We start from the raw sequence: 51189 nt of genomic DNA, 5'->3' as shown, positions 1-51189 counted from the left end.
CAGCATTTTCAAATTCAAGTCCCATCTATTTATTTAAGTCTCAAACCGACTCTTTCCTTTTTTTTCTTTTTGTTTTTGTTTTGTTTTGTTTTGTTTTGAGACAGGGTTTCTCTGTGTAATCCTGTAATCCTGGCTGTCCTGGAACTCACTCTGTAGACCCAGGCTGGCCTTGAACTCAGAAATCTGCCTGCCTCTGCCCCCCAAGTACTGGGATTAAAGGCGTGAGCCACCACTGCCCGGCTCAAGCCTACTTTCTGTCATGGCATCTATCCCTCCTGGGGGATACTGTGGGTAACAAGAAGGTGGGAGGCACCGTGGTAAGTGGTGCTGGCTCCTGGGGCTCCTGTGCATCTCACCTGATGTTATTGCAGGGTGTTAGTAGTTGTCCTAGTTGTCTGGCTGTGCGGATGCTATCATCAGAGGTCAAAGGTTAGGGACTCCTGGATGAGACCCCCTAACTAGCTGGTGACCCTGGGATAAGTGCCTGTGCCTACTTCAAGAGGATTGGGGATGTGTTTAGAGCAGCACCAGGTGAATTGTCAGCTTGAGGCCAGTGTTAGCAGTTCTCATTGACTCCTGTCCACTTATGTAGTAATAACAAGAGAAAGAATCCAACCATCCAATGTCCCAGCAGTCAGAAACTGCAGCCTAGCAGATCCCTTTAATCACACCCCTCAGACCACACCAAAGCCCATGGGGGACATCTGGTCTCACTCAAGCCCTGTGCTCAGGAAGTCGAATGCCGAGGGGAGCCAGCAGTAATGCAACTGTGGGATTTATAAGCTAAGCTGAAGACCAATTCTGGAAGCTTCCCCCCTCTCCCAGTACAATTAAACCCAGAGCTTTGGCACATGCTAAGCAAGAACTCAAACACTGATCTGTATTTTTCAATGGCTTCATCAAAGTGCCCAAGCTGGCTTTGAACTCATGATCCTCCTGTCTTAGACTCCCAAAGAGTTGGGGATTACATAACCTGAATACCCCACCACACCTATCTCTAACAGCCTTTTGAGCGGATAGAAGGACCTGTTGAGTTCCATAGGTTCACTCAAAGCTTAGATGCCACCTGAAGTCTACTTGCCTGCATCTGGAGCTGTCCATGCCCTGGCTGTCCCTCTAGACCTCTTAAGAGTTTCAAAGAAAGTTGAGAATAATGTCAAAGTCCCTTCTGTCTGCATTGCTCCTGTGTCAGACCCTTCTCCTATGATTTAAGTCTGGCTGACAGTCCCATCCCAAGCCCTTGGTTTCCAGCCAGAATTCCTACAATCACTGCTGTCTGCTTCAAGTCATTGGATTACACAGTTCTCAACACCTGCTCCTTGCCCTTACCTCCCTGCCTCTGGGAGTGTCCAGCTTTTGGAGGAAAGGATTCTGGGGCTGGTAATGGCTAAGGCCGTACAGTAGCCAGAAGCCAGCAGCCTATGATTATCTCAAGTTGGCTCTTGTCCCTACCCAATGCAGGGGAGCCCACAAAGAAGGTGTCTTCAGGAGCAGGTGCCTCTGGTCCACTGATGTGACAGGGATTAGATGTGAAGGTAACGTCAGACTCTAGCAAGGATCATGCTGGTACCTAGTGATTCTGGGTACGCTGGCATCTTCTGATTTTTGAGTGTCTGGCCTGGAACTTCCCAACAGGAATTTGAAGAACCCTGTAACATCAACCTCCCTGAAGAGCAGTTCTGTGAACCTCTTAAGATATCTGCCTGAAATTCTAACATAAAGCCATTACCATCTTCAACAGAGTGGCTGTGATTTTCTGCAAGAGCCTCAGATGGAGTGAGTCTATTGTTTCTTCATAAGATGTGAAGGTCATTAGAACCACTTCTTCCTGCACCTCCCTCCCTGCTGTATGTAATTGTGCTTCAGCTGCACAGCTTGGCAGATGCTGGTCTATAGAAAGCATTAACAATGGGGTGGAGGGTGAGACTCCATGTATGGGGAAGCCATGCTGGAGTGAGCCAGTGATGGCAGCTGTTTGGGGATTGCCCATGCTTCACTCATGCTCCTGCAAGCCCAGGGAACTCATTGACTTGTTAAGCTAGACCCGGTAGAGTTTCTCACTCTAGTCTGTCATTAGTGCAATGGCCTGATGTGAAATCAGGTAGCAAAATGGGTATGGTGGCTCATGGCGGAAATCCTGTAACTCAGGGCCAAGGTCAGAGAATCACCACAAGTTCCAGGGAAGTTGAGGTTACACAGTGAGTCCCAGGCCTACTTGAGCTATAGGGTGAGGATCTGTCTCAGAAAAAACAAAATTAGGTGACAATTTCACTTGCCTATAGGAAGACCATTTAGCTCTTGGCCTGGAACTTACAGATATCCTAAAGGTGTATGCCTCCGTGCCTGGTTTTAAGCATATTCTTTATAGTGTTTTCATTTTAAATAGACATTGTAATTGTACAGTTAGGGTGGAAAGTGGTATTTTTATATATGTTTACTGTGTAGCAATTGGACCAACATATCTGTTACCCCAGATATTTGTTCTAAATATTTTTTTAATTTTATGTGTGTGCTGGTGCCCATGGAGGTCAGAAGCATCAAATGCCCTGGAGCTGAACTTAGAGGAGGTTGTGAGCCATCTGAAGTGGGTCATCTGGAGGAGCAGACTATGCTCCTAACTGCTGAGCCATCTCTCCAGTCCTAGTAGGTATGTGAAAATAATGACCTTCCCCAGCCTAAGCTATACTACGTGGTTGTTTTCCACACACTAGCTGGACCCTTGTTCAACTTCTGAACTCTGCTTGTTAAATGAAACACTAGTTCATGCCTGTTTCTCTCCTACAGAGAGCAGGGGTGGCAAATGGTTGTCTGTCTGCTTCCTGTGGCTGCTGTAAGGAAGTATCACAAACCAGGAGCTTGCATTACCAGAAACACATTCTCACTGGCTGTGTAGAACAAGGATTGTGGCAGGGCCTGGCACTCCCCAGAAGTCTCTACCTGTGTTCCTCTGTCCATTTCTCTGCATGTATGGGTGTCTGTGTCTTCTCTTCCAGCAATACCAGCTGTAATAAGTTACACCACCATGTTCCATCTTGCATGACCAGAACATGAAATCAATGCCAGAGGCAGACATGGGCAGAAGGCGTAGTTACTATATCATGTTCTATGTTACACAGGCAGGGTTGCCGTTACTGCCATCTCTGCAGGTTGGATTTGAAAATATAGCTTGGGAATCAGACTTGTGGGGCCTTTGAAGATCTGCTACTTTCTCCCTTAGCAGAGCGGCCGTGAGACCTAGCTTATGGCTATGTGTCTCTAGGTTGTCCCATTCCTTTGTGGGCAGACCACTTCTCATGACTATGGCCACTGCTGTAGGAGAGGGGGGGCATTTAGGGCCCAGAATGCCCTGCTGCCACACTCTGCCAGCTTGCCCATCTGTACTGCCTGGAGGGTCCATGTTAGTGCCTCTGTCCCAATCTGTACAACCCACAATGCACTGCTGTTCCTTTCCTTCTTGGGTTTGCTTTGCCTCAGTGAATAGCTGGGGTTCCACTCAGTGGTCTTACCTACATGTTCAATACCTGGAAATGCTAAGAGCAAAGCTGCTTTAGCCCATGCATCCCTCTGCACTTCTGCAGCTGACACACAGTGAACTACTTCTTACAGGCTGACTTATGGCTTTGTAGCTTCTCTACCTCCACCCTCGGGGAACCTGTCTCATCTCCTCACAGTGAGATAGGTAGGCCTGAGATGCTTCTAAACAGAAGCCCAAGGAAGGATTGTGCTGACCTGTGAGGTTCCATCCTAGAAAGCCACCTGGTGTCTTCTCTCCCAGGAAGTACACCTATGGAGCCACAGCTGCCAGAATGGACATGCAGTCACCCTGAAGCCTCATGAGACCAGAGATATAAGGTACATACCTCAGATGATCCTGTCTGATGACTATTTGAAAGACACTGTGTGGCCTCCTGTGGTCTCACACTATTAAACTCGACAATACATGCCTATGGTACCCCAGGCTGGTACAGGGACAGAGTGGCAGGATACTTACAGCAGACACTAACATACTTGTCACATGGGCTTTGTGGCAACTGGGATCCATGCCTGCCCCTGAACTCTCTGAAGATACCCTTTACAGGTACCAGGCAGGTTCTGGCTGCTGTTTTTTAAATCATCAGCGAAGGCTAGACACATTCATCTTAGGTGCTGATTCTTAGCAGGGCTGAGAACAAACAGGCAGGAGCAGGTGGAGAGGAACACACTTGGGTTGGACCTAGACACACTTTATCTTACAAGCCAGTGGTGCTGAACTGGGCTTGCTGTCATAACGGCAGTCCCAGGCAGCTTGCCAGAGCCCCACCCCACACAGCAACTGGCCTGCTGCCACCCTGCAGTTGCTCTGGGAAACCTGCAGTGTGTGCTCATCAGAGCCAGACAGCCAACTGAGTGGCTTTTGTCTGGGACTCAGGGGGACCCGTTGGGCTGAGTCGGCCTTTTCCCTACTCCAATACCACCAAATGTGCCAACACAGCAGAGATTAGCTCAGCTTGCCAATGTGAGGGAAATTCCTCGGGCAGGCTGGCTGAAGGGGCTCAATGGACTAGGAGGCCTAAGTCGCAAGCTGCTGACCAGGCGCCTGTAGGTCAGCTCTCCAAGTGCTGAGAGGGCAGACCAGACCTCACCGTTCAGAAGAATTTATTATCAGTGTCCCAGAGCTGCTACCACTCTGCCTGATTCAGGTGTGAGAACAGCTGTAAACATGATCAGGGCACGGAGCCTGAGTAGCTGTGGCCTAGTCCATAGCGGCCAGGCTGGCAGGTGCGCCCCTCCTGGGCTGCCGTGGCATCACTGGAGGCTGCCATTCTGTAACATTTGCAGATACTCCTTGTACAGTTTCTCCTGGGCTTCAAAGAGCTTCTTCAGCTTCTTGGCCTGGCCCTTGCTCAGCTCTTTGCCTTCAGTGTCGTGGGTAGGCAGACCCTGCAAGGACCACACAGATGCCATCAGTTCCCTCTGCCCTCTGGTCCTCATCCCTGCTGGCAGGAGATGCCTCTCTCCCTGACTTGGCTGGATTTACTCAGGATCAGCATCCGCCCCCTTATTTATCTAGTGTGTTTTTGAGATGGGGGATACATCTCAAGACAGAAGCTGGCTGTGCAGTGGTTGCGCATGCCTTTAATCCTGCCACTCAGGAGGCAGAGGTAGGCAGATCTCTGAGTTCCAGGACAGAGTGAGTTCCAGGACAGCCAGGGCTACAGAGAAACCTTGTCTCAAAAGCCAAAAAAAAAAAAAAAATGGGGCTGGCTTCAAGCTTGAACTCCTCCTGCCTCCATCTCTAAAGTGCTGGGATCACAGGTGTGAGTCTACACCTCTGGTTGTCTGGACACCATCACTGGTGTGAGTCTACACCTCTGGTTGTCTGGACACCATCACTGGTGTGAGTCTACACCTCTGTTTGTCTGGACACCATCACTGGTTTGAGTCTACACCTCTGTTTGTCTGGACACCATCACTGGTGTGAGTCTACACCTCTGTTTGTCTGGACACCATCACTGGTGTGAGTCTACACCTCTGTTTGTCTGGACACCATCACTGGTTTGAGTCTACACCTCTGTTTGTCTGGACACCATCACTGGTTTGAGTCTACACCTCTGTTTGTCTGGACACCATCACTGGTGTGAGTCTACACCTCTGGTTGTCTGGACACCATCACTGGTGTGAGTCTACACCTCTGTTTGTCTGGGCACCATCACTGGTGTGAGTCTACACCTCTGTTTGTCTGGACACCATCACTGGTGTGAGTCTACACCTCTGTTTGTCTGGACACCATCACTGGTTTGAGTCTACACCTCTGGTTGTCTGGACACCATCACTGGTGTGAGTCTACACCTCTGGTTGTCTGGACACCATCACTGGTGTGAGTCTACACCTCTGGTTGTCTGGACACCATCACTGGTGTGAGTCTACACCTCTGGTTGTCTGGACACCATCACTGGTTTGAGTCTACACCTCTGGTTGTCTGGACACCATCACTGGTGTGAGTCTACACCTCTGTTTGTCTGGACACCATCACTGGTTTGAGTCTACACCTCTGGTTGTCTGGACACCATCACTGGTTTGAGTCTACACCTCTGGTTGTCTGGACACCATCACTGGTGTGAGTCTACACCTCTGTTTGTCTGGACACCATCACTGGTTTGAGTCTACACCTCTGGTTGTCTGGACACCATCACTGGTGTGAGTCTACACCTCTGGTTGTCTGGACACCATCACTGGTTTGAGTATACACCTCTGTTTGTCTGGACACCATCACTGGTTTGAGTCTACACCTCTGTTTGTCTGGACACCATCACTGGTTTGAGTCTACACCTCTGGTTGTCTGGACACCATCACTGGTTTGAGTCTACACCTCTGGTTGTCTGGTCACCATCACTGGTTTGAGTCTACACCTCTGGTTGTCTGGACACCATCACTGGTGTGAGTCTACACCTCTGGTTGTCTGGACACCATCACTGGTTTGAGTCTACACCTCTGGTTGTCTGGACACCATCACTGGTGTGAGTCTACACCTCTGGTTGTCTGGACACCATCACTGGTTTGAGTCTACACCTCTGGTTGTCTGGTCACCATCACTGGTTTGAGTCTACACCTCTGGTTGTCTGGACACCATCACTGGTTTGAGTCTACACCTCTGGTTGTCTGGTCACCATCACTGGTGTGAGTCTACACCTCTGGTTGTCTGGACACCATCACTGGTGTGAGTCTACACCTCTGGTTGTCTGGACACCATCACTGGTGTGAGTCTACACCTCTGGTTGTCTGGACACCATCACTGGTGTGAGTCTACACCTCTGTTTGTCTGGACACCATCACTGGTTTGAGTCTACACCTCTGGTTGTCTGGTCACCATCACTGGTGTGAGTCTACACCTCTGTTTGTCTGGACACCATCACTGGTGTGAGTCTACACCTCTGGTTGTCTGGACACCATCACTGGTGTGAGTCTACACCTCTGGTTGTCTGGACACCATCACTGGTGTGAGTCTACACCTCTGTTTGTCTGGACACCATCACTGGTTTGAGTCTACACCTCTGGTTGTCTGGACACCATCACTGGTGTGAGTCTACACCTCTGTTTGTCTGGTCACCATCACTGGTGTGAGTCTACACCTCTGGTTGTCTGGACACCATCACTGGTGTGAGTCTACACCTCTGGTTGTCTGGACACCATCACTGGTGTGAGTCTACACCTCTGGTTGTCTGGACACCATCACTGGTGTGAGTCTACACCTCTGGTTGTCTGGACACCATCACTGGTGTGAGTCTACACCTCTGGTTGTCTGCACACCATCACTGGTGTGAGTCTACACCTCTGGTTGTCTGGACACCATCACTGGTGTGAGTCTACACCTCTGGTTGTCTGGACACCATCACTGGTGTGAGTCTACACCTCTGGTTGTCTGGACACCATCACTGGTGTGAGTCTACACCTCTGGTTGTCTGGACACCATCACTGGTGTGAGTCTACACCTCTGGTTGTCTGGACACCATCACTGGTTTGAGTCTACACCTCTGTTTGTCTGGACACCATCACTGGTGTGAGTCTACACCTCTGGTTGTCTGGACACCATCACTGGTGTGAGTCTACACCTCTGTTTGTCTGGACACCATCACTGGTTTGAGTCTACACCTCTGTTTGTCTGGACACCATCACTGGTTTGAGTCTACACCTCTGTTTGTCTGGACACCATCACTGGTGTCAGTCTACACCTCTGGTTGTCTGGACACCATCACTGGTGTGAGTCTACACCTCTGTTTGTCTGGACACCATCACTGGTGTGAGTCTACACCTCTGTTTGTCTGGACACCATCACTGGTGTGAGTCTACACCTCTGTTTGTCTGGACACCATCACTGGTTTGAGTCTACACCTCTGGTTGTCTGGACACCATCACTGGTGTGAGTCTACACCTCTGGTTGTCTGGACACCATCACTGGTGTGAGTCTACACCTCTGGTTGTCTGGACACCATCACTGGTGTGAGTCTACACCTCTGGTTGTCTGGACACCATCACTGGTTTGAGTCTACACCTCTGGTTGTCTGGACACCATCACTGGTGTGAGTCTACACCTCTGTTTGTCTGGACACCATCACTGGTTTGAGTCTACACCTCTGGTTGTCTGGACACCATCACTGGTTTGAGTCTACACCTCTGGTTGTCTGGACACCATCACTGGTGTGAGTCTACACCTCTGTTTGTCTGGACACCATCACTGGTTTGAGTCTACACCTCTGGTTGTCTGGACACCATCACTGGTGTGAGTCTACACCTCTGGTTGTCTGGTCACCATCACTGGTGTGAGTCTACACCTCTGGTTGTCTGGACACCATCACTGGTGTGAGTCTACACCTCTGGTTGTCTGGACACCATCACTGGTGTGAGTCTACACCTCTGGTTGTCTGCACACCATCACTGGTGTGAGTCTACACCTCTGGTTGTCTGGATACCATCACTGGTGTGAGTCTACACCTCTGGTTGTCTGCACACCATCACTGGTGTGAGTCTACACCTCTGGTTGTCTGGACACCATCACTGGTGTGAGTCTACACCTCTGGTTGTCTGGACACCATCACTGGTGTGAGTCTACACCTCTGGTTGTCTGGACACCATCACTGGTGTGAGTCTACACCTCTGGTTGTCTGGACACCATCACTGGTGTGAGTCTACACCTCTGGTTGTCTGGACACCATCACTGGTGTGAGTCTACACCTCTGTTTGTCTGGACACCATCACTGGTGTGAGTCTACACCTCTGGTTGTCTGGACACCATCACTGGTTTGAGTCTACACCTCTGGTTGTCTGGACACCATCACTGGTGTGAGTCTACACCTCTGTTTGTCTGGACACCATCACTGGTTTGAGTCTACACCTCTGGTTGTCTGGACACCATCACTGGTGTGAGTCTACACCTCTGTTTGTCTGGTCACCATCACTGGTGTGAGTCTACACCTCTGGTTGTCTGGACACCATCACTGGTGTGAGTCTACACCTCTGGTTGTCTGGACACCATCACTGGTGTGAGTCTACACCTCTGGTTGTCTGGACACCATCACTGGTGTGAGTCTACACCTCTGGTTGTCTGGACACCATCACTGGTGTGAGTCTACACCTCTGGTTGTCTGCACACCATCACTGGTGTGAGTCTACACCTCTGGTTGTCTGGACACCATCACTGGTGTGAGTCTACACCTCTGGTTGTCTGGTCACCATCCTTAGTCCAGTGTGCTGGTCTGGCGGTGGAGCTCTAGCAGCTGAGAACAGAGAAAAGTCTGGAGCACTCTCTTCTTCTTCTTCGTTTTTTGTTTTGGTTTTTTTTTGGTTTGTTTTTTTGTTTGTTTGTTTTTGAGACAGGGTTTCTCTCTGTAGCCCTGGCTGTCCTGGAACTCGCTATGTAGCCCACGCTGGCCTCGAACTCAGAAATCCGCCTGCCTTTGCCTCCCAAGTGCTGGGATTAAAGGCGTGTGCCACCACTGCCCGACTGGAACACTCTTCTTAGGGTGTGAGGAGCAGAGTCCCACTAGGGCCTATAACTTCTCAGCTCAGAGGTGGCCAGGCAGATGCAGCAATGAATCCAAGGGCCTGCAGAGAGACACCTAAGGAACAAAGCTGTGGCCTTGGCACCTTGGGCGGTTGGGAGGGTGCCGTGCCTGCATAACCTACAAATTCCTTTTTCTGCCACCTTAACTGGGCCTGGGATCAGAGTCTACAGTGCTAGAGGCCAGAGCTCACTACAGAACTGGCAGAGACAGCCTAGCTTAGCTTTTGGCCCAACAGGAGATGAATGGTCCCAGCTGTCCTTACGGGAGACCTACTCCAAACCGGAGACCCACTGGCCCAAGGCTGAAAGTCCAAGGTTAGGACTCCAGCTTGGATGATGTGGGCTACCAAAGTCTCAAGAGCAAAGGGTTGGCTTACATTTTCATCAAATTTAGAATACTTGTTGACTTCTGACAGGAACATCTCACTGGGTGGTGTCTTCATCTTGGCCAGCTTTGCTGCCTGGAAGATACAACACACACAGACAAAATATATGACACAGTCAGAGCAGCACACAGACCAGCCCACCAACCATGCTCCCCACCCTACCTCCTCTACCACATGGCTTCCATGCCCTTAAACTCAAAATAAGCCCAGCAGAAAAACTTGGATGGAAACCAAAAGCAGGGAGCAAAAGACCACCTAAGCATCCACTCCAGAGGCCTGGGGGCTGCAGTAATCCTCAGGTGGTAGGACAGTGGAGCTGGGGGTCCATTAAGGGCAATCTGTCCTTTGCTGATGCCAGGACACCATCTGAGGGATGCAGGCAGAGGCCAGCTCCGCTCCAAAGGGTACTTGTTCTAAGCCCAAGGAAGACACAGAGACCTGTGTGGCAGGGCTCAAAGTGGGATTTTTGCCCAGGAGACCCTGCACCCTAAATAAACAAGTAAAATAGTTACTTCTTGCTCCTGTTTCTTTCTGGCCGCCTCCTCTTTCTTCCTCCTCTTCTCTTCTTCAGCCTAGGGAAGGAGCACATGCCTGAGATGTGTTCTTGAGCCACCCTGCTATTCTGTCAGGCCCTAGCCATTCCATGGTGCTTGACCATGGCCCTGAATGTCACTATCAGCATTGCTCCTTTTTCAAAGGTCCCCAGGAGAGAGCTGCCTTGGGCCTACCCAAGCTGGTGTCCACCCAATATGGTGCCTGCCTGTGCCCAGTCTGTGGAGCACAATGACTCCAAGGTGCCCATTCACCCATTCACTGCATCTAGAGTTATGATAGTGAGCAGAGAGATAGTGAGTCCTTTTTCTGCTTAAAACAGAGTCTTGCTGTATAGCCAAGGTTAGTCTGCAACTCATAGTAATTGCCCTGGCTCAGCCTCTTAGTTACAGACATGCATCATTACATTTACTATGAAAACACACTTCTGTTCTTTTTCCCATTTTGACACCCAAGTTGTTACAGGTATCACTGAGAGTGGGGACAAGGAGAGGGACACTTGGCAGCAGGTGGGAGCCAGGTGACACACACACTTCCTAAGTGATGAGCTTCACTTTAGCTGAGGGATCCACTTGTTCCAGGCAGTACTGTCCTTCCGCTCCCACTGAGGGCAACAGCCCTGAATCTATTCCATAGCTGTGGGGCTTAACAAGGTGAAAAAGAACTCCAGCAAGCCGAGGGTGTAGCTGGCACCTCACTGGACACACCAAGTTCGTGCAGGCCATGATTCAGAGTCATACAGCTTCATGCCCTGGAGCTGATCAAGGCCAAGTGGGCACTCAAGTGCATCAAGAAGAGGGTGGGGTCCTGTAGAGTCAACTCACTCGCTGCTCTTACAAAGAAACAAAGTTTTTCCTAGCACCCTTTTCGGGTAAGCCACAGCCACCTGTAACTCCAGCTCCATGAGGGTCTGGTATCTTCTGGCTTCTGTGAGTACCCACACAAATGATGTGCATACACTCACACACAGGTAGACACAAATAAGAATACAAATCTTTAAAAAGGGATGGAAGCTGGAAGGTGGCTCAGTGCTGAACAGCACTTACTGTGCTTCCAAAGGACCCAAGTAGGATCCTAGCACCCATGTCAGGACCCAGGGCTCATTTTTGGACTCTATAGGTGCCTGTACGCCTGTGGCATACACTCATCTATATGCATACACATAAATAAAAATGTTAAGGGGTTGGGATGTAAAACCAAGAGAAACCAGGAAGGGCTGAGCAACAACCAGCAGAAGCCATGAGAAACCTGCACCAAGGGCTGAGCCACCATCCTCCCTGCTGCTACTCCCCAATAAATATACACTACACTAAAATAGATAAAACATTTAAAACATAAACAAAACCAACACTTGAAAGGGGATGGTGGTGCACCCCTGTAATCTTAGCACTTGGGAGGTAACAGCAGTAGGATCAAGAGTTCAATTAGCAGCTGGGCATGGTGGCACACACCTTTAGTCCCAGCACTCAGGAGGCAGAGGCAGGCGGATTTCTGAATTCGAGGCCAGCCTGGTCTACAAAGTGAGTTCCAGGACAGCCAGGGCTATACAGAGAAACCCTGTCTCGAAAAACAAACAAACAAACAAACAAACAAACAAACAAACAAGAATTCAATTAGCTAAATCCTGAGCTTGGGATACAGGAGACCCTGTTTCAACAAAACACAACAGAATAAACTGCTAACTCAACTACCAACCCCTTTACATTTTGTGGAGACAAGGTCACACTATGTAGCCTTGGCTAGCCTGAAATGAACTATGTAAACCCAGCTGGTCTCAAACTCAGAGAGATATACTTTGTCTGCATCCTTAGTGTTGAGATTAAAGGAATGTACCACAACACTCAGCCAAAGGGTCCCTTTTCTGAATTAGTTACCTACCCGGTTAACTTATTTTTATGATTTTTGGGGGGGAGAGGGGGGAGGGCATAGGGGGTGGGTTCGAGACAGGGTTTTTCTTTGTGGCCCTGGCTGGCCAGGAACTCGTTCTGTAGACCAGACTGGCTTCAAACTCGTAGAGATCCACCTGTCTCTGCCTCCCAAGTGCTGGTATTAAAGGCATGTGCCACAACTCTCCAGCCCCAAACATCCATTCTTAAAACAACATAAAAATCCAACAGTGTTTTCATATTCAGCAAAATCAAGCTCCATCACGTTGACTTACTAACCTTTTTCTTTTCTTCCTTCTCTTTCAGTAAAGTGTCTCTGTCCACCAACTTTACCACTGTTGGCAGCCCTAAAAGTAGACAGTTGGTGAAACCCAGGGTGTTAGCTGAGGCCCCAACAGCACTTCCGCACGGGGATCCAGGACACTGCCTTCTGGCTCACACAGACAAAAACCAGCACCAGGGAAAGGAAACTGGTAAAAAAGATTTTAAAACAGGGCCGGGCTGCAGATCAGGGGTAGAATGCTTGCTTGTGTAGCACTGCTTGAGGCCCTGAGATTCCATCCCAGCACTACAAAAACACAAAACCATGGGAAAATAGGAAGGCCTTGCCTATCTGGAATCATTTTAGCAGGTGTGGTGGCTCACACCTGCAAATCCAGTACCTGGGAGGCTAGGCAGGAGAACTGCCATGTGTTCAAGCCTAGCCTGAGCTACCTAGTAAAATGCTGTCTCAAAAGTCAAGATTAAAAACAGTGCACTGTCCAACGTCCATTGTCTTTTCCTTCCTTTTTTTGAAGATTTATTTATTTATTTTATGTATGTGAGTACACTGTAGTGGTATAGATGGTTGTGAGCCTTCATGTGGTTGTTGGGAATTGAATTTTTTTAGGACCACTGCTTACTCCAGTCAACCCCACTCACTCAGTCCCTGCTTGCTCTGGCCCAAAGATTTGTTTATTATTATACATAAGTACACTGTAGCTGTCTTCAGATACATCAGAAGAGGGTGTCAGATCTCATTACGGGTGGTTGTGAGCCACCATGTGGTTGTTGGGATTTGAACTCAGGGCGTTCAGAAGAACAGACAGGGCTCTTAACCCCAGTGAGAAGGAAATGAGTAGCTTGCTCAAGTCAGCCACTGCTGTCAGTCACCTTCAGACAGGCACAGGTGGTCTTGGACGAGCGTTTTGTTCCTACCCCATGAAACTCTTTGAATATTAAAGACTTGGATTTTTTTTGTCCTGTGTAGTAGCAAAAGGCTCCAGGAGAAAGCTTGCAGTGAGACCAGGGTACATGCAGTTTATCTCCCCAAGAGTGTGAGGAAATCACCCACCTTCATGGTCTTCAAACCGGACCCCAAGCTCAGGCAGGATGTCATCCCGGAGGGCATCACTGAGCTGTAGAACCTCAAGAACTGTGGTCAAGAAAAAGCAGCTCCTTTAGACTGCAGAAGGCCTAGGTCCTAAACCTGTGTTTCCTACAGTGCTGCTGAGTGGGTGCTGGCTGCTGGATATGGAGAGAAGCCAGGAGGCTACCCATGCCACCACTGCCACACAAGTCCAAGGCAGAGCACAGGCTCACAGCCACCCTCATGGCAAGCACCTAGGGTCCAAGACGGACAATTGGCTGTTCTAGCACTGCAGACCAGTGCTTGGGAGCCAGGACCTGTCTGATAACATTCTGTGGACTGCCCCTAGAGATGCTGAGCAGGGAGAAGTCAGCTGCCCAGAGCCTAGTACAGCCAAACTTTGCTCCATAATGACAAGGCTCCATAATACCCAAAGCTACGGTCATTGCCAGCCTGGCTCAGCACTGAGGCCATGTCCCTTCATGCATGTCCCCAGACCAATGATATACTTATTCAGTGACTCTGCCTGAGTCATACTGCTGTCCCCCAGTTGCTGCCTATCTCACTTGGAGATGTCAGTCTGGTGTGACCACAGGTGTGGATATGGAAGGGTCACTTGGCAGGGAGCTTGGTTAGCCTGGTCAGACCTGGCCTGGTCACCACAAGAAGTGGCTGCCCCAAGGCTGAGCGAGAGCACACAGGAGAGCAGGAGGCAGGGACGCTGAACCGAGCCAACAGAGCAGGTAGGAGTCAGAGGACTGCGGGTGTGAGCAGTCTCTGAAGGTTAGCACATTCCTAACCTCTGAGTCGGTTTCTCTGTTGGTGCTAGTACTTATGATGACCAGCTGTGATTACCCTTCTCTGTGGAGGGTAAAGGGATAGATACTGGAAAGCTAGGCCAGCACCATGGTCCACAGCAGATACAACACAGATTCTCAACTGCTCAGGCTGAGACTCCAATTCCCCTTGCATTTAGGAACTAAGAGTCCTAAAGGTTTTGATCATAGATAGTTTTTGGTTTTGTTTTATCCTAGATTTTTTTTTTTTTTTTTTTTTTTTTTTTTTTTTTTTTTTTTTTTTTTTGGACATAAAAGCTCTGCTTTCCCTGAAGGAAACATACCCAAGGGCATCAGGCTAGCTCCTCCATAGCCACAACCTCACAGCACTGCAGGTGTTTGCAGGATCTCCTTAAGAAGCAAACTCTGCTTAGAAATATGGACATCTGCAGTCTGTGGGCTCCCCTCCAAGACAGAGTGCCTCCTGGGGACACCTGTGCTAGCAGCAGCTGATTCCCCAGAACCACCTGGCACAAATCGTGGTGTCTTTCTCCGCACCCTGAGTAATCCTCTATCTCTCAAATCATACACCTCCTAACTTTGGAGGATGAAGAACTGGTGTGCACAGGCAGCCTGGCACCACCATGCACAAAGCAGAGCATGACTCTAGCTCTGGCCCCAGAAGGAGTTTCTCCAAGCACCCTCAGACTTCAGCAGGACAAGCCACTCTCCAGTGTCTCAAGCCTAGGTAACCAGGAACAGAAAGGAGATACAGTGCAAACCAAAGGGCATGCTGGCTGTGCATAGGGCCCTTTCTCTGGCCTCTATCGGAACAAGAGCTGCGCAGACACCTGGCCCTTGGCCCAAGGAAAGGTTCTGCCTGAGATGTTCTAAGTCAAAAGCAACTCTGACCCAATGCAATGCTGCCCCGAGAGTGCTGAGAATAGGGGAGGTCCAGTTTGGCATGGGGTTTATATGCCTACACACCACGGACAGCCACCACAGGTAACCCAGCAGAGGGTGGGGTGCACAGCATGGGGCCTTACCTTTTTTCTCTCGGGCAATCTTTCGCACTCCCTCTCTGAATTCCGATAACACCTGAAGGTAGGGCATGACTGTTGACTCGAGCTGTTGGAAAGAACGGATTTGAGTCACAAGAGCCATTGCTGTTTTATAACTGAATATCCAACAGTTCAGTGGATATGCCACAGGATACATGCTGCTGGACCCCATGTCCTGAAGCTCACAGGTCCTCTTCATGCCCAGTGGTATGGGAGCAGCATGTGCTGGAGTGCAGCCAGACCCTATCTCCACCCTTCTTGGACAGCCTGAAGAAGCTAGCCACCACACTGCCAACCTTAGCTCCAAGTACCTAATATAGGTGATGTGGGCCAGGGAGCAAAAGGTACATTTGGGCTTTCAATAGGATACACTTCAGCAGACACTATTCTGTCCATTGCTGACACGATGTGTTTTCCTCAGAACAGACACAGTTGTCAGAAACTTGTCCATACCACCATTTTCAATGGGCTGTCAGGATGCACTGACTGCTTGTGGTCACATGTGGGCCTGCTGAGTCATCTTATAACTTACATGCACATGAATAGCTGAACAAAGGGTCACCACCTACAATGACACTAAGGATAAAGCCAGGGAACCCAAAACCACACTGGGCAAAACCCAAACAGGAGTCTGAATCTAGAACTATCTTACAGTGTACTTCTCTATCTCCAGGACCGAAGATGTCTGGGACTTCTGAATAGGGTCTTCCTATGTCTCAGTTACACAGCAGCTGGAGAGCCAAGATAAGGAAGTGGGAGAAGCATTGGCTGGAAGGCAAGAGAGAGCTGAAGTATGAGCTAACTAGGCCTGGCCCTCCTCCAGCAAACTGAAGGGAAACTGTCTCAAAGCAGCAGAGGCTCTGGACTTCCACAGTGAAGTAGATCTTATCTCCAACCCCTTTGGACAGCTTAAATAGGCTAGTCACCATACAGCCAACCTTGGCTTCCAGTACTCAAGGAGGCTCCCTGGTAGAGGGCAGAGTCTATCTCCAAGAGTCCTGGGGCTGGAATCCTGCTGCCCAGCTTCTACCTGGGCACAAGAGGTTCAGGCTCAAGTCTGCCTCTCTGGTTCCCACAGAACCTTTTAACTTGAAAGTTATCACCTGAACTTTATAGTGGGAGTTGTGGGATAGAGGATACTTGGCCTCACAGGCTTACCATGTTCATTTATGGCTGCTTCTTCCTTCAAGCCAACGTTAAGGGGTTAATGAAGCCATCTGGGGATGCAGGATGTGATATATCTTAAGATGCCTCCCCAAGATCACAGCATTGCTGAAGACTAAAAGCTACCTTTAAGTTCAAAGGCAAAACAACTTTCACCTACGAGTTCTGTCTTGTTTTTTTTTGTGTGTGTGTGTGTGTGTCTGTGTGTTTTCAAAGAAAAGGGGGGAGGGGGCTGGAGAGATGGCTCAACACTTGGTGGCTTTGTAGAGGATCCAAATTCAGTTCCTAGCATCTATATCGGGTGACTCACAATCACCTGTAACTCCAGCTCCAGGGAATCTGATACCTTCTTCTGAGGTCACCTGCATTCACTGCAAATACCCATCCCCCCCAGATACACACAATTAAAAATAAAATGTTTAAAAAGAAAGAAAAAAAGAAAGCTGGCAGAGTTTTCGTTAGGAGGACAGAGGAGCCTTGTGTGGATTTTTAAAAAGCCCCAGCAGTGATTCCTATCTGGCAAAGTCTAGAAGCCACCACACCAACAGTTCTCGCTGACAGTTTCTTCCTTCACTTGCGCTGAGCTAGCTTAGACTTGACAGCCCAGTGTGGAGGAGGGGCCTCTTGGGTTGCTCATCAGTAGGAAGCAGCTCTGAGACAGCTTTGTCTTTCCATTTGTACTGAGCTACTGTTTGCATTAGCACAGCAGACGCTCCATCTAAATATTTATATACACTTTCTTAGTTTCGTAATGAAAGAGTGCTCTCTGCAGAAGAAGGGGGGCGGGAATCCTAAACAAGCTTGCCTTATGTAGCACAGGAACATAACTGTCATATGTGTCCATCAGCCCACTCGACCTACAAGTACTGAAGTCAGCTGTGGACCACGGGTCTGTTCTAACTGGGCTTCTTTGCATGCTTAGACTGGTACACAGATGCTCTATGAGAACACCACTTTCCAGTTTCTTGGCACTGGCTGCTAGAACAGGGGCTGGACCTGGCCTGACATGAGGTTCTGCCCAGCTCTGTGGGGAAAAGACAAATAGTGGGAGTTCCCCTAGGATAGCATTGTGGTATGTGAACTCATGGCCTTTAGGAAAAAGTCCACTGACTAGGGTGCCCACGCTCCAAATTCTCAGTGAGGTGGTTTGAATAGGAATCGCTAACATGAACTCATTCATGTGTTTGAATGCTTGACCCACAGGGAGTGGCACTATTGGAAGATGTGACCTTTTGGAGGATGTGTGTCACTGTGGGGGGAAGGCTTCGAAGTCTCCTATGCTTAACCTATGCCCAGTGTGGCTCAAAGTCCCTTCTGCTGTCTGTGGATCAAGATGTAGAACTTCAGCCCCTTCTCCAGCACCAAGTCTGCCTGCACACAGCCATGCTTTCCTGACATGACCATAATGGACAAACCTTTGAAACTGTAAGCCAGCCCCAAATTAAATATTTTCCTTTATATGTTGTCTCTTCACAGAAATAGAAACCCTAACTAAGACACTCAGGTTGAAGTATTTCAAGGAAAAAGAAATTGTGCGTTTGCACTGAACATGTACTGTCATTCCCTAAACTCCACAATGTAACCATCTGCACAACATTTATAACATGGGGGGTTATATACAACCTAGAGGTGACTTAAAACTTATAGAGGGGTACTGAGGAGAGAGCTGTTGGTAAAGTACTACTGGACAAGCATGAGGACCTGAGTTTGATCCCTAACATAAAAAAGCCAGGGTGACAGGACATGCCACTTATGATCCCAGTGCTGGGCAGGGACAGGTGAATCACTGGCGTTTGATGGCTAGCCAGCCTAGCCTAATTAGAGTCCTAGGTCAATGAGAAATCCACCTTAAAAAACAAAGCAGGAGGTTCAGAGGCTGACCTCTGACCTTTCTACATACACGCAAGCAGGCATGGAGATGTAAGGAGGAGCTACTGTGAAAGGGCCTAGGTGGCTTCAAGGCATAAAGATGGCGGCATCAGCTGACACGTGAGAATCCTTTCAGTGTGCTTTACTTACGTTCAGGTTGGTTCCAGGCCCACCAACTGGGAACCCCAGGGGGCTCTCCTCCTCTATGGCCCCAAAGATCTGAGGAAAAAAAACAGACAGGACTCAAACTGAGTGTAGAATGCACAGAATATATACAGAGGTGAGGTGTCACCAATGACCAGTACTGCTCATGAACTGTCCTGACTTCTCTGGGGACAGGAAGCCAGGTGGGTGGTCCCAACTGTCTGAGGCAGGAAAGAGCAACATCAAGTCCTTTAACCCTATCCCAGGGTACCTGCATCTATCCATGGTGCACTTCCCTGAAGGTCCATAACAAGGACAGGTAGAGGAGGCAAGAGCTGCTCTAGGGCATGGTGGCCTGGAGCCAGAACTGCTCTGCACAGATGTGCTCAGAGCCAAGGCCTTGCCACTCACTGGCTTTTGCTTTCAAACTCCAAGATGGGAGAAGAGCAGTGACCGACAGCTGTGATTATAGGTGGCTCTGAGGCTCTGCTCATACTTCAGGGAGGCCTCCAACCAGGATGACCACTCTGGTCAGCACGTGGCAGCTTCCAAGTACCACTCAGAAGCTAAGTTCTCATCACGGACCTGTCGCCAGGCTCACCTTCAGCATGTGGGTGAGGTACATGGCAATGTTCTCCAGCAGAGCCCGGTTGGGCCTCCTCCGTTCAGCCTTCCTGGCTGCCATGTAAAGGTTGCACTGACTGACCAAAGCCCTCATCTCTTCCATGACAGTCCGGGTGTCAATGTTATCACACAAGGCTTCGTGAACTGCTGTCTTCTTGCCATAGAAGCTGAGTAAGGAAAAGGAATGGAAGCAACAGTCAGGCCTGATGCTCCAGCACAGCTGTCTGGAGCCCAGCAACCAGAGTTACTGCCATCAGCAAGTATTGCACTTGTGACATGTGACAGGGACTGGCCTCATCAGCTACCCAGGACAGGCTATGATGGAGAGAGATCTTCAGCCAGCCAGCCCAGAACAAACACACACACACACACACACACACACACACTCACACTCACACACACACACTCACTCTCTCTCTCTCTCTCTCTCTCTCTCTCTCTCTCTCTCTCTCTCTGTCTCTCTGTCTCTCTCTCTCCCCTCACCCCCCACCAAGGAAAAAGTTCCACCTTACTTCTTATTTAGCTCCACTTCTTCAGCTTCCCACTTTTCAAACTGGCCAGTGATGTCTACAGGGGCTCGGAGGATGTCTTTCACATTTAAGAAAAACTCCTGAAGTTATGAAAGTCAGGTTAATGGCATTTGAACAAGCTTCTACCTACCAAGACTTGTCATCCTACTGACATGATGTTACTTAAGGGGAGATCTGTCAGCACAATGCAGAGTTCTAAAAGAACACTTATTCCTTGGGACAGAAACGTGATATAGTCCCTGGGCAGGAAGCCTGAGTCAGAATGAAATGTTCTGCATGTGAACATGACCTTCACTTTGCAGCTATCAGTTTTAAGAAGAGGCACCAAGTGGCCATCACTGTGCCCTGGCTTACATCAGAAGACCCACACCACCCACAATGCCCCTCCCACCTCTGGCAAGAACTGAGCACTCACGTTCATGAACTTTTCATACTGAAGAGCAGACTCCATAGTGTTGCTGGAATAGTCCAGTGTGTCTTTCCATGAGTGCATGAGGAATGCCAGTCGCAGCTGCCGTGCTGGGGAGCAGACACATGGCTGCCATTATTCCCAAGCAGCTGCTGGTACCCATGTCACGGGCTCCTGCAGCAGCTGTGCTCACCTGAGTGCTTCTTCAAGGCATCTTTAATGGTGATAAAGTTTTTCAGTGACTTGGACATCTTGCAGCCTGCTATCGTCAAGTGGCCCGTGTGCAAGAAGTACCTGACCCAGCAGTCATTTTCAAAGTAGGCCTGAGTATAAAGAAAGAGACAGGGAGAAGGCTTGGGCCTGGGGTGAGATCTCACCTGTCAAGAGGTGCTGGGTACTTAATGCATGGTGCATGCACCATGCATGAGGTAGGTGCCACTTCTCTTAAGTGGAGCACCTGAGGCTTGGAGGCAATGTGCTGGTGACCTGCCAGCAGGGCATGACTCGCTTGAACCTGTTAGTGCCTGTTAGTGAAGGTCAGGCTGTTATCACTGGGATTCAGACAAAATGACCAGGGTTCAACCCTCCCTTGGCTCCCAAAATTGATGTCAAGTTTATCAGGAGGCTCTTCCTGAGGGTGCTGCTGATGTCTGTCCAGTTGAGCAGGAGGACATCAGCTCCCTTTCTAGCAAGGCAACCTGTCTTTACCTACCTCTGACTGTGCCAGCTCATTGTCATGGTGGGGGAAGCGGAGGTCAAACCCTCCACCATGAATGTCCATTGAGGCTCCCAGGAGCGTGCCTGCCATAGCAGAACACTCTATGTGCCATCCGGGACGACCCTAGAGAGACATAAAGGGCCCTGCTGACCATTCCAAACCTGCCCAGGCCTTTATAACTGAAGCAAATGACCTTTATGCCTCTGAACCTCACTGCACCAGCTCAAAATCTTCACAGGAATAAACCAAGGGAAAACCTGTTTATATGGTTCAGTCAATCTGTGCTGTGGCTGAGCTAGAGCCTGGAAATTATTTCTAGATCCCCAAGCATTCAACAAGTGGCAAATAGCCACATATACCCAAGTCAAGGATGTCACACACTCATCTGGACCTCAGCACCAAGAACATCAACTTACATACATAGAAACCCAGAGCAGGGCCAGAGAGATGGCTCAGCGGTTAAGAGCACTGACTGCTCTTCCAGAGGTCCTCAGTTCAAATCCCAGCAACCACATGGTGGCTCACAACCATCTGTAATGAGGTCAGATGCCCTCTTCTGGTGTGTCTTGAGACAGCTATAGTATATGTACATATAATAAATAAATAAATCTTAAAAAAAAAGAAAAAAAAGAAAAGAAACCCAGAGCAGAAGTCTCCAAGGCAGCCAATCTGACTATACCCCACTAAACAGATCAGGAAACCGAGACCTAAGAAGAGAAGCTGCTTGCCCAGAGGCCCAGCACCTATGGGCCCTGCAGCTCTTCACTGCTCCAGAACCAGGTTCTGGTCCCAGCAGCACTGTCCACCCTTTTCCAGCACCCACTCCACCAACAGAGCTGCCCATTAGAGGACTAAAGGAGCTATGCTAGCAGCCTGTGACACCATCTCTTCTCACTGTCCCTTCTCCCACCAGTGGCTTACTTACCTTTCCCCAGGGGCAAGGCCAGGATGGCTCGCCTGGCTTGGAGGCCTTCCACAAGGCGAAGTCATTGGGAGAGCGTTTCTCACTAAGGCGGTCAGCCGAGATGCTCAGATCACCTGTGAATGGTTAAAGGCATTGGGCGGGGTCATGTAGTATCAGGTACCTATAGGAGTGTTAGCACTCAAAGCCACTCTATGTGTCCATGGTCGAACTTTCTTTCTTTTCTTTTCTTTTCTTTTCTTTTTTTTTAAAAAGATTTTATTTATTTATTTATTTATTTATTTATTTATTTATTTATTATATGTGTACACTGTAGCTGTCTTTAGACACTCCAGAAGAGGGCATCAGCTTTTTGTTACGGATGGTTGTGAGCCACAGTGTGGTTGCTGGGATTTGAACTCAGAACCTTTGGAAGAGCAGTCGGTGCTCTTAACCGCTGAGCCATCTCACCAGCCCATGGTCGAACTTTCTTGTTATTAGTCAATTAACTTGTGAGAGACCTGAGTACCGATCACTGCCTATCAGCAGTTAAGTCTGACTCTGAGTCAGAGTCTCAGCTACGGTGCTGGTTCTAGAGATACACCTGCCTCCTGAGCTGTGACGCCCTGTCTGTAGGAGGTTGTTGCACTTTGGGCTGAAGCTAAGTGGATGTGTGGCTCACTAGGGCACAGCTCTGGGGACCTGGTCCATGCAGGTGGGAGCCCAGGGTCAAGAGCACACTCAGCTGCCAGCATGTTGGTTTTCAGAGGGGCAAAGGTGTGGCCGAGCTGCTGTGCACCACTTTGTGGAAGCTGGGGTGAATGGTGACACTCCCCCTTGAATTTATGAAAGGGCTGAGAGAGATGAGGGTGCCTGCTAGGTGACTTTCCTGCCAGCTTCTCTGAGGCCTCTGAGCAGTGGTGGAGGGAACCACTGGCCAGAGGCACTTGGACAGGTATCGGATGACTAGAGACCCAAGAGGATAGCACTGTCTCCAAGTACACAAAAGACCTAGACAGAGCTGCTATGGAGATAGGGACCCCACTGGGGAATCGAGTCTATATTAGATCAGGCCCTGGACTACAGAAGTCTATCCAGTTCTTACATCCATGGAGCCCGGTGGGAAGCCCTGGAAAAGGAAGAACCCTTGCTATTCTAGGAAGCGAACTTGGAGGAGCCATTTTTGAGCTGTGGTGGGAGGGAGACAGTGCTAGGGCATCCTGAAACACAAGCTCCAGATGTGGGACATGCACTGGATGCAGAATGCTTGAGCAGGACTCCTGCTGTCACCTCCTGGCCCAGAGACAATTACTGTTATGTCTTGGAGTGTTCATCTGCAGATGAAAATAATCTCTTCATGAGAAATGCAGATACACGCAGCACCCAGGACAAACCTTAGCCTGGCTCCTGTTCCTTTCTGCCATTCCTCTGCCAGCAAGAAGCATCCAGAACCACAGCTATCAACATGCTCTTTCAGCTAATCTAGGCTAGCAGCCAGGTTTCCGTGTTATTTATGAGTGTGGAGAGCCAGCTCTCAGCATGTAAAGTCACTCATTCACCTGCTTTTACCTTCACTCCTCTGTGTTCTCCAAGCACTGCTCTTTCTTTGTTAGTTTCCTGCCTCGCTGCCTGGCTCATTTCCTTCCTCTCTGTTTATTCCCAGCTACATGTACCTGGCGGTCAGCATTATACCTGCCTCTTGTGCCTCTGTGGTCTCCTTTCCTCCTAGGGACTCGGGTAGCTTGCCGGTTTCCCATCCCTATAGTGTGAAGGCCTTGCATACCTGCACCTTGGTCAGACAATGAAAGGACTGTTTGGGAGTAGCTCAGAACTTTCTGCACCTGGCCTGTGGTCTGGGAACTTAAAAGGGAAAGATCCCAGAAGCTAGAGAGATGGTCAGTGGTTATGAGGGGAAAGGTGTTACTTGATTCCTTCAACCACACCTAGCATATTCAAAACTTTTAGTCCTCTGTTAACCATTGCCTACCCAACCTCTCTGATTCTGCAAAGTATGCAAGGCTGGCTCTCGGCACATGTCAGCATGTGGCCTTGGAGCCCTCAGCTTTATCACTGTGAAGTCACCTCTTTAACACCAAACACTTCATCTAGCCACTACTGGGCCCAACATCAGTGATGACCTGGCTTAGTTTCGCTCTTGCCAAGGTTCCCATGGTATTTTGTTGAGCTTTTCACTTCTGATATTTCTTTAGAATAGCGCCCCAAAGCTGATATTCTTATAAAGCCTAAATTTTAGTGGCTAGACTGACTTCTTAGAAACAGAGGTCATCAGGAAATGTACCTGGCATGAAGGTAATTCCTCATCTTGAGGACAGTGTGCTTTGCAAACCTTGGATTTTGTGAGCCTCTCCTTAGCTTTACTGTGGGATAAACTTCTGAAAAGTATTTTCACGTGGCTCTTCCTGATCCAGGAAAACCCTGACACCTGTGTTTAAAATACTTAGAACAACATCACCAAACACATCACTGCACATACATCTAAGCAACACACTCTGTCACAGGCTCTGGGGCATCTGTGTCAGGGGCTCCATCAGAACAGATTAGGGTCAGGCTCAGGGCCTTTCTGACAAGTGCCTATTACAGCAGCTGAAGACCCAGGAGCTCTGTGTCAGGACAGTGCAGTGCTGACTTCTCTGTTTCTTAAGCAATGCTGTCTTGAGAAGAAAACTCCTGGCACTCCTTTTAGGGGAAGCAGCCTGCTCTCCATGTGCCTGTGCAGGGTACACAGACGCCCACCATGACCAGGAGGTAGAAACCTGGTGCAGGCCACGAGCTTAGCTTTACTTCCACATGTGCTCCGTGGGCTCTTACCTTCCCCTTCCTGAAGTGCCTTCTGATCCCCAACGGCCTCAGGCACCAGCTTCCCATAGGAGTGCTTTTCACTAGCAGCAAACTTGGCTGTGTCGAAGTAAACAGATCCATTTGAAGCATAACTGGAAACAGGAGGAAAAGAGGTCTCAGCCATACACAAAGCACTGGAGAGAGAGCATGAAGGGCTAGGAACTGCCAAGGCCTGAGGCCACCAATCCTCTGCTCTCTGCAGTTGGTCAGAAGTCAGTTTCATGGGCCGAGTAGGAACAACAGGGATGCCTCCTGAGGCAGGGGACCCTACCAGACCTTCTGTTTGGTGTATGTAGTCCCTTGATTACACCCCCACTCAACAGCACAACGATGGCATAACCTCATGTGACACACCTTCTCTTCTGTCTGCAATCTACTGTGTAATCCTGTCGTGACTCTCTCTATGTCTCTACTGTATTTCAGCACAGAGGAATGTCCTCTCTGACCCAGCTTGCCACTTGACTAGACCAGTGTCTCCTGCTGCCCTGCAGCCATTGGTCATGTGGAGTGAAATGGCACTGTCACTTCAGAGGCAGCTGCAGCAGACACTGTGCATAAAGTCCTCTCTTCTCTAGCCTGAGCAGCCAACAAGCAGAAGAGACTTGAGACCAGGTCCAGTGATGCAGTCAGCAGGTGCACACCAGGTTCCTGTCCGTAACTCCCTCTTAAGACTCTCTGAAAAGGCTAACTTGAGTGACATGGGAAAGTTTGCAGGTGTCAGACATGCTAAAGCAGTAGCAGTGAGCTGGGTAATGTCTACACTAAAATCACAGCCAAGCAACAGGTGACACACTCTTAAAGTGTCTGAATGGTACCAATGTCTTGAGGGGCCCTTCAGTGTCCAAGTGCACTATCATGTCCTCTCATTGCTCTGCTAGCATAATGCCCACCACACTGGCTGGTTTAGTGGGAAAACAAACACACAGTAGACAGAAAAACCTGGTTCTTCCCTGTCAGCAGGAAGAGGAGGCTGAGGATGGCTGAGCACAGGCCTCTGGGCAGTCATGAAGCCTGTAACAGAGCTTCCAAAGAATGGCTGCTGGGTGCTAGTTTGTGGTCAGATCTGCCTCTCTAGCCTGCTTCCTGACTCAATTAGCAAAGTGGCATTTTCCCAGTTAAATGCTTGTGACAACGGCATACTATGTATGTATAAAGCAAGGGTTTCATCCGTAATGTAATGCAAGTTCTTGCAGGGGAGCTAGAGTGAAGAGGAGTTAGGTCAGGTGCTGGGCCGGGAGGTGAGAAGGTGTGGCTTCCGTACCCAGACTCTCTCCCCATAGAGCTGTGTGGCCTGGCACAGAAGGAGAGGTTTCTCATGCTCACCCATAACCATTGTCCACAATCTTCTGGACGAAGTTCACAATTTCTGGCACATATTCACTGACACGGGTCAGGACATCAGGAGGGAGAACCTGTGGGGACAGAGTCTCAGCGCTTTCTCCCAACAAGCGTGAAAACTTCAGCCTTTGCTAAGCACACTCCTTGAAAAACACATGACCGTTGGAACTGCCCGCAAAGAAGTGGCATCCCTGTTACGTGGGACACTGTGGCAGAAGGATCACAAGTTTATGGCCTGCAGGGATATTCCATAGAAACCCTGTTTTAAAATAAAAGGTAAGGGACAGAGAAATGGTTCAGCAGGAAAAGAGACACATGGTAGACAAGAGACCTAGTCCCTCCCTATCTGGGGCAGGGGAGGTGGCTGACACCTGAGTATGGCCGCTGCAGTCATGAAGACTATGACCCTGGGTTTCTGACACCTTTTCAAGAAAGTCCTAAGTGTCAGTCATGGGGACAATACGCATGAAAACACAAAATTAAGGAGAAGCATCTTCTCGCCCCTCATTCAAGTTCAAGGCTTAGTTAGCCACTCACTGAGCTTGCAAAATGAAGATACTGTGGACCACAGGCTTTGTGGCTTTACCAAAAGAAGAACTTGGACCACAGGTCTTGGTCTGAGAAAGCAAGGACCAGGCAATACAAAGCACTCACATTCAGGGCTTCCATGTCTTTGTGGAACTCTTCTTCCCAGAACTTGGGCAGCTTGGAGAAAATAGAGTTGTCAGTCACCTCACTGCCACCTGTGGAATCCAGCCAGTCAGAGAGCAAGTCCTTTGCTTCCTCCAGCAACACCTAAGAGAAAAGATACCCACCATACATGGGCTAGGTTTCATTCGAGCAAAACCAGCAAGATGCCAGCAGCCAATCAGTGCCCTGAGGTCACAAGCAGTCTTGCAGAACAGCATCCATGAGTTGCCATCTCCCACTGTCGGTGTGAAACATGTTCCAACTGTGCTCTTGCTGGGTGAGAAAATGCCTGTCCTCACTGTCCCAGGAAGAATGTTTTGAGCATGTTACCTTCAGCAGTGCAGGGCTGTGAGACCACACAGGCAGTCTGTGTGTCCATCACAGGGACACAAAGCCAAGAGCAAGGAACAGAGGACAACATGCAGATGACCTGGCACAGCAAGGACACCAGGGAGGTCACAAGGTCTGGCACACTGGCAGGGAAGCTCACAGGCCAGCAATGCTCTCAGTTTCCTGGAAGTAGCAAGGCAGACCTTTCCAGGGCGCTCACATTCTTCCCCACGTGAAGGGGTAAGGGACACAGAAAAGATAAAAGGAAGCTGGGGTGGTGGCTCATGCCTTTACTTGAAGCACTTGGGAGGCTGAGGCAGGAGGACTACTATGAATTTCGGGCCAGTCTGGGCTATAAATAAGGAAGCCAGGTGTGGTAGCATGCCTTTAATCTTAGCACCTGGAAGGCAGAGGTAGAGGTTGAGGCCAGACTCGTCTACACAGAGAGTTCTAGGACAGCCCAGATTACATAGAGAGACCTTATCTCAAAAAAGAAAAGAGTAGTGACCGGGTTTACAGATAAGTACTGAGTACAAGTGTCATGTCTAGAAAAATGTAACCTTTAGATGACAGGCAACAGCGAGCCACAGATGCCATGGAGATAGTCCGGGCAAGTGTGAACAGAGGAATAAACCCTCTGTTTTTGAGGGTAAACTTTGAGATACAGTCTACTAACCACTACACACTCCAAAGACAGGGCAGGGTGGCTGGAGAGGAGTGGTGACTGGGACTTGAAGTCACCTAAAATGGAATGCGACCAGAAGGGTAGAACAGAGCTAGGCCTCTAACAAGAATTCCAGTGGGAGGAAGGGAAGCCGCAGGAATCCAGAAGAATGCCCAAGGACTTCTCAGAACTCAGGTGACAGCCTGCAAGCTGGCAGCACATGCGTATCTGGTCATATTATGAGATAGCAAGAAGCCACAAGAGAGTCTTTAGAAGGAGCTAGGCACAAGAGAGACGATAATTTATAGGACAGCATTCTGTCCTTAGCTACTGCTGACATTGGTAGCTGGGAGTCAGCAGGGCAGCCCAGGGGCTTGGAGAAAAATGTACCCACACAGCACATCCTGCAAACCACCCCTGAGACTTCACTGGAATGGACGCCAACAGCTGGACTCCCCACTCTCAACAGTGCTTCTTCAAAACTGCCAAAGAGAGAAGACTCAGAGCCTAGGGACAACCCATCCAGGTGCGACTAGTGGGAACTGTCTTGTCCAGGGGAAAGCTGGCTCCACGGGCATCCAATCCCTAAGAAAGTGGGTACCATCAAAATCTAGTCCATTCAAAGGTCATGGCACCAAAGCCATAGTATAGCCTGATCTATACTGTGAGTGTTCTTGGGAGCTCTGGAAAGGTATAGGCTACAGAGCCCAGCCAGCATCCACCAGCAAGGGGGGTAAGGGGGTACCATTATCCTGCACTTTTTAAAAAAGATTTTTATTCATGCGTATTCTTATGTGTCTGCCACTTGAGCTTGAGTATAAACATAGGCTAAAGAGGACAATAGATGCTCTGAAACTAGAGATACAAGTCGTTTGAATCACTCACTCGTAACTACTGAGTTGTCTCCCCAGCCCAGAATCCTCAATTTAACAGCTCCAGACGACAGGACCAATGGATGCTCAGGAAATGCTGGGCAGAGAATGGAAGTCATGAAAGTGCATCTGACCTCAGCGAGAAGAGACTGGGGTGAAAGGGCAGAGGGCTGAGATACATAACAGAAGCTTTAAAAGCAAGAGACTACAGCATACAGTTGGGAGCTGAGTTCTGACCTCCCGGGGTTACTTGGACAAGAGGGGGAGCATATACTTTAGGCCATTTATTCAGTTACAACATGCAGCACTATTTCAGAGGTGAGCAGTCTGATGTGTGCTGGGTGACAACTCCCACTCAGCACTGCTTCAAATGCGAGCTGGGAAAGGATGAGTGTGTACAACTGAACTACTTCAGAGAAGGAGCCCATGAGGCAGCAACCAGAGGCCAAGACACTACAGCACTTGGTCTCACACCTGCAGTACCAGCACTCAGGAAACCAAGGAACAGGCGGAAGGCTAGCCTGGGCTACACTGATTGTAAGGTAGCCTGCCCAAGATCGCTCAGCAAACGGGAAGCAGGAGGCTGGATTTCAACAGCTGGCCCAGAAACAGGCCACTCACTAGGGATAGAGGTAGGCTGGTCCTCAAGTCCATGCTGGCCATTCAGTGCAGGGGACAGTGGGCTGGATACTTCTAGAGACTAAGTTGCCTTCAACATGACAGGAGATGAAATACCTCAGAAAAAAACCTAACCTTAAACTTGAAACCCCTAATCAGACAACCTCCAAATCTATAAATTCGGAAGAGAAAAAGACTGGATTTTAGTTTCAATGCCAGCAGTGAGGACACGCAGGGAGTGTAGAAAACGCTGTGCCACTCACATAGCAGGTGTGGGGTACAAACAAAAGCACAGGTCTTAGCTCTAAGGGAACAACATGAGGTCCTGACAGCATACAGCTCATGGAGCCATTTGGGCAGCAAAGTCAGCAATGTGACAGATAAGCCCTGGATGGACTCGCCAAGGTCAACTCCCAAGCCAGTCACCATGCTTTACCAGGTTCTCATGGTTGATACCTGTGGGACACGAGGAGAAGGGGCCTTTCTGAAGTACAGAAGGCCTGCCTGCCCAACTGTCCTGGGCTTCAGGTTTCCCAGAAGCCACAGACTCAACGCTGATACTGTGTGAGAAAGTGAGGTGTTTAGGTCAATACCTTTCAGTGAATGGATTAGTGTGCACCGTGTAAGAGCCAGAGGTGACCTTTTCCCATGCCCTCTCTTCCCAATCTGCCCTCTGACAGTGGATGATGGAGAATCCCTTAGGAACTATAGAATACATCTCTATAATTTTTAGTTTACCAAGACTCAAATGTTCTGGTATAGTCACTCTCCATGACCTAGGACACTGACTTCAGGAAAGCTATTTAACCAATGAGGAACCTGCCAGAGCTTCAATAGAGCAAAGAATACTGGAGAAGGAAATGGCCAACCCTGGTCAGCTCTAATCAGCTTGTTCCAGACAAGCAGGGAAACCGAGGACCACTTGTGAGGGTCACAGTGTAGGCCAAGATGTCAGTGTCTATCAAAGAAGAGGACCCAGGGCTGCCTCTCATCGTTGACAGGCTGTAAAGAGAGGGGGTAGAGCCTAGCAGAAGTTAAGTCAGGCCACTAGGGTGGGCCCTTCCCATCTCTGCTTTCCAAAAGCCACAAAAGGAGCAGCATCCTCCATCCCACTTTGCTGCCATGCTCTGCAGTCTCACTCCAGGACAAAGCATCAGGGCCAACAAAGGCCCCAAACCCCTGAGGCTGACCCAATAGGACACTTCTCCTTCTAAGTTGGCTGCCTCAGGAATTTGTTGCAGTAACACAAAACTAACACATAAAACAACAACCCTAGAAAGGAAGGAAAGAAGGAAGAAGGAAGGAAGGGAGAGAGAGAGAGAGAGGGGAAGGAAGGAAGGGAGGGGGAGAGAGAGAGGGAGAGGGAGAAAGGAAGAAGAAAAGTCAGAAACCTACTCAGCATGAGCTGGTGAGAGGGCTCAGCAGATAAGGGCACTTGCTACCAAGGTTGACAGCTGAGTTCAATCACTGGGACCCACATGGTGGAAGAAGAGAATCAACTCCTGCAAGTTGTTCTCTGACCTTCCTCATTCATGTAGTGGTATGAGCTCTCACCCCGACAAATGAGTAAAAATATAATTAAAAAAAAAAAATCACTCAATGAATCGGTATAGCAGTGTGGTGGTTAGGAGGAGGATGTCCCCACAGGTACAAATATTTGAAGACTTGGTCCCTGATAGTGGTGCTATTTGGGGCGGTGGTAGAACTTTGCTGGCAGAAGTACATCAGTGGGGGTGGGCTTTGAGAATCTATAGCCTTCCTCTTCTCCGCTGCCTGCTGCCATGCTTCCCCCATCACTATGGACTCTTTCTGGAACCATGAGCCACCACCTGGAGCCACCCCCTCAAACTCCTTCTTCCTTAAGTTGCCTTTGTTCCTGGAGTTTTATCACAGGAACAGATACATATCTGCTACAAGTAGCAATGAACAAATGAAGATCAACATTTTTTAAACCCGTTCCTTAAAGTAGCTCCAAAACAGTCATGAAAAGGTGCTTGACAACACTTGCCATCAACAGCACAGCCAGGCACGGTGGCAGGCACCTTTAATCCTTGTGCTTGGGGGGCAGGGGGGGGGGTGGAGATGGGGGAATCTCTATGAATCCAAGGCCAGCCTGGTCTACATGAGTTCCAGGCTAGCCTGAAATAAAAGAAAGACCCTGTCTCAAAATAAAATAAAATAAAACTAAACAATTACAGAGGCTGGAGAGCTAGCTCAGAGGTTAAGAGCACTTGATGCTCAACCATGGCAAGGTAAATCTGGATCCTAGCATATATACACATAACCACATAACTGCAGATCCAGAGGATTTGACTCCTTCTTCTGACCTCTGCACACACCAAACAAACAAACCCAACCCAATTACCAAAAGCCCCACACCTATGATAGTGACAGTCTTTAGGACTCTGTTGATGGCACCTCAGTGGGGACTCCTTTAAGGCCTGTGAAGTGCAGAACGCTGCAGAGACTTTAGAAATAAGCATTCGTTTGCCATATGATCTGGCAATTACATTCATTATTTACCCAAAAGAGCTGAAAACTTACGTCCACACAAAGCCCACACACAGCTGTCTATAGCAGATTTATTCATAACTGCCAGACCTGGAAGCAGGATACCCTTCAGATAAACAAATGGGTCTTATCTAGACAACGGGATACAGAGTATTAGCCAGTGCTAAAAAGACAGGCACTATGAGGCCATGGAAAGGAATGGAGGAAACTTAAACCATGCATTTCTATGAGAAGCAGTGGCACTATAAAATAATTACAGATACCTGGTTCCTTACACAAAGCCTCTAAGTTGTTTGGAATTTCCTGGGTGAAGAAGCATCTATTGTTCTGTAAGACGACAGCCTTGAAATGGGTCTACATGTCAAGAGAGTTCCAGCTATCAAGGTTACAAAGGGAAAGGACAGAGGCTAAGCTGATCACCAATGGCCATCAACAGTCTAATCAAACTAGTGTCACAAAGGTTCGCAAGAACCCACTGTGGTAGTCACATGTATAATGCCAGCATTTAGGAAGCTGAGGTAGGAGGATAATCAGTTTGAAGTCAGACTAGACTGTGAAAAGACCCTATCTCAATAAACAAAATAAACCAACACAAAAAAGCCAAAGGACATGGTTGGGAAGCTCTGGATAGCTGCTGACTGTGCTGAGTGGAGAAACCACAGCCCTGACTGCTGAGGCTCCTGTGAGCTTCCCTTCACGGCTGATCTTTCCAGGACAGCACATGCTCTGTCCTGGGTGTAGGCCAATCTAGAGGGGTAGGGAATCCTGCAGCATCTGCCTGTTCTCAACCTGAGTGTCCCACCTGTGTCACTGTGACCAATCTCAGAGAACAATACAACTCCGCACTGAGTTCCACAAGTCCTTCAGAGAACCCAGGGATGTATGGTGAGTATTGGGACTCCGAAGAGTCACCCAAATATATGGTGTAACACTCAGCAGGAATTCCATGTTAGAATATGGCCTAAAGAAACTCCTAGAAACTTGCACCACAGATGCCACACCACAGCTCACACATGGATGTACACTGGCAGTTGGGAAATACAAACATAAGCAACAGGTGGGGCTGCCTCCCACTCACAGGGACAGCTATCACCAAAGGTATTGGTCAAATGCTGGTGAAAATGCGTGAAAGTGCTATGTGATGTAAACAGAATGCAGAACGTGGGATCCTGCAATCCCACTTCTGACATATGCAAAGAGCTTCTAAAAGCAGAGTCTAGAACTGAGATTTGTATACCATGCTCCCAGCACTACAACAGCAAACAGCAGAATAACATAAATAGACACAGACTTGGGAGTGGATAGCCAGGGTCCACCACACAATGGAAGGACACTTGCCTTAGGTAGGACAGAAATGCTGGCCTACGTTGCAACATGGATGAACCTGGAAGACACTGTGCTGAGAGATGCCAACCACAAGAACTAAAACTGCACTTGCTCAAGGTCCCTCAACCATCAGACACACAGAAGGCAGGATATGGTGCCGGGGTCGAGGCAACCAGTGCCTCATATGGTGAGCTTGTTGGTCACCTCAGAAGCATCAGAGAGGCTCTTCCCAGAGGAATGGCAATGACCTCATGTGAACCCATCTCAAAAACACAGCTGAAGGAAAGAACATGGCCCTTAAGAGTATCTGCATGGACTCATGGACTTGTCCTAACACCAGACTGTCTTATGGGAACACAGAAGAGAGAAAACTGAACAGAAAAAGACAGCAAAGGTAGAATGGTCAGCTCGGGTGGGGGCCCAAGGTCAGGGCAAGGTGGAACCCAATCTATAACACTGAAGCCCAAACCTCTCCCAAGTACACCTTCATTCTTCTTGATGACCTACAGCCGTGATCCTTGTGTCTGGTTGCTAGAGCTAAAGAGTGGCCAGCAGGGGGTGCTAGCCAGAAGGGGAAGGACAGAGAGCAGGAAGATGCCCTCACTTTGATCTCAAGGAGGTTTTCTTAGGAGGGGAGAGTTGGCAGAGGGAGCGACAGCCCCAGCTGCATCACAGCCATGACTTGCTGCTCACTTCATCTTCAACTGCTGGCTCTGTTTCTGCTACCAAGAAACATAGGGGAAAAGCCAGTGGATAACTGTGGAAAACAGACGGCTGCTCCTCTGCATTCCAAGTAGAAGTGGGAGGAGGGAGCATGGGGGGAAGGCAGCTGCGATATGGGTTCTCAGGTTAGCCCAGGTTCAAGCCCAGTGGTGCTGAGCTTCCATGCCTGCAGAATGGAACTAGAGTCTGGGGCCCCAGATGGGATGAGACAGTGATTAAACATTGAAGAAGGGAGCCACAGGCCTGGGTCACCTTGAGTGTGGATCAATCTTGTGCACAGTAAGGCGTTTCATACAAATGGGCTGTCCAGGACCTGCCAGAGCTCACCTGTACTTTGCTGTCTACTTCCTCTCCAGAGAGGCTGGAATGCATAGCCTGTTCCAGTGGTTCTGTGGCAAGCTTCACAGAGTTCTGGATCCGCTCCAGCATCTGCCTCTTGTCGGGATCTGTTGTCTCACTTAACTTGACTGAAAATGGCTACAACCATAAGAACACATCAAACACATCAGGCATGAGTTTCCAGTCCTGTCAGACCAAAGATAGCTATGCTCTAATTTCAGGCGTAATTTCTTCCCAGGAAAATGCCATGAGCAACCCAGATTGTTATTGCAGTTGCTAAGAGTGGTGTGTGACAGGAAACAGACAGATCTAGTCTCACCATTAGTGTGATGGTTTAAAAGAGAACTGTCTCCTGTAGGCTCTGATATTTAAATACTTGGTCCCAAGGTGGTGATGCTGTCTCTGGGGAGGCTTGGAGGATGCAGGCTTTGGGATCTTAAGCCATGCCCTACCGTGTCCAGTCTGCTCCTCCTGCTCTGTGCTTGTGCCTGAGGATGTGAGCACTTGGCTATCTGCACCTGCTACCGTGCCTCCCTGCCATGATGGGCTCATGACTCTGGAGCCATAAGCCAGAATAAGTCAGTGTTTAATCACTGCAATAATAGGAAAATAACTAAGATATATCTAAGAACCACACATTGAAAGGAGGCTCGTTCAGAGCAACGGTGTGGATGTGGAGAACATACTTCCTCAGTGGAGGTCACAGCACCGTGAACACAATGAGAACTTACAGATCAAGGGTCTGCCTTGTGATCAGAATTGGTCTTCGGATTGCTTGTGACCTTAACACTGAGGACCAGACAGCAAGAGGGATGGAGATGCATCAGGTATTTCCCCTAAGCGATAGGAACACTACCTATTCCACTCCATAGCCTATAAGACTCTGATCTGGTGACTGTCTTGTAGGCCTGGCAGGGGCAACATCTGCTGTGGCTTTGGGGCTCCAGTGAAGCTGGTTTGAGTCTTACAAAGGGCCTAAGAGGCACTAGGAGGAGGCAAGGGTGGTATCCATGGCCTTTACCTTCATGGCATCACGGACATCCTTCAGGAGCTGGGTGGCTGGGGGTTTCTGCTCCCGATACTGCTCAAACAGGTAGTTCTGCCGTGCTCGCCTGATGATCTGTACAGATGGGAGAGAGGTTATGATCAGAGTCCATTCTCTCCCATGTGTAGAACTGTTCTTACACTGCAACTGAGTGAGGGTGAAGAGGCATGGGGACAAACACAGGTCCCAAACACTGTGGCACTGTGAGACACCATTACCACCCTTCCTTCTGTACCTGCAAAGTGAGGCTGAGGTCTACTGTGAACATCTGGGTGTCTAAATACAGGTCACTGAGGCCCCAGCTTTCTCAGCTAGCAAGATACAGAGAGGACCTGCTTCCACAAAGAACCAGGAGTTATGGGAACTTAGCCAATGCCCAGAATCTGCAGATTTCTCGCAGCATCTAGGCACCTGTGCAAATGGCTCTACCTCTGCATAAACTGTGTATCAGTTCACAGCGGGGACTCACTGTTTATTAGGTCAGACACAAGCCTGCCTCCTCTCCAGCCCATCTGTCTATCCATGTAGCCCAGCAGTCCTCTAACTCCTGATGCAGTCCCGACTGGCCTCACACCCAAATCATCTCAGCCTCCTAGTGGTGGTGGGCAGCTGGATTTCTTATCTCAAAGTCCTGCTTCCTCTCATGTTAGCCATCAGGTCTGAATGTTAACACAGGCGCCCCCTTTACCTTATCATCAATGTCTGTGATGTTCATGCAGTAAAAGACATCATACTGGAAGTAATCCCTCAGCACCCTCCTCAGGATATCAAAGGAGATGTAGGACCTGAAGCAGTGGAAAGCACAGTTCCCCAGTTGGCACACAGTGCCTGTTAGTTTGATATTGCAAGAACATGAACAAACTGAGCACCCTAAAACTGAAAACACCCCCAAATCCAAGTTTTCTGAGCACCCACACGATGCCACAAAGACAAACTTCCATGCTATGAGATAATATTTCATCAACAAAACTGTTAAGAATTAAAATTACCTTTAGACTATGTACATAGGATACACGTGAAATAGGTAAATACTGGGTTTTAGTATGGGTTCCATCCCCAAGACCTCCCATTTAGATGAAAATGGTCCAAAATCTGAAAACCTGCGACCCTCAGCATTTCTGGACCAGACATCCAGGCTAAGGAAATTCAGCATGTTAGGGGCAGGCTCCATGGCTTTTACCCCATCAGCCATTAACTCTGAAAAGTCACACCGTTAACATGTGTGTCTGTGTGTGTCAGGGAAGGGATCATGGCCCACTACACCTTAGGTCTGCATGTACACATCACATATCCACCGGGGTAGAGACAGTGTCTCGGTAGACTCCAGGATGGCAACACAGGCTCTTTAATTCTCCAGTAGTACAGATCCCCAGCATCAGACCCACCTGGCATGTCCCATGTGAGACGCATCATAGACAGTCGGCCCGCAACAGTACCACGTCACCTTCTTCCCATCTTGAGGTATAAATACATCCTTGTTAAAAAACAAGGAATGCCATCACCAGAAACTCAAGACACTCCACAGCACAGCAAGAGGAGCCACAGACAGCACACTAACTGATGGCTGAGGGCCATTTATTTGTGAGCCAGAATCTGGCTTTGAATTCACAATCCTCCTACCTCCACCTCAAAGGCCTAAGCCACAACCAGCAAGACCCTCCTGTCTCCTGTTTTACTGATGAAGTCATAGCATTCAGTAAGCTGTGTAGTGAAAGCCTGGTGAGGCGTCCTCACCCCCTCCCTCCCTGGAATGTTCCTCCTTCTCCTCCTCTTCTTCCTCAGAGTGGAGAAGGGAACAAAGTTGCTGTTGTGAAAATGTCAGCTTAGCAAAAATTGCAGCTAACAAATACCAGCCTGACTCCTAACTGCTCTAGACAACCACCTCAGGAGGTTGGCACAGATGCCATCTTCTTCAGATAAAGGACAAAAGGCTAAGAGCAGCTAGCCAAGGTCTGTCCTTCCCAGAGGAGCCTGGCTTAGGGGCCAGAGCATCCCAACAGTCACAGACTTCTCTGGGAGGTGTCACTACCAGTGAGTTACATAAGCAGATGGGACCTGTCCCAGACATGTCTCCTGCTTGCTGAGCACGTGATCAAACACTCAGCCAGGGTGCTGGAGAGATGGACCTGATTTCAATTCCCAGCGCCAATGCTGGGTGGCTCACAGCCATCTCTAACTTCAGCTCTCAGGAACCTGAAGCTTCTGGCCTCAGTGGGCAATGTATTCACATGCTCATAGCGCCACACAGATACACACATATACACATAATTAGAAGTAAAACATTAAAAAATAATAATAATAACCATCCCATAACTGGAGAGCTTTCTGAAGCCTGTGCCACTATGGGTGTGAGCTAAGTATAACAAACCATGATGAGCCTATCAGGTTAAGAGGCTGTACTGGCTTCCTGGCACATGCTGGGCTCCAACACCACCTGGCCGGTTTGCCATTTGCCTAATCTGCTTGGCTTAGGACAGTGTATGATAGCCATGGGTCCTCCTGAAAGCTGCCAGCACTTGGCTTGGCTGTTAGGACCTTGAACACTCAGGCCTGGCCAATGCTGAGAGGCCGGCAGGCAGACTTCCCCAAAGCACTGTCGTGTACAAGGCATCTGCACCCTCGTTTCAGAGCACAGCTCTGTCTGGGTTGCAGAGGCCAAGGCAGAGGAGAAACAGAAGATGCAGAGGCCATCGCACAGCATTGGAGTGACAGAAGGACTCTGAGCCTAAACTGAGGGAATATGGGAGTCATGTGCAAACTTTCTTACCTTGTTCCGGGTGAGGCTATTGTAGAGGCGGAGCCTGCAGGGCTCAGTCCCTGCTGGGGGGGACCACTGAGGCTGCACTCGCCGGCCTTTACCTGGAAGCACAAGAGCAGATGGGTCACATGGCAGGTCACCTCTGGCTCTCAACACCAGGGTTGAGCAATGGCACTTGTGCTTTTGAGACAAGATTCTCGCTTTGTAGCCCCAGCTGTTCTGGAACTTCCCATGTCATTCAGGCTGGCCTCAAATGGAGGCTCCTCTGGCCTCTGCCTTCTCAGTGCTAGGCTTAAAGGCATGTATGTGGCTTGTGATCTTCAGTTCACCTTCTGCTGCTGCATCCCAACAAGACCTCCAGAGAGATTCAAGAACACCCACGTGGTATGCCACACACCTCCCACCAGCCCTTGGCCATGCACCCATCCCCACACAATGCTGTACGTGCCTCTGGGTCTCCATAGGCTCTGACTATGACGTGGCAGTGGCATTGCAGCCCTTGCTGCCTTCAGCTCTCAGGATCCTTTGCCTGGGCAAGGTAACAGTCTGTGGACACTTTGTGTTACACAGGCCACCTCCAAGTCACCAGGTGCAACAAAGGTTAAGGTAAGAATAGCCTCCAGCCCCTCCTTATCTCTGTCCTTGGCATCATATCTGGCTTGGCCCACAGCTAGACTGACCCTAAGCTCTAGATACAAGTCTGTTGCACTCCCACCCTGACCCAGGCCGGTCCACACTGGCTTGGCAGGCTCCACAGCCCAGCCTCTTTCTCTCAGGCAGTGCCTGCTCTCTGGATACATGACCCAGGCACTCTTTAGCATGTATCTGAGGCCTGAAGGTCTTTCCCTGAAGACAGACCTGTTTCTAGAAAGGACGTCCCTAATCTGCATGCCTGGGTACTCTGAGATGTCACAAGGGTGATGCTTCAAGCCTCACAATCTCAGTCCAGAAAAGCTGACTGAAGCCCACCAGGAAACCGTATGACCATCCACAGCCTGCCCATGCTCTGTCAGGCATACCCCTGCCTTCCTCCTTAGTCCTGCTGACAGCCATGCCCTGTGTTGCTCCTCTATGCAGGTCTACGAGTATGGATCTCACTGGGCCACCTGTGGCAGACCATAATGCACCTTGGTCTCCAGTCCCTCAGCCCCCCTCACCTCTGCTGAGGAAGGTGGAAGGTCTTGAGCTGACCTGGTCCTGGTCTTCCCTCACCATGGACACTTCTCTTGCTTCTGGCCACCTCTGACTCCTATGCAAAATTGACTGTAAGTGACACCACACCTCAATACTACCTGTTGATTCTGCTTTAAGTCACAGAGAAATCTGTTATGGGCACGGGCCATCCCCAGGCTCCATCCTTGCCCAGATCACACTAGACAGAATAAAGGAGACTGGTAATTAACAGGCTAAGGATGAAGGGGAGGACCATCACTGTGTGGGGGTACATGAGGGAGGTGACAGCGGTCAGCAGCAAGCAAGAGCTCCTTCCTCCAGGTATGGGGTCCCATCACAGGCAGACAGAGGCTGGGATGGGGGAAACTCCAACTCTTCACCAGACACCAAGCTCAGTCTCAGCTTACCCTGAGCACATTAGTACCTGACCAGAAAGTATCTCAATGTGATGGGAGGATTCTGAAGCTGTACTTCCTCAAAAGACCCAGAGGTGACACCAAAAATGGAGATGCTGCTGGATTCTCACAAGAAGAGACACTACCAAGGGCTGCTACATTGAACGCTGCCACAGACCCACAGCCCAGTGACAGGCTTTAAGCTCATCCGGCAGAGACACATTCTGGATTGGAAAAGGGTGCAACAGGGCAAGATATACAACAGCCTGCCTTCACAGGTTCTCTGGGTCAGCAGGGCACACAGGGGAGGTTCTTAGGCTCTCCCTGAACCCACAACCTAAGGACCCACAGCAGTTTCCTAGGTGTTGTCAGCCTCTTTAGGTTTCTTCTGAAACAGTCCCACTCCGGGCCAGGCACCTGTGGTGGCACGGGTCTGGTACTGCAAGTGTCACTGACTACAAAACAGGCAGCTTTGTAACGCAGACAGCTACACTTTGAAAATAGGATGCAAGAGGCTGGAGGTTCAAGGATGGAGAAGCTGCTGGGAAGCAACGGCCAGCTCTAAGGGTGTGAGGTAATGCAGGAGCTTGAGCCCACGTCCAGGTGAGAGCCCCCAAGCAAGCTCAAAGCCTGAGGATGGAGTGGACCTCCATGCTGAACCACACGGGGTGACGGAGGGAAGGATGGTGCCAAGTAGGCTGGCTCTTCAGGAAGGGAACTATGAAGGCTAAAAAGAACACATACATTTTCCATGTTTGAGAGGATACTTTACTGCTAGGGCCTCAGCCTTGAGAAGGCAAGAGTGGTGAAGACAAGATGGGACATACTTTATGTATAGAGCAGCAAGCAGTAAGAACGGTGGGTTATGTTGTAGGCTTGAAGTGAGGAAGTGTTCTTTCTCATTTGGAGAGCATGCTTTAGAAGACACTCGGGACAGGGAGAATTCTAATCCTCATAGCCATATGGAGGCAGACAGAGCTACCGTTAATCCAGAGACATGATGTGGACTCTGGAGCCTGGGCCTGCCAAAAGCCAGTGAACAGTTATGGGCAGCCCAGCTCCAGACTCCTCCTCTCTCTCAGCCATGCTTTTGCATGTTTCTACATTAGGGATCTGACCTAATGCATTTTCTTCACAAGATTACAAGGACCTCATGGCCCTGTGGGCAACTGTGGTGCTAGAGGAAGCAGGGCAACCCTGTTAGAGGATGTTAGTGCTGTCCTTGGTCCATCTTCCATTCAACAGCATCCCTCAGAGAAGCCTCAGTAGATAGTGGCTGACTGTAGTGCGAGGCCCTTCTCTTCATGGGTCACAAGGCCCCTGAGAAGCAATGCTCTGCTGTGTCCACTAGCACAGATAGTGGTATGTCTATTTGGTTCTTCCCAGAACCATAAATGAAGCCTAGATGGTTGGCTGTTGAGGCCAGGGCCCATCCCTGGTCCCCTTCCTACTGCCTTAACTTGGAGTTGGGGCACAGTGTTCAATCTGACTCCCTGAGATCTTTGGAGAAGACACCTGGTGTTATATATGACATCTGGAACACAGTGGACACCTGGGACAGTACTGGACACAGAAACAGCAGAGGTCCAGGCAAGACTATGCAGCCACACCTCCCACCTAGGCTGGAACAGGGTTTTACTTGGGATAATCCAGAAAAGTCAAGACTTTTCCTGACCCTAGGAGACTCTTCAACATGCTCCAAGTTCCCAACCCAAGCCTACAAAGCCTCAAGGAGGCCATAGCAGGGGCTACCATAAGTCAGCACTCAGTCCTCTCCACATAAAGGAAACATGTACTACAGCCAAGGGAGTCTGGGGCTCAAGGGCCTCAGGCAACGTCAGAAAGGAGCACCCACAGAAGGGAGCTTTCCCATATGGCCAGATCAAGATGACAAACCATTGGAGTCCCAAGCCAGAGCCTTCACAGTAGTGCCTCCTCATCCTAACAACTGTGCCCAGTGACACCAGCAGCACCCACAGGCATGACTGACTTCATCTCAAAGCAGACAGGAGACTTATGCATTTTTTGGTCAATGAATACAGATCCAATATTTAGTGACATTGCACCTGAAGAGAAACAAATGTAACCTAAGGGACTAAAGACAAGAACCAAGAGCCAATCCCATCAAAGCATTAGTGAAACCCCAAGACAGGTCTGTAACAGCATCTAGTATGGCCCTGAAGTGGTCCCAAAGGTGGCGCTGAGCCACTTGTTGGTTACATGACTTCACCCTACCAGACCCAACAAGCATGGCTTCTGCCCCACAGGAACACTTGACTGAAAGATGGAGGTGAGTCTCCAGCAGGATATCCACTGCCCTGTAGCACCTCATGCCCTTGACCTTGAAGCAGAGGTTCACTGCTGTTACTCACTTGCTTGAAGCCTGCAGGGCTCGTCTCTGCCTTGGGGGCCACCCAGGAGCGCTTCTATGTGCCTGAACCACCGAGCCACGTGGAAGAGCCTTGAGTCAGCGGGAGGGGCCGAGAGCTGCCTGAACACGTCCACATCTGCCTGGGATAGGGAGTACCCCTGGATATAGCTACGCGTGCTGAGGTGTTGGTCCAGGGCCTGCACCCTGGCTGCCTCGTCACTAATGCTCAGAATGGACCTGTAGTCAGCAGCTGCAAAGACAGAGGGCACAGGATGTCAGGCCAGAGGGCAGGCAACCCATGACATCAGGCAGGCAGGCAAGCAGGCAGAACAGCACATGTCAGGCAAGCGAGTAGGGGAGATGCAACATCAGACAGGGCAGGCAAGAGGGCACAGGATAGAAAAAAAGGAATAGGTCACAGGATGTCAGGCATGCGCACAGAAAGCTTCCAAGGTCCAAGAGCCAGACAGCTGTGTTTGTCAAAGCCCTTTCCTGCATGTCAGACATCCAGAAGAGGAAGGACCACTGGGTGGGCATGCAGAAGGATGGCAGGGTGACAGTGGGGCAGGTCAGGTTCCCTCCTAGAGCCTTAAGGAAAGGCTTCACATGTATACTGAGGTGGTCTGTAGTACCATGAGTGATGTTAACGCCAGGGATTGTGTATTTTAAAATGGCTAACTTGGATCAAGCATTTTCATGTACACCTTTAATTCCAGCAGAGGCAGAGGCAGGCAAATCTCTTGGAGATGTAGCTCAGAGTACTCACCTAGCAAGTATAAGGCTCTGGGTTTGATGTTCAGCACCACAAAATAAACTAATCAATTAATGAAATGGCTACTTGCATGCTGTGGAGAGGGTAGCAGCTGAAGAGCCCTCAGCACATGACATAGCCATGCATAAGCCTGTAGACTGGAACAAACATGGCTTCCAGAAGTGAAATACCATATCCCTTCCTAAGTTCTCCAAACCCACTAAGAGTGTTCAGGGCTGCCAGAAAGAACTGCTCTGAGGACACCTGACCCCTCCACTGGGGCACCTGCTACAAAGGGTATATAGCAGCTATGACTGCCATCACCCACACCCCTGAGAGTGGACAGTCTCCAGGCAGTGTTCTGCATGAGCTCCAGGAGGAGAGAAGTCTAAGCTTCTATCGTGGCTGGACTTTTACATCATGTCCTAGCTAGTTTTATATCAACTAGGTCTAAGTTAGTCATTTTGGAAAAGGGAACGTCAGTTGGGAACATTCTGCCACCAGAATGGCCTAGGAGCAAGCCTGTGGCATATTTTCTGAATTAGTAATTGAGAGCGAGCCCACTGTGGTGTCATCCCTGGTGGTCCTGGGATGTGTGAGAAAGCAGGCTGAGCAAACTCTAAGGAGCAAGCCAGTTAACAGCACCCCTCCATGGCCTCTGCATCAGCTCCTGCCTCCAGGTTCCTGCCCCATTTTGAGTTCCTACCCTACTTCCTTCAGCAATACAGAACGTCACCTGAGAGTTGAAAACATAAACCCTTTCCTGGGTGTTTTTTGGTCATGGTATTCTATCATAGCAGTAGGAACCCTAGGACACTGCAAGCCCTGTATCTTTTCCTCAATACTCAGCCTTTAGTACACGGCTTTAATTCCAAACAAGGAAGGTAGAGTTAGTTTGTAGAAAGAAGCACCCATGTTTGAAAATGATGTCAATTTGTGTGGCAGACAGAGTGATGAAGCAGACAAAGATTTGATGAAATAGAATATGCCGACTCTCACAAGAAGAAAGAGGAAAGAGAAGCTACTTAAGGGGCAGCGCTGAGAGGAAAAAGGGAGGAGGCAGTTTTATGGGGAGAGTTTTATAGACACAGGTGAAGACAGAATGAGCCAGAGAATGAGAAGGAGCCAGAAGATTGGAACATATTGCCAAAGTTAATATGAGGCCAAGCAGAGCTGTTCAGGAGAGGCCAAGAGAGAGAAAGCAGATTGAATCAGTCAGCTTGGAGAGGAGTTTGAACCAGAGCAGCTGAGTTGAACCAGCCAACTAGAGTTCAGAAGGAACTAGAAAGGGTGAGCTTATTCAGCAGTAAGTCTCAGAGGCTGAAAGCATTCTAGGCCTAGATTAGTAGACTGAGGCACTAAGCCTCGGGGTAACAATTATTACAGGAGAATAAAAGTTACTTTTACAATTCCCAGTTTCAGTTTCCTTTCCTTCTTTATGCAAGAGGTTCTCAGGACCCAGTTGTAGGGTTTGAAGAAGAACCCCTTGTTCCAGCCCCTCAGCCAAGGTGACAGAACTAGATCTGGGCCTTCTGCTCTACAAAGAGGGCCGTCCAATTACATTCTCATGACCCTGCCTCTAGGCCACTTGGGTGAAATTAACAGGACATCTCTTCCCAGATAAAGAGGCTACCCAAGAAGGAAGGCAGTCCCTGCCTAGCAGTCCCTGAGACCACTGAGCCATGGCCAGGAAAACTCCAAATACTTACTTCATCGCTTGTTTTCCTCTCTAAGTACCCACGAGGTTCCCTAATGATAACTGCAATGGCCAGCATTGGGAGACAGCACTGGGCTGCAGAGAGCTCTGGAAGATGGGCCTTGCCAGCAGGCTAAGCACCTGCCCTCTTCAGAAGGAAGCACACTTAATACTACCAGCCTCATAAAGCCTTGGAGCACTAAGTGCAATTACACTTAACACGCTTTACAAACCTCTGGCAAAGAGCCAGCGCCAGGCTTGCTGCTGTCATTACTGTAATTGCTCCTGCATTACGATGACTGTAATCACTGAAGTACTCCAGAGGCTCCCTGGAGGAATGTGCCTGACCACAGGATCCCAAAGGCTCTGGGTAGCACAGCCCAGACCACTGTGAGGGAGCAAAGCCTGCAGGTGAGAAGGGGAACTGAGGATGTGCAAGGTGCTCCAGCTGGAGCTGTGTAGACATTCCTGGAGGAAACGCCTAGAACAGATCAGCTTTCTCAGGGGAGCTGGTTAAGCCATTTCCTGACTGTTCATTGCTTGACAACAAAAAAATTCCTCCCAGGCCCATTCGGCAAACTTGATGTTACCAGGACCCTTCGAACATCATGGTCAAACTATTCTGCCTCCACAGAAGGGCACACCTGCAGCTCATCCCCTGAACTTACAAAGAGCAGAGCGCTCTGATGGTGGGACTGTCCCAAAGGTAGACAGTAACTGACACAGCTACAGACTCTTTGCCAATCAGCCACTGAGACTGCACAGGAGCTGGCATTCAGCACAACGAAGAAGCAAAAGTCACTCCAATGATTCATAGTCCTAACATGTGGAAGCAGCATCCTGCCTGGCTCTTTCCATCAGCATTCACACCCGCTCTCAGCACCTGTCCCGGTCCCCTTTCAAGTACACTGGAAGAGAGCATTTCTTGGAGCAGCCCCCTAAGCTCCCAGAGGGTAAGCCTTGACTCGACAAGGGGCTATACCGTCACTTGCTCTTGACTTCTGTCTATTACTGTCACTATTGCTAAGGGTCCCTCAAAGCCCTCACCTTGCAGATGTCCCAAAAGTAACCACACCTGCAGACTGTTTCCTCCCTGCAAAAGCACCCCCACCCCCACCCCCAGGCCCTCTAGCTGCTCCTGCTTCTCCTTTCCCATATGTTCCCTATGGGGTTCCCACTCTACTGCCACCAGGAGCTACTGCTCAAGATGCCAGAAAACATTCATATATTCAGAGGCTACTGCCATGAATGAACATAAGGCCACAGATAAGCAAATATCTGCATCCTTCAAAAAGGTCCACTTTGGCAGTGCCTTGGAGGTCCCATGGTTCTGTGTCTTGCTTCAACTGTGTTTGGACGGAACAGATCTGGGGACTCCCACTTTAATTGCTTCCAGCCACCTTACAAGTCTCCCCAGTCACAGCCTCCAGGACCATCTCCTCGCCGCCTTTGGCTCTTAGGACCAGCCAGCACTGTCTTCGCGGTTAGTCCCATACTCTGAATCAGCCATTATTCCACCAAAGTGGAAGCTGCTGAGAACTTGCACTGGTCAACTTGCACCTGCAGGCCTCCTATGCCTACCTCTCTCTGTGCTGCTTTTTTGATCGGGATGACGTGGCTTTGGAGGGCATAGGCCACTTCTTCGAACTGGCTGAGGAGAAGAGTGAGGGCACCGAGTGTCTCCTTGAGTTGCAGAAACACCCTTCCAGGATGTGCAGAAACCATCTCAAGGTGAACGGGGTAAAACCCAGGAGGCCACAGAACCTGCCTTGGCCCTGGAGAAGAACCTGAATCAGGCTCTCTTGGATCTGCACGCCCTGGGTTCTGCCCACACAGACCCTCATCTCTGTGACACTTTGGAAAGCTACTTCCTGGATAAGGAGGTGAAGCTCATCAAGAAGATGGGCAACCACCTGGCTGACCTCCATAGGCTGGCAGGGCCACAACCAGCGCAGACTGGCACGCCCCAGAGATCTCTGGGAGAGTATCTCTCTGAGTGCCTCACTCTCAAGCACGAATAGGAGGCCTCTGTGCCTTCCAAGGAGCTCCCTCCTCTGCTCTGCACCAACCCGCCATAGGACCTCTTCCTGAATGAACTTCTCAAACCACTAGACAGTTGCCCTAGAGCCTCTCCCATGTCTTGGACCAAGTAAAAATAAAGCATTTTGAAACAGAAAAAAAAAAAAAAAAAAGTCCATTTTGCTCTGTTTTCTACTTCCTGTACCTGGCAGCTGGAACCAACCTGGTCATTCTAAGAGATTCTGAGAAAGAGTCGCTGCATGGTAGCTGAAGTCCCTGCACCCAGGGGTACCTGGTCCTGTCTCTAGCTGTGGTGATGGCAGACTGAATCACTTCACTTCTCTAGACCTCAGGGTGCTCATCTGCACAGGAAGGGTCACAAGGAACACAGGCACCATTGCAGTTGCCCTGGGACTTGTACTGAGGCAGACTACATGTTAGGTATGATTATGAAGACTATGTGGTTCAACTATGGGGAAAATCTGGCACCTGAGATGAGCTCCACCTATCAGAGGGCCTGAAATAAGCCTGCGATCCCATACTCTGGGTGACATTGTATCCCATGTCATTCAGAGCTTCGGCCATCTTCTGAGGAAACAGGAAGGAAAAAGCAATCACCCCAATGCCCTCAAGTTGCAACTAAAGGCCATCTCTGTACTGTGGCTTTCCAGTTCCTGAGTGGTTTTATGTTGTTTAAGACAGGATCCCATGTAGTCCAGGCTGGTCTCAAACTGGTAATCCTCCTGCCTCATCTCCCAGAGTGTTAAGAATTACTGATGTGTAGCCACACATAGCTTTGTTGGATTTGTTAAAAGTGACTACCTTCTCTGAGTTGCTTTTTTCTTTCTTTTTTGCTAATTTGTTTGAGACAAAGTTTCACTATGTATCTATTATCTATGACTGGCCTCGAACTATGTTCTACTATGTAGAACAGGCTGGCCTTGAATTCCCAGAGATCCCCTTACCTCTGCCTCTGGAGCACTAAAATTACTGAACGACAGGCACATGCCACCCCACCCACCACCACCCATTCCTGGATTTTCATGGAAGTTCTGACTCCTGGATCATCTTCCCTCACGGCTTGTGATCTCCCCTGAGATCTGCACACCATGTATACACTTTTACTTAAAAGCCAAAGAGGAAGCTAGACATGGTGTTGTGATACCTGCCATCCCTGTAGGAGACAGAAGGATCAGGAATTCCAGCCTGGGCTATATGAAACCCTGTCTAATTGGATGGATGGATGGATGGATGGATGGATGGATGGATGGAGTCACAGAGTCCCATTCTTGACAGACCTGGTCCTTACACCCCTGGCACTGTTCCAAGTTCTTCCTATGACTACACCACCCTCAGTGGCAGGAACCATTTCCTGTAATGTGAGTATGAACACAGTTGTGACCCTAGACCTGTTGGGCAGCTCAGGGTGGAGCTGCTGGCCATGCTGCTGTGTTATAGTAGTCTAGGTGGACTTCCAAAAGCTGCTGTGGGTGAAGCAGGTAGAAAGAAACTAGGCATGTCAGTTGAGTGGAATGCTGGAATACAAAGGTAGGTACCACTGTCACTAGGCACATGCTAAGCAGTCTTGTCATCTGAGTACTCAGGTGATCAGAGCCCAGCAAGGCCACAGTAACCACAGAGCACCACAGGGTGCCTGAGAGATCTTGGAGACAGGTAACTGAGAAGTCAGAGCTCACATCTAATTTCTGGCTTCATCACAGAGACTAAAATCTACACTAAGCATTCTGCCTTTGAAGGCTTGCTTCTCACCTTTCAAGATATGGGCCAAGGCCTTTGCTCTTTCTAGAACCCACTTGCTAAAAAGACGAGAAAAGACACTGCTCTTCAGAGATCTGCCAAGGCCCAGGTCTACCCTGGGGTGACATAAGTGACTGCCTTCTGAGGGAATCTCCCAGTTGGCAATAAAGTAGATTGCCAATGATGCTCTGACAGTGATGCTCTGACTGGACAGGTCTCTGTGGTGACTGCTGACCACACTGGAGATTAAAGCCTTCATAAATCCCCACGCTCTTTCATGTATGCGTACACGGAGTCCCTGCTTCCTCTGCCCTACTTCCCTAAGTACCAACCTCATGTGCCCTTCCGCCCACCTGCTTGGGCAGAAGACCAAAACAATCTTTGGGCCTTTGCCTCACCCCCAAAGTCCAGCCAGGGCAGGAGGGGGAGTGGTGAGGTCTCATCCAGGTACCAACTGGAGTCAGGCTATTTGATACAGGACCATCTCTCCTATTGCTGAGTATCCAAGGAAACTTTAGCCTTAACCCAATCAAGAAATTGAAGCTGAGGAAGGGAGGCACTTACAAGACAGGAGTCAGGTCCCACCAAGGAGTACTCTAGCTTCAGGGAGTCATGGCAGCAACCCCCAGGTCCTGGCCTGCCACTGTCCATTGAGACGCTGGCCATCCCCAGGGCTTTGGTTTGGCACTGCCCACTTGGGCCACGGCTGTCCCCACAGGCTTACCGGAGAACTTTTTATCCCAGAGCCCTGGACTGGATACTACCCACCTGAGGATCCATCTCTGCCCACTCCAGACACTGCCAAATCCAGATCTCTAGCTTGCCACTGCCCACCTGGGCATGCACTGTTCCTAGAGCCCTGACCTAGCCACTGCCCAACCAAATAGCCTCCACTCTAGAGCCCTGGCTGGTCACTTCCCGCCCAGGGATCCTCTGCCGAACAGCCTTTGCCTGCCACTGCCCATTTAAGCCTTTACTATCTTCAGATCACTGGTCTGGGCACTGCCCACTTAGTCCATGGCTGTCCCCACAGACCCGACCTGAGCACTGAGTCCCTGGGTCATGCTGCCCCCAACCCCTGGCTCACTTGGCATTACCCACTCGTTCCACCGCTGTCGCCACAGCACCGGCCTGGGCACTGCCTCCTTGGATCATGCTCCCCACACAGCCCCAGCTCGGTACTGCCTACTCGGGCCATGCTTGTACCCAGAGCTCCACAGTCATCCCGCAAACCTCACCCTGCTCCGCGGAGGAACCTGCCATCACTGGGAATCAAGACCCGCGGCCGCCGCCACAGACGCCTTCCAGAATCTGATGCAACCGCGGCGCCGGAAGTCCCGCCCCACCAGTCGTCTTCCGGGCATGTCCAGTAGCTAGGCAACTGCAAAATGACGCCGACGTGGGGCATGATGGGAGAATACTATGGTTTACGCTGGCGCGGAACTTAATTTATAGACACCAAAGGGCTAAAACAGTGAGAAGCGCAAACCCCGGCTGCTGAAGAGGGCTGGGAGGGGCAGGACAAAACCGGGGAGTGGGAGGGGCGAGGAGCTGGGTAGAGGGGCGGGGCGAAGCGAGTAGAGATTAAGGAGATGCAAGGAAAAGGGTGGGGCAAGGGACTCGGAATGGAGGAGAGGGGCGAGGAAGACGCCTTTTTCTGAGACACTCCAAAAGGCCACACAAGCCAGGAAACAGGTGGTTCCTGTTACACTCTCTCCTGAATCCTTTTATTTCCTGTGTGTATGATGTCGCCTCCCAAGACACACCACCAGAGGGAGGTTTGTGAGAAGAAATGGAAAGTATTATTTTAGAAACATAGCCAGGTACATAGCGACACCCTGTCTCAAAATATTTTTTTTAAAAAAAAGCTCCGTTTTGAGGTTGGAAGATGGTTCGGTGGTCAAGAGCACGGCTGCTCTTCTGGAGGACGCAGGTTTGATTTCTAGCACTCACAACTGCTCACAACCGGTTGTAACTTCAGTTCCATGGGATCCTAACCCTCTTTTGATCTTTGTGGGCTTTGCATGCCTGTGGTGAAAAAAAAAAAAAAAAAAAAAAAAACAACGTGTGTTTTGTGTGTGTGTGTGCAGGGAAATAAATGCAATTAAAAATTATATATATATATATATATATATATATATATATATATATATATATAATCTGGCAACCATGGTCTTAATTCCTGGAAACTCAGGAGGGAGAAGCAGGCAGTTCTCAGTGAGTTCCAAGTCAGCCACGGCTACATAAGAGACTCTGTCTCAGCCGGACGTGGTGGTGCACGCCTTTAATTCCAGCACTTGGGAGGCAGAGGCAGGCGAATTTCTGAGTTCAAGGCCAGCCGAGTGAATTCCAGGACAGCCAGGGCTATACAAAGAAACCCTGTCTCGAAAAACCAAAAAAAAAAAAAAAAAAAAAAAAAGAGAGACTCTGTCTCAACATAAATAAATAAATAAATAAATAAATAAATAAATAGCAATTGATACTTGGTAATATGTATTGTTTGGTTATGTACCCCGGGACAAGGGACTGAGGTGCAAATTTTATATTTCAAAGCAGACCTGGCCTCTAGGTTCTCTCAGCATCCCTCAGTCCCTACCTGGCATACCCTTGCTGCAACCCTGAACTTTCCAGCCCAGAGGCTGGGCTGCCCTTCCCCCAGAGGCTCTTCCCTATATAAACCAGTGTTTTGGTCTTCCTCATCTCTCCTCCTGCCTTCTCTATGTTCACACCCTTTCTCTTTTTCTCCCCCTGCTCCCCACTATGGTGACTTCCTTGGCCTCAGTCCTTGGGGCCAGTGAACTCTCACCTGAGAGCAGCTTCCTAATAAACCTGCCTATGTGTACTCTAATCAGGCTTGAATTGGCTCATTTCATGGACAGCAGAGAAGTAATGTATCACGTAGGTCTTAGTTAGGCTTCTCCTGCTGTGAAGAGACACCATGACCAAGGCAACTCTTATAAGGACAACATTTAATTGGGGTTGGTTTACAGGTTCAGCGGTTCAGTACATTATCATCAAGGCAGGAGGTGAGAGACCTCTTCAGCTGA

General features: G+C 49.5%; 1 protein-coding gene across 4 annotated transcripts; it reads right to left on the bottom strand.

The window, feature by feature from the left end:
- Positions 1-4618: 4618 nt before the first annotated feature.
- On the bottom strand, positions 4619-49483 carry Cars1 (cysteinyl-tRNA synthetase 1). 4 transcript variants are annotated; one of them, XM_021166708.2, is made up of 23 exons: positions 49381-49475; positions 41920-42168; positions 37989-38080; positions 36607-36695; positions 35910-36006; positions 35198-35296; positions 34165-34314; positions 26758-26898; positions 26089-26177; positions 24736-24857; positions 21931-22043; positions 21000-21128; positions 20481-20610; positions 20294-20397; positions 19861-19958; positions 19326-19515; positions 18731-18799; positions 15533-15614; positions 13696-13776; positions 12642-12709; positions 10437-10496; positions 9916-9999; positions 4619-4920 (listed from the first exon to the last, which is right to left on the bottom strand). In XM_021166708.2, exons 1-23 carry the CDS (start codon positions 49403-49405, stop codon positions 4786-4788), a joined length of 2496 nt encoding a protein of 831 aa, XP_021022367.1. In that variant the 5' UTR covers positions 49406-49475; the 3' UTR covers positions 4619-4785. The 4 variants fall into 4 exon arrangements, 3 of the variants coding, with proteins under 3 accessions (XP_021022367.1, XP_021022366.1, XP_085697261.1); XM_021166707.2 differs by lacking the exon at positions 41920-42168 and having other exon boundaries at positions 49381-49483; XM_085841135.1 differs by lacking the exons at positions 41920-42168; positions 49381-49475 and adding an exon at positions 39137-39155.
- Between the last annotated feature and the right edge of the window lie 1706 nt (positions 49484-51189).

The sequence above is a fragment of the Mus caroli genome, unplaced genomic scaffold (assembly GCF_978045245.1).
Source record: "Mus caroli unplaced genomic scaffold, Mus_caroli_1 scaffold_8, whole genome shotgun sequence".
NCBI classification, from domain to species: domain Eukaryota; kingdom Metazoa; phylum Chordata; class Mammalia; order Rodentia; family Muridae; genus Mus; species Mus caroli.
The sequence above is the reverse complement of the archived record's forward strand: the minus strand, read 5'-3'. Positions and strand labels throughout refer to the sequence as shown.

Coding starts and splice junctions, on each gene's coding strand:
- Cars1 (XM_021166708.2), bottom strand. CDS start 49,405: ATGGCAGGTTCCTCCGCGGAGCAGG. Junction 36,007..36,606: donor TCTCACATGGGACATGCCAG/GTGGGTCTGATG, acceptor CCACTGCTTCAG/GTCCTACATCTCCTTTGATA. Junction 10,497..12,641: donor AGAAGGAAGAAAAGAAAAAG/GTTAGTAAGTCA, acceptor CTCCTTCCCTAG/GCTGAAGAAGAGAAGAGGAG.